General features: G+C 43.2%; 1 protein-coding gene and 1 long non-coding RNA gene across 2 annotated transcripts in view; both read left to right on the forward strand.

The window, feature by feature from the left end:
* LOC114234387 (uncharacterized) overlaps positions 1-6,450 on the forward strand; it is a 15,206-nt gene extending 8,756 nt beyond the window's left edge. The window contains exons 2-3 of the long non-coding RNA XR_008554865.1: positions 5,902-6,101; positions 6,260-6,450. This is a non-coding gene — a long non-coding RNA (uncharacterized LOC114234387). The remainder of the gene's footprint in view (positions 1-5,901; positions 6,102-6,259) is intronic.
* Positions 6,451-21,911: 15,461 nt separating this feature from the next.
* On the forward strand, positions 21,912-51,356 carry GNA13 (G protein subunit alpha 13). Its single transcript, XM_054709941.1, has 4 exons — positions 21,912-22,347; positions 24,313-24,539; positions 41,413-41,463; positions 45,938-51,356. The coding sequence occupies exons 1-4, from the start codon at positions 22,065-22,067 to the stop codon at positions 46,508-46,510; spliced, it is 1,134 nt and encodes a 377-aa protein (XP_054565916.1). The 5' UTR covers positions 21,912-22,064; the 3' UTR covers positions 46,511-51,356.
* Positions 51,357-55,585: the final 4,229 nt, after the last annotated feature.

Raw genomic sequence — 55,585 nt, forward strand, 5'->3', positions numbered from 1 at the left:
TCAGGTGAGACCCGCGAGTGGGAGGGTCTGTTGCAGAGAGCGAGCCTTGGCCCAGACCACTGAAGCCTGGAGAAGTGAAAATAGTTCACACGGGCTTTGGATGCCTGGCTGACCTGCCACCAAGTCACTGGGTGGCCGTTAGCAAGTTACTTAAACATCTCAAGCAGGTCAGTTTCCTCATCTAACCAGAGAAAAGCAAGTGAGTGGGTGGGAAATGACTCCTGTCTGTCCGGTGGTGAGGACGGAATGAATAACCGAGTCCATTGGCAGTGGAGCGTTGGCTGTGATGACTGCTGCTCACCTGCCAGATGGGCTGGCTCTGAACGCTGGATTTGCCACTTAGCTGTTGGATCTCAGTGGAGATAAGGAAACTCTGTGGCCTTCATTTTCCCATTTGATCAGTGAGGATACTGCACCCTCTTCCTGTGTATTTTGTTTTGGGTTGTTGTTGGGGTTTTTTTGGTGGTTTTTTTTTTTTTGGGGGGGGGGTGTTGGTTTTGAGATTACTGAGCTAATGCTTGTAAAAGCACTTATAACCATGGCAGACATGTGCTGAATGTTGGAGAAACCATAATTTCTCGTATGTTTTTTGAGACTCTAAAGATCACCATGCCTAGTTGCTCTGTTATAGACATAATCTGAGTTATCTGTCATGTCATGTCTGAATAATAAGAGAACTGTTGATGTAGTAAATGGAGGTGAGAATATAGGCTCTGCATGCAAGCAGATTACTTGGAGTCAAATCTCAACTCCTACTTACTAACTAGCTATGTGTGTTAGGGCAAGTTACTTAACCTCTCTGTGCTTCTGTTTCTGTAAAGTGGGGATGATGCAATGATTGCCTACCTCATAGAGTTGTTAAGGCGAGATGGAGTAAACAAATCAGTAGATAGCAGTTGCTATTAATATTAGTATTATTAAAGATAGTGTAATAGAGCGCACAACTTGGATTGAAAATGGTCTCAACTTGACAGTTACCTCCCACTCCTTATTCTCAATTTCTTCATCTATAAAAGGAGGGATGAGCCCTGGCCAGTGTGGCTCAGTTGTTAGTGTCATCCTGTGCACCAAAAGATTGCTGGTTTGATTCCTGGTCAGGGTACATACCGAGGTTGTGGGCTCGATCCCTGGTGCAGGAGGCAGCTGATCAATGTTTCTCTCTCCCTTCGTCTCTCTCTAAAATAAATTAAAACTTTTTTAAAAAGGGGGGTGGGGAGAATGAGATGACAAGATGGGACCTCTGAGGTCTAACACTCAGGATTCTCAGGATCGGAGACATGCTTGTTTTTCATTTCTAGAGCTGGGCTACTGGCGGGTGGCAGATAAAGCAGATGTCAGAAAAGGGTGGCATTCAGCATTCAGTGAACAACTCCTCAGAGAATCTGGTGCCCACCCGGGCGGAAGAGCCCAGTTCCTGCCAAGCTACCCAGACATCTTAGCTCGGAATTAAAGCCCTGGATGGAATAGCCGTTTCAGAAACCAAACTCTGAAGTCGGGTTGACTCACAGGGAAATGACTTGGTGGAAAGCCATGACATGCAGCCTGCAGCTCCAGCTGGGCCTCTGCAGTGGCGTGTGGAAGGGGGAAGCCACGCACTGCATCCAGGTGTTCACACGCTTTGGAAACAAGTTAAGCAGAGTAATTTCAGAATTGCTTTAAATGTGTGTGTATCTGTGACCTTTCCCCATTCTCATGTTTTGTTGGTTTGGGCTTTCTCCCTTTTTTTCTTAATCAGGTTAGATCGTGATTTATCTACTAAAATGAGACAGGGTGACTGTGAGTGTGGTTACTTGAGAGCCAGATTTTATTGAATAGTTAGCACTTTCAGATCATCTAGTCCATTGGCCACTCACGCTGTTTAAATTAGTTGGCAGACGTGAGAGGGCTCTGTAAAACAGAAAAACTCCAGGTATACAGAGTGGCCACCTGGGGCTCTTTGCATCTTGTCCTCAGTAGTGCACGGTAGCCTCTTGCACTCTCCAGAGCAACTATGGATGATAAAGCCTGATCACATGTCCTGACAATGATCTCATCAAGCCTCCTCATTTCTGCCAGCGGGGTCTTCTAACGGGGGTACCGAGGCAGCGCACCTAAGAGAATGAGAGACAGACAAGGGACGCAAAGAATGGAGGCAAGACAAAGGGGTTTCTGATCAAGCCTCGAAATTTTATTTTTACAGCGTTCCTTATATGTGATTTCTAGAGGGGTGGGGGCTGACCCTTAGATAATTGGCTAAAGTCGTAAAGGGTGCTGACTATAGATAAAGGGTGTGGCTGACTATAGATAAAGGGTGTGGCGGTTGAAGGGCGGCTACAGAAGGAATGCTTTGTCCTCAGGCAAGAGGAAGGGGGCCTAGTTTCAGTAACTTACTGAAGTAAGGTCAGAGTGAATCCTTTGACCAACTCTTGGCTCCTGACACATTTCCTAGATGGGAAACATCATGGGGTGGTGGGAAGAGAATGTGACTAGGACTCAGGACACTCGGATTCTAGTTCCAGATCTATTACTGACCCATTGGGTAATGCAGGCAGGTCACATCCCCTCTCGAAGGCCCAATCCCTGACCAGTTGTTCAGCACTTCCCAAGGTTTGCAATACAGGTCGTGCTTCTCAAACTGAGGCACACACAGGAGAACTTGTGAAAACGAGGTTCTGATCCAGTAGATCCAAGTGAGGCTAATGTTCTGCATTCCCAACAGGCTCCCAGGCGATGCCCTTGCTGACCTCAATCTGAGTAGCAAAGGTCTAAAAGGAATTGTTCCACAGATTATAAATCATTAGCTATACTAATAAAAGGGTAATATGCTAATTAGACCAGGAGACCTTCTGGGAAACCTTCCGGACATCCTTCTGGACAAAGCCATGGTGGCAGGGCCAAAGCAGAGGCAGTTAGGGGCGATCAGGTTGGCAGGGTAGGGCAGTTGGGGGCGATCAGGCCAGCAGGGGGAGGCAGTTGGGGGCAAACAGACCAGCAGGGGGGGGGGGCGGAGTTGAGGGATCAGGCAGGCAGGCAGGTGAGCGGTTAGAAGCCCATGGGTCGGGCCTAAACTGGCAGTCAGACATCTCCCAAGGGGTCCCATATTGGAGAGGGTACAGGCCGGGCTGAGGGGACCCTCCCCCCATGCACGAATTTCATGCACCGGGCCACTAGTGACATTATAAATCAATATAACCCAAAAAGTGGGAGAAGGGTGATAGTGCAATACATTCAGAAATCCATATGCCTAATACATGTAAAGGGATTGCTATGCAGGGCTTCACAAAACCTCTGACACACTTCCAAGGAGAATGACTTGAGCAACTCAGAAGAAAGTATTTCCAGAAAGACAAAGGTCTTTATTTTGCAAACCAATGGCAGCAGAGGCAAAAAGGCTGCTGGTTTGCTACACCCAAGCTCAACCAGGACAAAGACACGAGGTCCTTGATTGCTTGCTAGACTTAAACCTCTTTGCAAGGAAAATATTTTCACCCACCGCTCCTTACACACACACACACACACACACACACTCATATTTTGGACCATTGGACTTAACACCTGGTAAACTGGACCAGGGACACTGGAGGACCTGCCCCAGGCCACCACTCCATAAACAGGCCAATTGTGACATGGCCTGATATAAAATGATGCCCTGGAGCAACCAGACTGCCACTCTTGGAAATAGCCACTTGAGCTGGCTAGTAGAGGTGGCCAAATCGGGGGAGGGGGGGGGCGCAGGGGGAGGGGAAAGCCCCAAGGTGGAATCAGGCCCACGATGAAGCAGAACCAGGGGTGAGCTCAAGTTATGAATGAGGGAGACAGACTCAGCAGGCAGTGGAAGCCTGGGGTAGACACAGGATGGAAGAGCAGCACAGAGCTAAGATACCCCAGGAGCTCTTGCAAACGGAACTGAAGGCCACTGGAGGCTCTTGTTAGGTCACAAAGAGCAAAAGGTATCATCTTTAGCTAGCTTCTCTGGGAGGGAATGGGCTACAGATGAGGGAATGATGGAAAGAAACACGGCCTAGTGGTATTCCATCAAGACGCCTATGGACCAGAGGGGAAAAGTGACTTTGCCCCTCCCGTCCAGGAAGCCCAAAGCAACTCAGCAGCCCATTTGTAGCAACAGCGGAACTGCATTGTCATCATATCTCCAATCTGTCCAACCTTACCCTGTTCTCACCCTGGTCTTGATGCCACATTGAATTTGTTTTTTTCCCTTTCTTCCCCATCTTGTCCAAATTCATCAAGCCATCTCCCACTCATCATTCACATATCATTTATTTAGCATATTTATATCCTGAGTCATTCCAAAAATGAGTTGTTGTGGCTTCAAAGAAAAAAGCCCAGACTATAAAACCCATGGTATATGAATTCAAATAGGAAAATGGGTTGGAGAAGAAAATTAAAAACTCTACTAGAAAATTAAAAACTCCACCTCTACTAGTCCTTGTCCTGATTTTTCATTTGTACTTTACTATTTTATATTATGCATATCCTGTATGCCTCATTGACTCAATTCTAAGTAGAGACATGGTATAAGTAAATAAATAGATCAGATGAGAACTAATTTAAGTGGAATCGAGTCTGAATGACCATATCCCCAAAAATCTTTCTTAACCATCAGTGTGGGTTAGACCATAGAGGTAGGTCTGTAGTTGCACATCACAGGATTCACCCTAAATTGCATCCTGTTAAAAATTATAATGAGCCCTGGCTGGTTTGGCTCAGTAGATAGAGCGTCAGCCTGTGGACTGAAGGGTCCCAGGTTCGATTACGGTCAAGGGCACATGCCTGGGTTGCAGGCTCAATCCCCAATAGGGGGCGTGCAGGAGGCGGCCAATTGGTGATGCTCTCTCATCATTGATGTTTCTGTCTCTCTCTCCCTCTCCCTCTCTGAAATCAATAAAATATATTTTTAAAATCATAATGATTTGGCCCTAGCTGGTTTGGCTCAGTGGATAGAGCGTCGGCCTGCGGACTAAAGGGTCCTGGATTTGATTACGGTCAAGGGCACATGCCAGGGTTTCGAGCTTGATCCCCAGTGTGGGGTGATCCATGATTCTTTCTCATCACTGATGTTTCTCTCTCTCTCAATCTCCCTTCCTCTCAGAAATCAATAAAATACATATATATTTTTAAAAATCGTAATGATTTGGATGACAACATGGATGACATGTGTTTATATTTTCAAACAAAGACACAAAATAAACGAAGAGCCAATACATTAGGAACAGCACTCGGTTCCAAAAGTTCTTGCCAGCGAGAGTCAGTGTGCTTTGATCAAGAGCTGATCAAATGCCCACAATGACTCAGCATCTCTGGGCTAAAGTGCAGTGCTAGGATTTCTAACTGTTATCAGAAGTCATTGTGGGAATGAGTCATGCGAATTCTTTGTGAACAAACTCTGATCTGAGCCAAAGCTGCTGTCAGGATTTCCAGCCTATCTCTCCACCATCTACCGTAGGAGACATTTCTTTCGAAGTTTAGTACCAAGGAAAACTCAATGTTCCCTAAAACCACCCACAAGGTGTCCCTTTCCCTGATCAAGAGAGAGTTGTTTCCTTTTCCATCTCAACCTGCAGAACACTCCGAATATATATGGCAGTAGGCTCCCTTGGAACAACTGAAATGAGTATTTGGTTTTTAATTTTCTTCTCCAACCCATTTTCCTATTTGAATTCATATAACATGGGTTTTATAGTCTGGGCTTTTTTCTTTGAAGCCACAACAACTAATTTTTGGAATGACTCAGGATATAAATATGCTAAATAAATGATATGTGAATGATGAGTGGGGAGATGGCTTGATGAATTTGGACAAGATGGGAAAGAAAGGGAAAAAAATGAGCCATCTCAACAGCCTTCAAGATAAACAGCTCTATTTACCCAAATGATTTTTTGGAACTGCGTTGTTTTATTGTAGTCCAAGAAGCCTGCTGGAGAAAGAACAGTGTGGTGAAAATATATTCAAGTTTGATAAACATCTTGCTCTTCTGACAAGACAACTGATTAGAACTCGTCTGTTCATCGAAATTGGTCAGCTCAGCTCAGAAGTAAAAGGATGTGTCTCATTCCTGCAGGCCTAGACCGCCTCTCTTTCCCCTGCACCTCCATAATTTCCAGGTGAGGTGGGTAAGTGAGGGAGGGAGGAAGGGGGGAGGAATGCGGATGGGTGCCAGGCCTTCAAGGATGTCACATAGAATGATCTGACCTAAGAAAGACCTCATAGTCACCTCCCAGTCGGTCCCCCTGTAATAAGAAATATTTTCCCTCCATTCTAGGGAGCGGAGTTCTTACAATGAGTCCAGAGCAGAAATTTCCCAGAAACACCTGATGTTTCCCAGAAACATCAAAGGCAAACATGACAATACTGTTCCATTTTCTCTACCCCCGCGCCCCCGAGATGCCACAATATGCCTCCTTTACACGGCACTCAGGTGGGTCTGCTTAATAATATTGATGTCTTTGCTTTGATAGGTCTCTTTTTTTTCTACTATAAATATACATGCTCACTACTGCAAATTTAGAAATAGAGAAAAAGCATTTGTAAAAATGTAATAATATCTAATCTGGGGACAGAAGTTGAAATAACCTGAGATGGAATGTCCGAGGGGAAGGACTGTACTGGAATTGAGGAGATTTGGACTCTGGTCCAGCCCTGCTGTAACGAGCTGGGGTGGCCTCAGGCGAGTGATTTATTCTGGATGATTTTTTTTTCACTTGTAAAAGGAAAGGTTGGGCCCGGCACACCCACGCTTACAGCATTCCAGGTCACAGGACAGCTCTGCAGGCAGATGCGTTAGCCTCGCCGCCTGGGGTTCCGTTCCCAGCTCTGCCGTTCGGGAGTTGTTGGAGCCTGTTGCATAGCCTGTCCGTGTCCCAGGGTTCCCCTCCATGGGTGCCGACAGTGGTCCTCTCTCTCACATGCTGATGAGTTGGTGAACGCTGGCCGCCATCCTTACCTTAAACGTGGCCCCGCCCTATCGCACGCCGCACAGACCTCTTTTCTGAGAGCCACACGTCCAGTGTTGTCTACCATCACTGTGACCTCACGTGGCATTTGGGACCTCAACTTTGTGGTCACAGTCCAAACCTGAGTGCATACTGCCCGGGCTGCAGCTCTGCCTCCATCACTGGTCCCTCGCTCACCCGCCCCCCAGCCCCCCCTGCTCCTGCCACTCACCTGGGAGCCCACCAGGTACCTGCCCCGTTCTAGCTCCCGCAGGCCGCAATGCTGAAGGAGACGGCCCACCTTTCCTGGCTGGCTACAGGTTGCTGGGTCCTTGCACCTCTCAGCTCATTCAGCCCTCACAACATCTCCAGGGAGAAACCGATCCCCGTTTATGATCCCCATTTTACAGATGGGGAAACTAAGTCCAAGCGGCTTTAAATAACCACCCCCAGTCATGTAGCCTTGAGTGGTAAGTGACAGAGCTGGGGTTTCACCCGGGCAAGCTGGTTCTATCGAGTCCACACTCTGCCCTGCTCTGGCCCAGGTGGACACCAGCTGATGACCCTCAGGGACACGGGCCACCACGCTCTCCCCCAGGGTCTTGGCTTCCCTGGTGTTCCTGCGGCAGGCCCAGCCATTCCTTCAGCTTCCAGCAGGCACCTCTTCCCAAGAGAACAGATGGGGAGCAGGAGCAAGTGTGTCCGCCCAACCGCGACCTCCCAAAGCGAGGGGCTTTCCCAGGCTCCCACCCTGCTTTCTGGCTCTGATTTTCCTGGGAATGCCGCCGGCGTCTTCACGGGTGCAGGAAGATGACGGATCTGGGATCCGCAGAGGAAATGAAAGCACCGGCACCTGCGAGGATTCTAACATCCACGCCGTCCACTTTCTTTATTTAGACACTTTCAGATTCCATCCCCGTCACTCTTACGTCTCTGCTCCCGCGTGGGTCTGATGCTGCCTCCCTTCCCCCTACCCCCCCTCCACCCCCCACCACCTGCTTCCTTAGTCATTTCAGGAGACTCGCTTTTTCCTGGGCACGTGAACCTGCTTCGGTTCAGGCCTCTGCCTCCGCCTGATTCCCCGCCTCCACGTGGGTGACCGTTGTTGCAGGCCCGAGCTCCTTCCGGACCCCAGGCCCCATCAGAGCTCAGCTTCCTTCCTCTTCGTTAGCCCTGGTTCTGTGCCTGCTTGTGACACCCACAGCTCCCAGGGGCTCCCTGTCCCCTCTGGACTGCAGGCACTCCCCAGGGGCTCACCAACCTCCTCACACACCCCCACCCTGCACTGCACGCTTCTCCACCCACCCCCTCCCCATCTCACCTGGGGTCCCCTGGAGCCGCCTTCCTAGACAAACTGCCTGGAGTCCTCCCAGGACCCCACCTGAAACTCAGCAGCCCTAGCTCCCCCTCCCCCACACCAAAGTGGCTGTAACTGACTTCTCTGCTTCCTCCCACACTCCCCACTCAGACACTAAAAGCCAGCCTCCTCTGGGGTGTAGAGTACCCCGCTGTGCCTCCTTTCACCCACCGGGTGTGACTCCAGGTTTCTTCCCTGTGTCCTCATCTGGAGTGACTTCAGGGTTCCCCTGGGTGACCATCGGACTTCCCGTTCTCATAGATCCCCCGGACCTCTGTTGTCCCTTCACTTCACCCGCCCACCCCATGTCCAAAGCCACCCTGCACCTTGCCCACCCAGAACTCTGCCACCTTTACGACTTGGATTTCAGCTCCCGGTCCTGGGAGCAGCTTCCAGTCCCCCCAGCCTTTTCTCCCTCACTCCCACTCAGTGCTGTCGCTGCCAGGGCCCACCCCTCAGCCCTCCCTGGTCGCAGGTCCCATCCCACTCAGCCTGGGCTCCAGGTCAGTCATGTGAGCTAACTTTTCAGTGGCCTCTATGGGCCCTCCCACCCCACAGACTCCCTCAAATCCCCAGGCATTGGGGCAATTCCATATGCAAGTGAGTTAGAGAACTGGAGAGAAACCCAACTGTGAAACCCCAGCAAGGCAATCCCAAGGCTACTGGCTCCCTCTGCAGCTCTTCCACACATTGGCCCTCCTCTCAAGTCCCCATCAAACCTCCACCCTTTCCTTCTCCCCAGGCAAGACGGCATCCATCCATCCATCCTTCCGCTCAGCTACGCAGCTGGTGGCCTTGACTCCCCCCCCCCCCCACACACACACACACACTCGTCTTCATTCACTCCTGTCAGAAGTAGGTGTCCTTTCTCCTGGTCAAGGCCACCACCTCCGGCTGTGCGTGCTCTTGAGTCTGTTTCCTACTATCTCCTCCTTGGCGTTGCTCCATCCCCCCTCCTTTCCCACTGTGATATGGGCTTTGCCAAGAATAGGCTGGTGAGACTGGTGGTGTGGGTTGAATTGTGTCCCCCAAAGCTATGTCCTGACACTCAGTACTTCGGAGTGTAACCTTATTTGGAAATAGGGTCTCTACAGAAAAAAAAAAAAAAGTTAAAAATGAGGTTGGGGACCCTGGCCGGGTAGCTCAGTTGGTTACGCATCGTCCCAACATGCCAGGGCCCCACTCAGGGCCACTCACCCAATGAATGCATAACTACTAACGTGGAACAACAAATCTCTCTCTCGCTCGCTCTCTCAAAAAATAAAATGAGGTTAGGTGGGCCCTAACCCAATATGATAGTATCCGTATAAATCGGGGAAATGTGGACAGAGGGACGATGGCATGAAGACACACAGAGCTGGGCCTGCGCGGTCCACGCCCAGGCTGAGCAGTGCTGGCAAACACCAGGAGCTGGACGAGTTGGCCTAGAGTCCCAGAGGACCTCCCCACAGCTGTCAGAGAGCGTGCCCTGCCTCTCCCGGATTCAGGGCTTGCAGCGTCCAGAACTGAGACAGTGCCTTTCTGTTGCCTTAAGTTGGGGGATTTTGTCACCGCAGCCCCAGGAAACTCCTGCAGCTGGGGACACGGCCCCTGTGAGGGGCTCAGACACCTCTTCCTGGGAATACTGAGTCCTTGCTGGCAGTCACCGACTTAGAATTGTAGCTCAGAAGTGACTCCAGGGGTCTGTGATGCGTGCTAATTTGTAAAGCTGAAGTACCCCGAGGATGTTTCCTAAGTATATTCGCGTCCCAGCTCAGGCTCTGAGCTGGCCCCCCTCAGGCTCCCAGAGCTGTGGACTGAGCCGGGGAGGCTGGTCACCTAGGGTCGCGGAAGTCCAGGGAGAGCCCGGGGTTTCCAGGAGTGTCCCCGAGCCTGGCATGGCTTCTGTGCCCATCCGCACAGGCCAGCCCCTGGGACACACTGGCTCTCACGCGTGGTCAGGACAACCGGGGGGAGTTTCGAGATGCTCGGTGGAGTCTGCCCACAGTTTCCCAAGGGTGACTCACAGCTCCGCACAGAGAAGCAGGCTGGGAACAGGAGCCTGTGCCTTCCTGTCCTTCCTCCTGTCTTTCCAGGAAGCCCTGGGAACGGAGTCCAAAGCGCCCCCTCCAGCCAGCCCGGATCCCGCTTCCCGCTGCTCGAGGACCAGCACCATCAGATAACACTTACGTGGCTTGAGCACCATGTTCCCATTCGGAGACGGGAGCCTGCAGGGCCCTCTCCTCCGCTGCCCAGGCCTTTCAAGTGGTCTGAATAGTGCATTCCACTTTCATCCGTCTCCTCTGTCCTGGGAATAATCTTTACGGTCTGCGGTTCCGCTCCTAGCAGGAGCTCAACAAATGTTTAATACGATGAATTTTTAAAGCAATTTGAGTCGTCATGTCAATGCTGAAGCAAAATGACACAAAGGAACCTCACTCAGCGGAGGTTTGTCAGCCACCCGTTCCTATCAGGCTCCTTCCAGCACCTCTGCCAGTGACCCTCTCACACCAGGACCCCAGGTTTGCCGAATCCACCCCCTCTCTGCCCGCCTCGCTTGCAGCCCAGGCTCCCAGTCCAGGAGGCAGGAGCTGAAGGAGCCGGTGTTTAGGTGGAATTAGAATGATTGTGCTTTCAAGTGAAATGGAAGCCAGAGGTTCCTCGGAGTGTCTGACTGATACATGGAAGGCACTTTTAACGTCCCCAGAGTCCTCAGGGGCAGCTAACTACCCTGAGTGGGCAGGCTAGGAGCCTGGAGGGCCGAGGAACACGATGCCCACAGGTCCAAGCCCCAGGCACAGTCCTGGCCTCACAGTTCCAGCAGCTGTTTGAACACACCAGCTGAGTGAGACTCTTCATGGGCCTAGCAAAAAAATCCGTTTCTTCCCCAGCCGGCGTGGCTCAGTGGTGAACCAGGAGGTCACAGTGGTTGAACCAGGAGGTCACGGTTCAATTCCTGGTCAAGGCACATGCCCGGGTTGCGGGCTTGGTCCCCGTGGGAGGCGTCCAGGAGGCAGTTGGTCAATGATTCTCTCTCATCATTGATGTTTCTCTCTCTCTCTCTCCCCCTTCATGTCTGAAATCATTAAAAATATATTTTTTTAAAAATACCTTTCTTTAGGCAGCACTGTTGTCCGTTGTTTCAGCGGCTCTGTAGGGCATGCTCGCGCCTGGAAAAGCTTTACTGCATTTGCATGGGTGTTTGCATGGGTTTGGTATGCCATCAATTGGCTGAATGAGTAGGTGCTGAGCTAACAAATGCCACAGGCCCGCACGCATTTACGGAGCCCTTTGCTATGTGCACGAGGCAGGGAATCTAAGGCCAAGGACCCAGTCACTGGGGAAGGAGCGTCGGCCTGTGTTGAGGAGCCACGAGTCCCACAGAACAGCATGGCCAGCATAGGAAAGAGGGGCCAGGCACAGGCCTCGGGCCAGGCTGGGCTCCGGTCCCGCTCGGCCACATCCCTGCTGCGGGCCCTGGGCTGAAGACGTTACTCAACTTCTTCCTGCCTCAACTTCCTTACATGTACCAGTCACAGCCGCTGCTGAGGGTTGGATGGAGTGTGTGTGAAGCACTTAGAACAGTTCCTGGCATGATGTCAGTGTTCATAGGATTGACTCTACTATTAAGTGAGATATTATGTGTAAAGTGCTAAGCAGTGCCTGGCACTTACCAAGCACTCAGTAATGTTAATTATTATTATCATTATCATTCTCATGTTTATTTTTAAGTTATAAGCAATAGGGTGGCTCAGTTGGTTGAGTGTTGTCCCGCACACCAAAGGGTTGCCAGTTCGATTCCCGGTCGGGGCACATACCTGTATTTCAGGTTCGATCCCCAGTTGGGGCACATATGGAAGACAACCAGTCGACGTTTCTCTCTTATATCTCTCTCTCCCTTCCTCTCTCTAAGCACATCCTAGGGTAAGGATTTAAAGAAAGTTTAGCAGCTTAATACAACAGTCAACATTATTGTCTCATATAGTTTCTGTGGGTCAGGGGTTTGGCAGCAACGTATAGCTACATGGTTCTAGCTCAGGATTTCTCCAACCGTCAGGATGCTGGCGCGGGCCGCTAGACCGTCTTCACATGCTGTGCGGGCTTCTCCGAGGAGTAACCCAGGAGGGCGAGGCGGAAGCCACGTGGCTTTCATGGTGAAACTCTGTGCCACAGGAACCTGTCGATTCCATGGGCCGGCCCTGCTCGCTTTGGGATGAGTTATGCGGTGGTGTGGATCCCGGTAGGGACTCACCCAGGGCCATCCTGGAGGCTGGCTGCCACAATCCTAAACTGTGTGGCTGAGACTCTGACCTCATAGGAGTTCAGTGAGGAAAACTGAAGGCTAGAGGACTCAGGGAATATCTGGTATTGTTTTGACTTTTTAGCTAAATAAATCTTAAAGGATACCTTTTACCATTTCTTTTTCTCGTATCCCTTGCTTCCGTAGTACTTGGAAAGAGAGGAGGGTAGGACTTTTCTAATCATAAGGGCGATAGGGAAGCCGGGGGAGTATGAGGAAGAGTTTAAAAGCGGTGAGCAGGACTTATTTGAGGGATAGCAAAGGGGGAACTGACATGGGGAAGAAAAAAAAAAAGTCTAGGCGTAGAGGCAGCTTGAGCCTGTTCAAGGACGGCCCCCAGAGCCAAGGAAAGGCACTTGAACCAGAAGGTAACCGTTACATGAACAAGGCTTTGGCCGCACATGTTCTCGAATGCCTGCTGGCTGCCTTGATGTGGGGAGTTGAGGCTGCATAATGGGTTTCTGAAGGTTGAAAAGTATTCCCTTCTAAGGGACACTCACTTCAGTGCAAGCCTGCCCCCGAGGGGTCAAGGCAATACCAGGAAACGGACTTGAATAGCTTCCTTTTATCAGGATAGGAAGCTCCAGTTGATAAGAGAGTTGGAATCAAGTGTCCCAGTTGGAGGACGAGCCTCCCGGAGGAAACGTTGGCCTGGGAGATAGTCTGTGTTTACTCAGTGTGCCCACGACGTCTGCCGTTTATACAAACTACATCCTCGCGCAGCTGAAGAGAGGCCCGCCTGACCCAGAAAGGCCAATGTCTGACGTCCCGCCAGGCCCGGGAGGAAGCGCCTGCCCAGACCCGCCCAGCCAGGGGGCTCGCAGCTGCGTGGACACGTTGGGGGCAGGGGCCACCCTGCACGCTGCTGTGCCGGGCAGGGCCATTACAGCCGCTAAGTATCCCTTCACGTCCTGCACGGAACCATGCTCGACTCTTCCGGTTACCAGGTCAGTAACAGGACTACCTCATGACCCCCCCCTCTAAGACCTGACTTGGGTCCACTCATCAAGACATTACCAAAGCCCAACATTTGTAGAGCCGTGTGGGGTCCCCACGTGCTCCCAATATGATGCTGAATGATTTGCAGCCCTGACATGCACTGTGCTGCCGAGAGTGGTGGCATGAGTCAGGCATTCCTGGATTTGCATCGGCACCTTCCCTTGAGTATGACCTTGGCGAACGCACTTGACCGCTCAGAGCTTCAGTTTTCCCATCTGGGAAATGGGAAGAAGGCTCACCGATGAGAGGCCCTCGGACAGTGCCCAGCATTTAGGAAGAGCTCATAGACAATGACCACCACCAGGGTCTCATTATTATTCCATTATTACTCCATGCCTCCTAGTCTTCATCTGGAGGTTGTTTCCAGCCCAGAATGCTTCCTCCCCACCCCCCTCTTCCCCTTCTCTTCTTTCAAAGCTCAACTCCAATACCGCCCACCTGCTTTCAATGAGGCCCCCACTGAGCCGGGCTGGTGGACCTCTCTGACTCCCAAGGCCCTGGGCAGCTGCCCTGCGGCCCTCCTGGCACAGTGATGACTGGCTGACCAGTTGGCCTCGCCCACTGTAAACTCCTCGTAAATCCATTCTTCTTTGTGCTCCTCAACATGGAGCGTAGTGCCCGGCACAAGCAGGCACTGCCCACATGCCCAGACAGTGCAGAGCTGGGCTTCAGAGTCCACTCCACACTTCCGTCCCCAGCCGTGCGGCAGCAGCCCCAGCAGGCTCCCTTTTGAACTGGATCGTCTGCTCGTGAAGACTGCAGATTACAGAGGTTCAGGAGGCAGGGGCGGGCGGGGTGGGGGTGGGGATGAGCCGCTTCCTTTTCCAAAGAGCCTCTCCCTTAAAATACAGCCAAACCCTGAATTCACATCAGAAGTAATGCTTTTCCCCAAGGAAGACATGGGGGGCATGATAGCCAGGGAACAGAGGGGTTGCAGCCCAGACCTCTCTTCTGACTGCTGAACTGTCCTGCATTCGGCCCCAGCCTAGAACCAGCACCTCCAGGAGTTCCCTCCAGCTAAGGAGGGACTTACACAACCTCAGAGACTCTGGACAAAGTCCAGGATCACCGTGTGAGTCATGGGGTGGAGTGGATGATATAAATTATACATTTGCTTTTTTAAATCCATAAAAAAACACACAGTCTCTTGGGCCTGGCTTCAGCCATCTGTCCTAGGCAAGTCACTTCCTGACCCGCAGCAGCACCCTGGTTCCTCAACGCGTTTGGTGTGAACCCAGTCTCCCAAGCGTCTAGGCGCCAGGCCTCCCGCCATCTCTGCCCCTTCCTCGCCCTCCCTCTATAGAGCCTCTTGGTCTCCTTAGCACGATGGAGTCTGGCTCGTAAAGCCTCAGGCTGGCTCCTTCGGCCCTCACACTAGCCAGGAGCTGCCACTGCCCACCTGAACCACCACAGCCACCGCCAAGCTGCTCTTCTCAGCTGCCGTCTCTCTTCTCCCCACCCCCTCCTGGGCCCCAGTGCCAGGTGGATGGTCCTGAAACAGTGCACCTGTCACCCGTCACCTGCTTAAAAATATGCCAGTGGTACCCTGGCTGGTGTGGCTCAGTTGGTTGAGCGTCGTCCCATGCACCGAAAGGTTACCTGTTCAATTCCCCATCGGGTGATCCCTGTTTAGGGACAGAATAAAGTTTCAGCATCATCACCGGGGATCCAAACCCTTCCCAACCTGACTCCACCATGCCTCTTCAACCTCACTGGTTGGTTCTAATCAAGCCGGCTCCCACGCTGTCCCCAGCACAGGCCAGAAGCATGCCCTCGCGGGCCGTTCCACCTGCCTGGATGCACTTCCTCATTCCTGTCCTTGTGACCCAATCATTCAAGGCTTCTGTCCACTCCCGGGGGTTGGCCCAGGAAAGAGCCGCTAGCTCCAAGCACTTGACATGTGGCTAGTGACCCTGAGGAACTTTGTAATTTTGTATTTTATTTCATTTTAATTAAGTTAAATTTAATGACTCAGTACATTTGGAACAATTCAATTTTGTGATTCTACCTTTTCAACTGTATGTTTTATGAAATCTAAATGCAGACCAGATATCTTCAGTGAAAATTCAGCATCCAAATTGAGATTCCTGCAAATGTAAAATGCACACCGAATTTTAACACTCGGTATAAAAGCAAGAATGTGCTATAGCTCTCAATTAATCTTTATGCTGATTACATGTTGAAATGACATTGGGTTTAGTAAACTATATTATTAAAATCAATTTCACTTTTTTCTTTTTACTCTTCTAATGTGGCGACTAGAAAATTTAAAAGTACATATGTGACTTGCATTATATATTTTTTCTTTTAAGTGTCTTTATTGATTTTTAGAGATAGAGAAAGGGAGAGGAAGAGAGAAAAACATCGATGTGAGAAAGGAACATCGATCGGTTGTCTCCCATACTTGCCCTGACTGGGGACTGAGCATGCAAACCTGGGCATGTGCCCTGCCCAGGAATCGAACCAGCGACCTTTTGGTGTAGAGAACGATGCTCCACCAACTGAGCCACACAGCCATGCTCCAGACTCTAGATTCCTGAAGCAATTATGAGTATAGTTCATTTAAAACTCCGATTATGCAACTTTGCTTTTGTTAATCTTTATTTTTATATAACAAAATCATTAACTGCTTTTAATCGCCAGTGGTTAGCAGCAAATGCTATAATTATCTGACACCTATTTTGGGCCAGGCACTTTGCTAGGCACTTTACATGTTATCACACCTGATCTTCTCAGCAACCCAGAAGCTCACATGGGAGTTTGGAGACAGATATGTTTGTGACATTACTTGACCTGGAAGCCAGCCTGCCAGTCTGACAAAATCTACATGGGCCATGTCCCAGTGCCACCTGATAAACCTTTACCGCTTAACGGTGAACTCGACCAGCTGACGCACCCTGGCATATGGACTGAGGCAAAGGCTAGGTCTACACACTGTGACATGTGACACTACCTGACTAGCTGGCCAGGAGTGTGGTTCCTGGAAGCGGCAGGTCCAAGCTTGCTAATCAATCCAATGTTCCAAGAGAATGAAAACTGCCACTGGGTTGGAAGCAGAAGATTTTAAGATACGGGAATACATTTCTGAGATTCTGCAGACTTCAACTTCCCTGGATAAACAGAATCTAAGTTTCCGGCAAGAGGCAGCCCATTTATGGGCAGTACAACATAAAAAGTATCCCTCATCTTTAATAGCTGTAAGGGAACATAAAAGAGAGGGACTGAGCAGGATGTTTTGAATTTCTCGGAAAGAATCTCAGATTTACAGGCAAAGCCTTGCACTCAGTGTTATATAAATAGACTGCCTGTATGCGGGCGATGCAGTAAGCGAGGTGCAAGCGTTCCTGTGCCTGCGAGTGTGTGGCTTTAAGACAGCACAGGCTTCTGACTGTGGATTAATCAAGTGAGGTCACAGCTGGTCAGCAGCAGCTCATGGATCTTTCTCAGAGGCTGAGAAAAATAACCAGTAATTAAAGTCATGTTTTCCATTAATAACAACAACAAAAAACCCTACCAACAATGCGATTCCACATGTCTAGTTTCATGCAAAACTTTCCACATGAGAGGCTTATTCTGGTAAGGGCACCATCAGTATTCATTACAAAAAAAACACACAAAAGTGGCCTTTTCATATCTAGCTCACCTGAAGGGGAAGTCGGGGGCTTATGCACCATGCAAATATTGCCAGAGCTTGTCTCCTCTTTTCTTATTTCTACATCAACCACCTGGAACACTTTACAAACCAGAAGCTGAGCTCAAAGTACGGAACATTTTACCAGAATCAGCCTGAGGGCTGGTAAAGGTCCAGATGGCAGTCCGCCTAAAGGGGCTGGAAAAACAGACCAACCAACCAAACCACCAGGCTCTATAGTACCTCATGGTTAAGTACAGGTCGCTCCCGGCCTCCTCAGTTTGAACTTCACACCCCTGGGCATTTGGGGCGCCAGGACAATTTGGACAATCTCAGAAAGAGCACTGGATTCAGAGTCAAAAGAGGGAGCTTCTAGTCCTGGCCCTGCAACCGGCCAGGCAGAGGGAGGCTTTGAGGGTGTCACTCAAACATCTGTTCCCCTCAGCCTCCTCCTGTGCAGATGGGAGGGAGGTTAACGCTGGGTTTTCCTAATCAGGCTATTGTGGGCAGAGAATGAGATAAAGTAGGTCAAAGAGCTTTGGGGCATTTAAAACATGACACAAATGCCAAGGATTTGTATTATGGGAGGGCTAGGGAATTCTCTTCCTTTGCTGAAGGTGGGAAAAGCCCGTGCTTGTTTTATCTGCAAGAAAGGAGTAGAATCCACCGATTTTACCTAGATGACGAGACAGAACACAGTTGTGTACCAAGAACCTGCATGTGTCATCATCCTATATTATAAAAGGCTAATATGCAAATTGACCGAACAGCGAAACGACCGGTCACTATGATGCGCACTGACCACCACGGGGCAGACACTCAACACAGGAGCTGAACCCTGGTGGTCAGTGCGCTCCCACAGGGGGAACGCTCTTAGCCAGAAGCCGGGCTCACGGCTGGCGAGTGCAGCGGCAGTGGCAGGAGACTCTCCCACCTCCTCAGCAGTGCTAAGGATGTCAGTTGGACATCCCCCAAGGGTTCTTAGACTGCAAGAGTGTGCAGGCCAGGCTAAGGGACACCTCCAAGTGCACGATTTTCGTGCACCAGGACTCTAGTTCCTATAATAAAACTGGAGGTCTGATGCACAGAATTCCTGCAAGAGGAGGTGTTCCTTGCCCTGGCTGCCAGCACTGGCTTCCCTCTGGCACCCGGGACCAGGACCGGGGCTTCCCTCGAAGTCCCAGCTTCATCCAGAAGGACGCATATCCAGTCTAATTAGCATATTATGCCTTTATTATTATAGATTAACACAAGGTTTAACCACTAAGTAATGTCACTGATTTTTAAATAAACATATGTAAGTGGGTGTGGTCCGATTCTGAGTAGTCAGTAGTCACCTTGGCAAGAGGAACACTTATTTAATCTTTCCCATCATTCAGAGAAACATTTAACTCCTCTTTTGGAATTGTTCCGAGAGCCTCTGGCACATTTGTTGAATATGTCTTAGGGTGACAAAGATTTGTCCTTTGTGGATAATAATGACTATGTAAATAGCACAAAGCATAAATGTTGGTAAATGAGCTAAGTAATGCCATTTTTTATTTACACTGAAAAAAGTCTGTGACTGTAAGATAGGAAGGCTGTCTTTCTTTTCGTTCCACAGAGCAGTCACAAACAGATTCCAAGAATGGGCAGAATTGTTGCAAAGGGCTTGTTGTATCCTAAGGCGATCACATTAGAGGAGAAAAGCCATTTGGATGTATTTCTACATTTTTAGTCACACCTTCATTATTCATCTGGCAAAACTGGCATTACACTTTGTGATCCTAGAAAGGGCATTGCAACTAACCAACTGTTCAATCATTATATCACAGCTTCTTGGGGCTTCTGAATTCCTCATTTGCATTTGAATTAACTGCCTAGCAATACAGATATTTCCAATGAATTAACATCTGGGGCTAGTGGAAATACACACCCAGCAGATTCAATTCTAATCAATAGATTCTCTACTCCCTTAAAAAGTTTAGATTTTTTTTCAGTTATGAAAAATTTGTCTGAAAATTAAAATATCACTAATATCATTAATCTGCTAGAGTAGTTATGCTTCTGATGCATATAATTTAAATTGCTATTATTATTTTAAAACAAACACAATCACCCTTTTATTCATGAATATTGCACACTGTGGACACTTCAGTGTTAAATGATGCCAATGACTTTTCTTTCATGGAAATTATTATTTTACCTACCTCATTTTTTTTGTGATAAAATTCACACATCTAATTCATTATTTGATCATTTTAAAATGAACAGTTCGTGATACATTCACAGTGTTCTGCAACCAGCACCCCATCTAGTTCCTAAACATTTTCATCACCCCAAAAGGAAACCCTGGACCCTTTAAGCCGCCATTCCCCATTCTTCCCTCCTCCTAGTCCTAGGCAACTACTTATCTGCTGTTTCTATGGGTTCGCCTATTCTGGCCATTTCATATAAATGGAACATCACAATATGTGGCCTTTGTATATAGCATAATGTTTCCAGGGTTCATTCATGTTGTAGCATGTCAGTACTTCATTCCTTTTTATGGCTGAATAACCCCACAGCATGGATGTACTACATGTGTCTATCCATTCATCCGTTGATGGATATATGGGTTGTTCTCACCTTATGGCTATTCTAAATAATGCTGCCATGAACATAGGCATACGATTTTTTTCTTTGAATGCCTGTTTTCCATTCTTTTGGCTACCTACCCAGGAGTGGAATTGCTGGGTCTTACGGCAGTACTATGTTTAATTTTCTGAGAAAGCACCAAACCTCTAACTCATTTTTACACTTACAATCTCAAGGTGGCTTAATTACCAGACAGAGGCAGTTGGACTCCTGCAGCCAAACCCAGGCTCGGCTCAAAGAGGTCTCTCTTTCAGAAACACTGAGCCAAGCTTGTTCCAACACAGGTTACAGGCAGGGCTTGGAACAGCTTTCTCTGCTGCTCTACAAGTCACAGCACGAACTGGCTGGGCAGGAATACCTTCCTGCCTGCTAGGCATCCTTGCTTCCTCCATTATGTTGCACATGCTTTTGGAAAAGAAAAAAAAAAAAAATAGGTAACTACCTAACTCCCAGGCTTTCCTCCTCCCATTTTTGTAGAATTCAGATGAGAATCTGGAGTGCACATAGACATGCTGCTTGGCAGCCAATGATGGGCCCCTGTCCTGGGCAGCATTAGTCCTTCTATGGTTGGAGGACAGAGCCTCCCAAATGCCAGGGAGACAATAGAAGGGAAGACTTTTTTTTTTTTTTTTTTTTAAATATATTTTATTGATTTTTTACAGAGAGGAAGAGAGAGGGATAGAGAGCCAGAAACATCGATGAGAGAGAAACATCGATCAGCTGCCTCCTGCACACCTCCCACTGGGGATGTGCCCGCAACCAAGGTACATGCCCTTGACCGGAATCGAACCTGGGACCCTGGAGTCCGCAGGCCGACGCTCTATCCACTGAGCCAAACCGGTTTCGGAGGGAAGACTTTTTACCACAGCCCAGAGATTCTGACCCTATCAACCCATAGACACCGCGCTGAACCTACCCCTCTGTGTATATTGTAGATGTCTACCCTATGGGGTCGGCCAGGACAATGGGAGATAGTTCTACTACAGGCATTGTTTCCTGCAGCCAATGCACTGAGCCATGAGGTCCGTCGGCCATTAAACCAACCCTGACAGTAACTGATTAGCACTGATTTATTTATTTTTTTAACGTAAACCTGTTTCATGAGCTATCTCAGATTGCTGACCTCTTACCTCAACAGCCTAACACATAGGTCGTTTCTGAGCTACAGGAGCCCGAATCAAGGAGCATTATGGTAGCACTGCCCAAAGCAGAGACAGACCAAAACGGCTTTTTCCACTTGAAAGTAAACACTGAGAAGGAAGAAGTGAGTATCTGGGGTCCTTGCTAGCAGTCTGCCAGCTCAGCTGTCACTTGCTGCTGGTCTCCTGGCAGCCCCTTCAGGTGTCCTGGCCTGAATCTACTGTTAGGACAGAAAAAAAGTCCCTTGGCTGATCATATCCTCTGTAATCTGGCAGGAAACCTCAAGTTTGCCGGCTCCCGTCCCGGGTCTGTTTGCTTATCTGCTTCCTTGTAGGGAAGAGCCTGCATCACAGTGTCCGGTTTAGGGGGATTTTCACTATGACCTCACCCTGCTGCAGCTAACATCCACTGATCTCTGCGCCGCAGCTCGCAGCTCGCAGCTCGGGAGGGAATCCACATTCACGAGACATTAACCAAGGCCTCCTAGCACATCTCAGATGAACTCCAACTCCAGTTCTTTCTCAATGGGGGAAGCGTGGGAGGGAGGGTCTTTCAGGGGTCTGAGAATGCCAAAAAGAGCAGGGTGGGCGCACTGACGAGGTTTGCTTATTGCTCCGGGCCTGGGAGAGCAGGATGTCCAGGAACCACCGTAAGAAAGTGCCCCAAAAACCTTTCAGGCTCGCGCCCGCGGTTTGAATAACGTTCTAGCCAGCCAATGGCTTCGAAATAAGGCGCGGCCCCGGCGCCCTCGGAGATCACCTGACCACAGCGGGGCGCGCACGCGAGCCCGAGCGTGACTGGCCGGCCCGGGGCGGGAGGCCCGAAGGAGCGGCGCTGCGCGCGTGCGCGTCCCCGGGAGACGGCGTGCGCGTGCGCGCCGCGGGGCCACCGCCCCTCCCGGGCCCGCCCTTCTTCCCTCCCTCCCCTGCTCGCCCGGCCCGCCCTGCCCGGCCCGCCCTGCTAGTCAGTTCGCTCCTTCCCTCCCTCCCCCGGCGCGCTCCGGCCGCCGCAGCGCTCCCCGCCCTCGAGCCGCGGTGCCGGAGTCGCCCGGCGCCCGAAGAAGAGGTGGAGGGAGCCGGAGAGGCCCGCCGAGGCGGCGGCGGCGGCGGCAAGATGGCGGACTTCCTGCCGTCGCGGTCCGTGCTGTCCGTGTGCTTCCCCGGCTGCGTGCTGACGAGCGGCGAGGCCGAGCAGCAGCGCAAGTCCAAGGAGATCGACAAATGCCTGTCCCGGGAGAAGACCTACGTGAAGCGGCTGGTGAAGATCCTGCTGCTGGGCGCGGGCGAGAGCGGCAAGTCCACCTTCCTGAAGCAGATGCGGATCATCCACGGGCAGGACTTCGACCAGCGCGCGCGCGAGGAGTTCCGCCCCACCATCTACAGCAACGTGATCAAAGGTGCGGGGCGGGGGTCGGCGCGGGGGGCCGGGGGCCGGGCCCCGGGGAGGCGCGGGGCGGGCACCGCCCTCGTTCTCGGGCTCGGTCCCGGGCGGAGGACCGGGCCCAGCGGGCGGGCGGGCGGGCGGGAAGGGGGCGCGCCCGCGGCACCGTTCCTGCTGCGCGGGGTGCCCCGTCCTCCGTGGAGAGGAATGCCCTAGGGCTCCCCGCTTTCCTTCTTGCTGCCCGGGTTGGGGGGCACGGCTGGTCTCCCGCCCCGCCCTCCGACAGGGAAGTGGAGAGAGCCGGGCGCCCAGATGAGGCAGGAAGACCTGAAAGCCAAACCCCAGACCCTCCACCCCCGCCCCGGGCCCGGGCGCTGTCTGCCCAACCTCCCCGCCCCTGGTGGGTGACCCGAGTCACATGGGGTCGGTCTGCTCCCGACTCTCCGCTTCCTTGGGCGCCTCCTGAGCAAGGGAGTTCTGGAACCGTCGCGATCGGGAAACTTTTTTTTTGCCGAGACTTGTCAAGGGCAAAGGGTGACAGTCTCTGGGTCCTCTTGGACAAGGATATGGACCTTGAGGGTGTCATGTTTGCCGTGCAGGTACCAGGGGAGAGTAGACCCGTTATAGTTTAAAAAAATTAGCATCAGTGGTTTTTCGGCCCAGTGTCAGGGCTGGGCAGGATGTTTGCCTGTAATCACTATGCACACGTTTCTCTCTCTCTCTCTCTCTCTCTCAATGATTTGAGGGGGGACGCACCACAACTTGCTTCAGTTATTTAAATGAAATCGTGCATTGCTGTAAAGAACCTTTGACCTAAAAATGATGTGGAGCCTGTGCAGGTAGTCCATGCATCAGTGTCAGCTTGGATCGTAGACTCTGCCATTTGACATTATTTCAAAAATTAAAGTTATACTTTGTTCTTAAGTGAAAAATACACTAGAATTTTATTTCTGGGATTTCAAAGAATTAGAGAAGATGGTTTTCATTTTGCCATTTGAGCGATAAGTAGCGCGTATTTTTCTTACCACCAGATATTTTCTATCTTCTAAAAGACATTTTGGCAAACTTGAGCTACGGAGTCTGGTCCTTCAGGTGCATCCAGATTCTCTCTATTTCATCTGGGTAGGAGTTTGCAACAGATTTCAGTATTTTTTAAATGGAGGGGTTTTTTGTTTGGGAAGTACTTAAGCAGCTCCTTTGGGTCACTTTTTTCTCCCACGACTGAGTAGAGGAAGACTGTCTGGGTGTGTGTTTATGGGGGGGCGGGGGGGGGGGGTGGTTAATGACTGAGAAGAGCACTCGGCGGGAGCTCCCAGACCACAGTGAGCTCGCAGCCCTAGCACCACTGCAGTTAAGCTGTACAAAACAGCTGTGTTTATCCTGTCTTAATGTTTAGCACAAAAGTAATTAAGGTCTTTTTCAAGGCCGCAGACTCCACCTTGCCAATTCTTAATTCAAGGTACCTTTGTATCCTGATGTAGCTGAATTCAGGAATTATGTCAATGAATAGAGTCGACATGTTAACTGATTATGAGCCAGGTAAACGCCTGGTTCTTAACTGTGCCTATTTTGAGCATTGAGTATGAGATGCTAGACATCTACTTTTTTTAAGTTGGCATGATCAGAAAATTGACAGCACAGCAGTTTTTCAGTTTCCAAACAAATGAGTTCTTGATAGTTATGTGACTGTTTGATGGACCAAAGATAACAATGTAGTGATAAATGAGAACATGTTAAAATCCTTCAGAAAGAGAAATTGTTTAATAGTACATGCTTTTCAAGGCTCTAATTTTATGACTGTAAATAACTTCGTTTTTTAAAACTCTGAGAAGTTACAGATAGTCTGTTTTGATGTTGATCTCCATCTTTGGAGGAGGTAGGTCTGGAGTAGTAAAGAAGTTTAAGAAAATAATACTGGAATAGAATCTTTGAGAATCTAATGATTCCTATCACAATTCTTTCTCTTTTTTTTTTAACAAAGGTATGAGGGTGCTGGTAGATGCTCGAGAGAAGCTTCATATTCCTTGGGGAGATAACTCAAACCAACTCAATGGAGACAAGATGATGTCATTTGACACCCGTTCCCCCTTGGTGGCCCAGGGACTGGTGGAAACTCGAATTTTTTTACAATATCTTCCTGCTATAAGAGCATTATGGGCAGACAGCGGCATACAGAACGCCTATGACCGACGTCGAGAATTTCAACTGGTAAGAGATTTGTTCAAATGCTGTGATTTTATTTTAATGACATTTATTATCTGAGAGTTACACACCCTTTTCACTGACTTCCACAATATAATATATCTGTGTAGAATTTTAGCCTCAGAAATTGGGGTTGCTATATAGATGAGCTGTTTACTAGCAAGGTAAAAATAAGGCAAACCCCATAGATTTGGTAAAGCTGTGATAGTTAATTGATTATTTTTTCTTTTTGAAAGTAAGATAATGATTTTTGTAAGTACTGCTACATTTTTTCAGCTTTTGAAAATACCTCAATTACAGCAATAATATTCATCCTTCTTTTTAAAAAATCAACCTTTTACTCTTGGACTAAGAGTTCAATAGGTTCAACTGTGCTATTTGGTCTTTAGAAGTACTAATTTTTTATGATACAGATTAATACAGTGAGAGATTAAAGTCCTGAATAATGTTTAACAGTCATTGTGCTTTTCATATACTTGCATTCTGTTTTTGCATGTGTATTTTTTTTAAAGCTTCTAAGCACATTTTACAAAATGAATTTTTTATTTTTTCAAAGAAAATTTTGTGGACCAACTAAGTGGGTGTCCTATTCCATTTGGGCTGTAATAACAAACTACGATAGACTTAAAAACAACAGAAATGCATTTCTCACATTAGAGGTTGGGAAGGTCAAGATCAAGGTGCTGGCAGATTCAGTGTCTAGTGAGGGCCCACTTCCTGGTTCATAAATGGCCGGCCACCTTCCTGCTATGTCCTCACTTGGCTGAAATGTATCTTTTTAACAAACAAACAAGTCTTAGTTATTCCATCTAAGTTATTCGGTATCTCTTTTACATGGGAAGCACCTAGATTTTATTTTATATTTATTTTTTCTACTTTGTCTTAAACAAGACCATAAAACTTTGTAGCTGTTACTGAGGGTGGAAGAGAAAGGATCCGATCTAGGTTAAAGATACAAAAGTAATAACTAAGATTTTTGTTTAAATCAAGTGTTTTGTAATTTAATTGTGAATGCTTTGATTGTATTCTGGGTTTTATTTGCCGAAGACTGGAAAAATCCCAGGAATGATAGCAATCTAGACTGTATACAATTTGGAGCTAAGATCTGAAGTGTTATTGTATTATGATCAAAATAAAGGGACCATTACGAGTAAAACTGCTTAGAATGTTGTTTGGTGGTGTCACTGGCATTAAAGCCATCAATATTTATGGGTGTGGCTACAAAATGATGTACAGCCAGCAGTCTTTGCCATTACAGTTTGTACTCAGAAGCAGTTTTAGCTCTTAGAAGTTCTAAAAAAGTGTTTATGATGACTTCGTATAAAACTGATGCTTAGATTTGTCTCTGAATTAGGGCTCTCATGTGTGTCATACAGTCTAGCACTTGGCTATGTGCTATTTGTATAGTTGTCTTCTTTGGTGTGTGTGTCTTGTCAAATAATTTGTCCATTAATGAAAGGCAGAGATTACCTCACAATATTGTGAAAATTGAGTAGCTGGCAGCATTATATGTTGAAAATTATTAATTTAACAACAAGGGACCTCCATCCAGTTCTCAGACTTGTGGTTAACTTTTGTCCTTTGGTCAATATCTATATATATAAAAGGCTAATATGCAAAGTGTCCCCACTGGAGTTCAACCGGGGGTTCTATCGCTCACTATGACGTGTGCTGACCACCAGGGGGTGGTGCGGAACGAAGTAAGGCCCCGGCCGGCAGCTGGGGAAGGAGGGCCCTAATCACCGGCCAGGCCTAGGGGCCCTACCCATGCACCAATTTTGTGCACCAGGCCTCTAGTTTGTTATATGAGTTTTGGTAGTCTTTCATAAGTTCCTCCCCACAACCCCTTCTCATCTCCCTTCACCTTCTCTCCTGTTTTTAAGTGCTGCTTATTCTCCTTTCTTCTGAATTCATTTTGCCAACAAACCACACTTTCCACTCTTAAGTTTTTCCAGGATGTTATTCATCTTTCCAGGTCAGGGAAGAAACACCATATGTAACAGCATGCAATTCATATTGACTGAATGAATAAATGACTGTACTCTAAAGTTCTATAAGTCCATTTAACTGAAGATGGGTTCAGTGGCACTTCTTGAATTTGGACCTTCACCTCTTACTGCCTCATATCAAGACTGTCTTATCATTGTTGAGAAAGCATTCCTAAGTATTTGCCATTAAGAACAAATAGCTAAAACCACTTAGGATGAGGATCTGCATGTTCTTGACTTGAGACAGCTGATGCTTCAGGAGCAAAGAAGACATTGGGTAGGAGAGACAAGTTCTAGAAATCCAACTTTCCTGATAAAAAGTAGGCACACAAGAAAAGAGGGACAGGACAGAAATATAATTTTAAACTCCTGGAGCACATGGATTTCCACCACCACCACCACGCGCCCCCTCCCCCCCCCCCCATAATATATTCTTGGCATTGTTAATGGTATCTGGCACCTGGTGCTCAACTATTAATGATTTTCATACTTTTTGGATGTCTGTGGTGCTTGGCATAGTGTCAGGCACTGGGAAGGCACTTGGCTCATTAAAAATTTTCCTCCAAAGTCATATTCAGTTCCTCCTCTTGCCTACAGACAGCCAATCCCCAAGTCCTGTCTTTTCTACCCCTGCAACATCCCTTGCATCCACTCCCTCCTTTCCTCCTTTACATTATTGTCCTAGTACCTCTTGCTTGGACTCCCAGGTAATCTTGGTCATGTACAGCATGGGTTTGCTGAGAAAGTTTTGCTCGTTCTCTATTGCCTAAAGAACAGAGTTCAGCCTCTTTATTTGAGTCAAAACCAGCTAGCTTGCCTATGATTCCAACAATATATTCAATATAGCTTATTTGGCCACTGCACATGTCTTATAACCCCTCAATTCCCACATCCCCTGATCATCTGCTTCCACGGCTCTCTTCACAAAGTCCCTCTGTTAGGGTTTCTAATTACTGTGTCTGTTCATTAGGTCCTACCCTTCACTTAGGACAGTGGTAATCAAATTTTAATGTGACTAAATGCACTCCATGGCCCCTTAAATCAGATTCACTGGAATGCTTGCTTAATACAAAGCTAAACAGATTCCGAGACATCATCACAAGGGGATCTGATTCAGGAATCTGGGAGGGGACCCAGAGATCTGTATTTTTAGCAGACAGCCATTGGCAATTTGGATAAACTTGTTCGTGGCCACACTGAAGAGCAGTGCTTAGGATCAAAGCTTTCCCCATGGTCCCGGCTGGAATGCCCCTGCCCTCCTCTGTGGTATGCTTGTGTTCTAACCCTCACATGTGTTCGAGTTATTTGCATTCTTGTTTGGTTCTCCCACTGAAGTAGAGGCTCCTTTGGTATGACTTGTTTGTCTTTTTTCTCTCACTAGCATAAGACCTGACATTTATTTTATTTCCTCATTTTTTAGACATACTGAATTAATAAGGTTATTAAAAAAAAAACGTCCCACATTAAGTTCCAGGAAATATGAATTATTTTAGTATGCTAATTTGTTAATTTTCCAGGAGATGGGAAGTCCTTGTGTTACAGAATAATTTTTCTTTTTTGCAATGTTCAATGTATATTCTTGAATCTTGTATAGAAAGAGTAAACAGGGGAAATGAGAGGTAAAATGGCTATTTTAGTTTTAACTAACAATTGATTATTAAACTTACTAATGCAAATTGAAAGGAAAAGAAAACGTGTCGGTTTGTTAAGCCTCTCTGTGGCTTTTTTTGCTTCAGATGAATGACTGCCCTGTTACTAGTTTTTGGGACAAGGGATAGGATAGTGATATCACAGCTTAGGTTTTCAGCAGTCCAGTCGTTTGTTAGTAATAACTTTGGGTGCAAACATGAATGGTTTTTTTCCCCCCGAGTTCTCAAAGGCAAACATTTCCTTTTCTGGTTAGTTTCATTATGGGTAAGCTAAATAGCTTACTGTGGAAAAAGAATTTAATCTATTGTTATAGCTTAAGGGACCGTTCTTATACACTAGCACACTGAAGATAATACATATATCCTAAGAAGTAGTCTCTGTTGGTACTGGGTTAAATGTTTGTAATGCTCAGTTTTGGCTATGCATTCACTGCAGCCTGCCACTGCACTAAGGAGACACCCTCTCTTATGTGACAATAGTTAGGGAATTTGGTAAGTTAGATGACTAAAGAGATGGGAGTCCAGAGTTGGCTAGGAAATGAAACAACTAGAGGTATGTAGTAAAACTAAGAAAATAACTAGGGATTACTGCCAATTAAACTTTGTTGGACTTTTAATATTTAGTTGCTTATTCAGAAATATAAGCAAACTTTGTAGACTTGGGTATATGGACAGGAAAGTGTGTGACACTGGAATACTCTAGAGCTTCCTAATTTCTATATACAATTTCACTTGTCAGCATTAATACAACTTCCTGTAATAACCAGTCTTTCTTTTTTAAAAAATATATTTTTATTGATTTCAGAGAGGAAGGGAGAGAAATAGATAGAAACATCAATGATGCAACAGAATCATTGATCGGCTGCCTCCTGATTGCCCCCTACTGGGAATCAAGCCCGCAACCCGGGCATGTGCCCTTGACTGGAATCGAACCCACTATCCTTCCGCCTGTAGGCTGATGCTCTATCCACTGAGCCAAGCCAGCTAGGGCAACCAGTCTTTTTTTGCAATCCCTAAAACCAAACTGTTTTCTTTGTTATCATGGTACCTTCAGTTAGACGTAATTTTTCTTACTCAAGTAGTGCAGTTTGTGCTTGACATAGTTACACTTCTCCAAGCTGATGGGGTAGTTTATTCTGTGTAGCAAAGTAACTATTTAATCTCCTGTATTAGCTGCTGAGTGCTAAGTAAGAACTTCAGGCTGGAGTAAAATATTTATTTTTACTGTAGCATGAATTTGAAATACTATAGAGTTAGAGGCATTGGTTTATTCTTTGACACTAATTTGGATTTGCTTTAGAAAATGAATCAATTTCTGCTTTCAGTTGTAAAGTATGACTTTTGTTTCTGTTGGAGAAGGATTTGGTTCATTTTCTTTATGAATAAAAGCAAAACAGGACTTTAACTTCAAGTTGCTAGATACTTATTGTCTACTGATTCTAGGGTTAGAGTTAAATGTAAGATAAGGATTACATAAAACAGAGGTTGTAGAGACTTTAAAATTCAGGTCTCTATGGGTAGGATTTCCTGTTGGTGAATTTGATCAAATGTCAGAGTGGTTACATTTTTTCCCAACCTTGGAAGCACAGAGCTATAGTACTGTTTACATTAAAAAACAAAAATTTTTTTAGCATGTACTTATACAAAACAACTTTCTGAGATTGTGTGTGAACATGTATGTATGCATACATAAGTCTATGTCTTGATGTGTTTTGTTATATTGACATGTTCATGTTTATATCTTATATTTTGGGGTGGGGGAGTAGAAACTTGACTAGCTGTGAGATATGTGGGCTCCAGTGCTGAAAGGGGGATTGTAAAATACTTTGCTGGTTTCTGTATTACACTTTTATTGCTAAACAAAGCTAGTGATAACAGTAATTTATGCTGCTCTGAAAATGTTTATTAAACAACTAAGGGATGAAGCAAGGAAATCATTTTGTTAGGTAAACTAGATGTTAGTTTCAGAATTATTTACTAGAGTGTGGACCTAACTCAGGAGAAAGCTTTATTAGCTCACTTTTAAGGAAAGCATAGCATGATGACCGAAGGACTCCCTGGCTTGAATATTCTCTGTTGACCTTCCTCAAATAGGCAGCAGCCCAAACAAGTTGAGGTATCTAGTCATATTAGCCCAAAACAGGTGCTAATTTCTTTCTCCAGAAAATGAATTTAAGTGCTGATAATTATATCACATTTTAATACTTTATGTTTTATCAGAATGCCTTTGTACTTTTCAGAGTTCTGTCACATACATTATCATGCAATCCTTAAAAACAAAACACAGAAATAGAAGATGCACACTTCACAGATGAAAAAATTTAGATGCAGAGAGAGGTTCCTTAGATCTTTGAATCACAGAACCAGTAAATAATAGAGTGGACACTGGAACCCAGACTGACTCCTGGCCCACAGCACTAGCCACAACTGTTTTGCACGCACTCCAATGTTATATTCATGGAGCATTATCTTCTTTTATTCTCAGACTCTCTGACCAACACCCATTCGCACAAATATTACCACTCCTCTCATAAGTTCTTGCACATTATTAAATATATATAAGGTTTTCTTAAGAATACATAGCATTGCACTGATATTCACCCAGTTGTTTTTATATTCTGAACTTTCATAATACTCTTGTGCCATTCCTTTTTTATTGTATTAACTTAGGTTGTGCTTAAGATATAAATAAACTTAAATGACATTTAATAGTAAATTTATTAACTTAAGAGTGGTACAGTTCTTCTAACCACTATTCATCATGGGAAAGGCCATTTGAATCCTCACTTCCTTGAAAACTAAATGTACTACTAGTCATCCTCAACTGATGTTCCATTAGTGAGCATGGTTTTTATTTTTTGTGAACATGTTTTTCTTTTTAACTTTTATTGATTTTCAGAGAGAGAGGAAAGGAGAGAGAGAAACATTGATCTTGTTGTTCCACTTATTTATGCATTGATTGATTACTTCTTATGTGTGCCCTGACCAGAGATCAAACCCACAACCTTGGTATATTGGGAAGACGCTCTAACCAACTTAGCTACCTGGCCAGGACAATGAACATGGTTTTTAATGTATCCTGAAAAAGAAAAGTTTAACGGCAACCAGTTATCTGAAAGGCAGCCATATATTTTTCTAGGAGTGTCATTTGGACATTAGCACATATCCAGTATATTATTGCTCTTGGTTTGGAGAAGGGGATATCAGAACACTATTATTATTTTTATGAGCTCCTTTGCAGTGTTACTCAGATAATTGTCACAGTTCTCATACTATTGAGCATTCCAGATTGCAGTTTGTTGCAAACTTTTGTTATAGTTAGAAGCTATATTTTTATGTGCATATTTCTGAAAATTAAATGATTTTTATTTCCTTGCTTGAAAGTACTTCATTTTTTTCTAGCTACATGATACAATTCACTTTTGTCTGTATGGTAAATATATATATATTGCAAGATGCCTTTTTTTTGAGAGAATTTGTTCCATCCACATTAGCAGAGCATTATTAGAATGGGTTGATACAGATCAAGGAAATCGTTTTGTTTTGAGACTGGACTTAAGTTGCCATCTTCTGCACTGATAGTAGCTGTTTATCTTAATCTTTCAAATTTAATCTCTCTTCCTTGGGCAAAACGAATTTTAAAATTTAAATCACTTTATTGAGTGTACTTTTTCATCCCCAACTACTCTACAACAGATTCAGAATACTTGAGTAGAATTACTCTTCCTTGATTTATTTTGGTTTCGGTCTCAATCATAAGACATTTGTACTTGGTTTTGCTACATGAAACTTTACTTTGTATCTTCGAAACAAATTAGAAAATAACCATGTTGAAATGTATTGATTTATTTTGCATATTGTAAAACATTTAGAAATGATTTTAATGTGATAGCCTTTAGATTTGATATGGTTTTCTACAATGCCATGAGATAAAGTGGAACTAAATGGCCAGCCAGAAATCATGTCCTGTCTGTGCCACTCACTGTGTGAGCTTGAGCAAGTCCCTCAGCATCTCTGAATTTCTGCAACTGAAAATTGGGGACTATCTATCCAAGGACCTACCGTTATTAATTGTTGTAGGGATTACATGAGATAATCCATGTAAAGGACTGTAGTGCAATGCCTGACACATATTAACCATATTATTAATATTAGCCATATGTACATAAACTATATGTATCTTTTTAAAAAATAAAGCACTGTAAGCTTTTATTTGATTCATTCTTTGAATTTGCTTACCAATATAAAAAATTCTGAATTCTAAATAATGCAGAATATGGCTTACATTCGCATTAGGCCATGTTGTCTAATAAAGGCAGTACTTCCAAGAGAGATTTGAGGTTTTCATTGCTACATTGGTTCTTGCTGCCTTCTCGTGTCACTTTGCTTGATTTTCAATCTAATGTGTAGTCGATTTAGCCAAATCCTTAGGCTGCCTGCCCCTTAGTGTGGTGAGATACCTTTGGCATAGGTGCAGGTGCTCTGCTGTCTCCTTCCCTCTCCCTCCTCTGTCTCTGTGGCAATCCTACACCCTCACCCCCTGTGCTCCTTCCCTTCTGCCGTTTCCTGTGCCTGTGGAGGGCAGAGGCTTTGTGAGCACTCCTCAGGTTAAAGAGGGCATTGGGGTTTCTTTTTCCAAGGTAAAAACAAACAAAAAAACACACCCATATATTTATAAAATACAAAATTATTTTCTTTTTAAGATTTCATGTGCTTTTATGAGATTTTAGGACTTGTGACCATTTTATAGAAAAACCAACTAAAACAGTCTAATAGAGAATTCCTACTTTTTCTCATGGAGCAAAATAAATTTGTTCCCCTAAAGAAAAAATTTTTGTTGACTTTGGCATTTAAAAATGATGTTAGCCAATGAGCAAAACTTTCTTATAACCCCCACCCCAAATAGTTTTCACAGTGTCTTTGGGTTTTTTGCGCTGGAGCAGCTTCATGTATCCTGTTAATAGGACATTTCTCTTTTAACCCTTCTAGGAAGGTTAAAGAAAAAGAGCTGGAATAATGAATAATTGGGGTGAGAGACTTTCACTTTTCTTTTCAGTAACCTGGTACTGGTTTCCTACTTCCTGAGTAATGTTTTTTAAAATCACTTTTCTGTTAAACAGGATGGACAGCCTCAGTAGAAGTTGTATAATTTGTCATCTTAAACTATTAGGTGGTTTTCATTTAGGCTTCATGATGTAAAGAGGTTGTATCCATTTATTGATACTAAGTAAAAGAAAAACTCATGGAAGATACTAACAGTGAGCAAAGGTACTAGGTTTTTGCTAGAGATTCACCCACAAGTTATTATTGCCTGGCCAACTGTGTGCTACACAAGGCCTAATAAATAAGAAGATAGACATGATTATACTTTAGACAAGTTGCTATTCAAATGTAAGATGGTCTCTAAACTAATTTTTATTGATTTTTTTAAAAAACCTAATGAATAATTGAATGCTATATGCTGCAAATACTTTTCATTTTAGTTGAAATCATTAAAAAGAGTAATATGATTTAGTTTATTGATACGGCAATGCAATGCAAATGATTTGCTATTTTTAACTTACTACTTTGCCATATTTGCAGTAAAACTGTCTAGTAGCTACAGCTTCAAAATTGATAGGGTCTTAAAATTATTACCATATAGATGATACACATTTCAATTCTGGACTAGAGCAGAGAGAATTATATTTGCTTAATTTTTTCGTTGACCTTTTAAGTTATGTTATGATCAAATGTTGCAACCAATTAGAAAGTTTTCACCTGTTGTATAACATTTTGCACATTTGGCCTTAATGTAAGATATCTTTCTTTTGTAAAAGAAGGCTCTTTATTAAAAGAAAAACTTTCATTCTGTAAAAATGCATTATTTGATAGAATATTTATGTCCATCTGATGGTTTCCTACTTATTTATATTTTATACTATATGCAAGTATTAAGGTTTAGAGCATGACTTTGAGTATGTATTTTCATTATGATCATTTGAATTCTTTTCATGTGAAAATTGAAGAGCAAATGTAAAAGTCAGTGAGAGTAAGAGGGCCTTGGGGAGCAAATTTCAAGGGTTCAGTTATTTATTTAACAAGTCTGATAAATCAACTTGTCAACTGGCAGCTTTCAGCAGCCTTTTAGTAGCATGTCCTTGAACACCTACTACTGAGCAGGCATTTGTTTTAGGCTGGGTATTTGCTAGTGAATCAAATGAAAATAATCTCTGATCTCATTCAGCTTAGTGTTAGTTGGAGGAACTTACATTACAAGCAATCCCACATGTGATAAATGCTCTGAAGGAAAAGAAAAGGAACCTATGACAAAACAAGAGGATGGTTTGAAGAGATGGACTTTTCAGTTAAGACCCCATGGGTGAGAAAGGGTCAGCCAGGCGAGGAGAGGGAAGAGTTTGACGGGCAGAAAGAGTACCATGTGTGCAGGACCTAAGGTGGGGAAAGCTTGCTAGAGTGTGAAGATTGGAGGGAAGTGAGGAGAGCAGTCAGGCAGTAAAAACTTATCAAAAACCTTTCTACTGTTCTGGATGCTGAGCAGTTCCAGAGCTAGGTGGTAGCCATTGAGGTGTAGGGACGACAGTAGATTCAAGGTAAAACAAAATCATTGGGGTTCTGACAGATTGGATATGAAGTGAGGGAGAGAGGCATACGCTAAGAGTGACTCTGGCCCTAGCTGGTTTGGCTCAGTGAATAGAGCGTCGGCCTGTGGACTGAACGGTTCCAGGTTCGATTCCGGTCAAGGGCACATGCCTGGGTTGCGGGCTCGGTCCCCAGTAGGGGGCGTGCAGGAGGCAGCCAATCAATGATTCTCATCATTGATGTTTCTATCTCCCTCTCCATCTTCTTTCCTCTCTGAAATCAATAAAAATATATATTTTTTAAAAAGAGTGACTCTGGTTTCTGGTTTTCACAACCAAGTGGATGGTGCTTTTTGCTGAAATGAAAAGATTGTAAGAAAAGAATTTGAGAGGGAAGATTAAGACTTTAATTTGGGCATATCAGGTTGAGATCTGTGAGACATGCAGGTGGAATCAAGTAGACAGTTGGCTACATGAGTCTGGAATCCAGAATAGAGCTTTGGTCTAAAAGATGGAAATGTAGGAGTTGTTTGTTTTGGGGTGATATTTAAAATCTTTTGGATGCACACAGTTATTCAGGGAAAGGGTATAAAAAGAAATTAGGGCTCGAGATAGAGTCTTGAGGAACCTTCAACCTTTTGAGAATGTTTATAAGAGGAGATGCTACCAGAAATGGCCAGAAAGATAGGAGAAATCCAGGAACATGTAATGCCATGGAGGCCAGGAAAGGGTTTCAGTGAAGAAAAACATGGTCATTGTTGCCACATGCCACTGAGAGGTCTTGTAAAGTAAAGACTGGCATGTCCATTGATTTTGGCAATGGAGAGGTTTTGCTGACTGTGGCAAGTAACAGACTTGATAAGGATGAAGTCAGGCGGAAGGACCTGAAGAGGGAAGAGAGGTGAGGAAGTAGAGAAGATTCACTTGAAATGACTGTTCTCATTTCTATTTGCAGTACTTTCAACCACCTGGCTTAGTAGGTGGGTTTTTTTCAAGCCTTTTTAAAATTCAGGAGGACATTGTGTTTATTTTAACCAGTTTCTTTGAATCTCACTCTAAGAAGAGTTATCAGTTGGTAATAATTAATCTGTTAGGCCAGGCAAACACAAGACCTTTTCATTTTGTACTTGATTGTTTTATGACCATTTTTATATAGTGGGGCAATAATTTGATCAGTTATACACAGCGCACTCATTCATTTCTTTACTCTTTCAGCAAACATGTATTGAATACATTCCCATAGTATGTTCTGGGCTGAATGGGCAGGCCCTGGCGACTGAAGAACTGCCTGTCTGGCTGTCTTACAAGAGGCTCTCAGTCTAATGGGGAGCAGATAGAAAAAGTCAACCAACAGTGTGTGTAAATGAGAATGATAAATGCTGTAGTATTTGTTACTTTTCTGCCAAGAGTATGCAGAATCACTAAGTGTTTACTAACCTAGAAAAGACCTAAGAGAGCATATAGTCCTGTTCACTTCATTTTATACATAAAACATGGGTCCATAGAGGTTAAGGCCACCAGTAGTTTTGGTGATAGAGCCATGATTCAAACTCTGGGCTGTAGGACTCCGTAGCCCATGTCTTATGTTCACAACCAACCATGCTATCCTGTGTCCCTTCGTAGCACAATTAACCAAATAGTGATTTGGAAAAGGAACTGATTACCGATATAGATTTTGAGCTATTTCCCACTTTCATCAGTATTTAAAAACACTCATAGGTTACATTGCTTTGCTGTTTGACATGATTGCTGGACGGACGGAGAAGGGAAGGTGGTTAATACTGGCCAGAGTTGGGATAATTGGTTCAATACCTAACTGGGAATAAAGTGATCTGGATTTTCCTCTCATCTGCTGTGTAATAAAGGCATAGAATTTATTAATTGATGTTTATTGTTAATGTTACTTAATGTTGATTATTGTGTAATTTTGAGTTGTGGGGATTTCAAGATTCGTTGTAGCACATCATAGAGCAGAACTTTCCATCCAGTGTGCATTCACAAGGACTTCTGGGTATTGTGAATTGCTCTTATAGGCCCTCTATTGGTTATCAGGGGAATTGAAACTATATTTGGGAAGTATGACCTGTGTTGGAAAATTGTATTTTTTGTTTCTTTTTAACAATTGAGATTGTTTCTTTTTTGAAAATAAAAAAAAAAATTTACTACTGAAAGGTTCTAGTTCTGGCACAGCTAAATATTTCTTTGTTCGGATTGTATAAGATTGACCTTTCCAAAAAAGTATTTTAGTTTTGAGGAATTCTCAGAACTCTAAGCTTTTCATTGTTATGTGAAAACTGAAAAGTAGGAAAATTGTTTTGTTTTGTTTTTTGAGGGAATTACCTGCTCCAGAATCCAAATTAGCTTTTTTTTTTTTAAATTTAAAATTTAAAACTTATATGTCCATTGTAGAAAAGCATCCAGTCAGCCACTTATACACCACCCAAGACATCTTTGTTGATATTTTGTGTATTTCCTTCTGGTATTTCAGTACAACCTTGGTTAACTTTTGAGATAAACTTTTCAGGACTTTCTGTACAGTTTTATATCCTGTTCACTTAGTAGTGCAACATTAGTATTTCCTGCAGGCACTGATTTTCTCAGAACTGGCAAGGCATTCTTAGAAAATGTATGTGATCTTTTTTTTGTTTGTTTACATGGAAAATTCTCTCTTGTGTGTGTGTGTGTGTGTGTGTGTGTGTGTGTGTACATACATATATATGTATATGTATACACACAGACACACATACATATGTAAGGAACAGAAACTGGTCATACTAAATGGTAGCATGGAATAAATATGGAGTAAATTATCATGTTGTTGCCTAATTAAGCAGTGTTATATATCATGTTAAAGCTAGCCCCTATCTGTAATATTAAACTTCTTTCATACATTTAAAATTTGTATTTCTTTTTTTGTTGATTTTTAGAGGTAAGGAAAGAGAGGGAGGGAGAGAGAGAGAGAGAGAGAGAGAGAGAGAGAGAGAGAGAGAGAGACAAGTATTGATTTGTTTCACTTAATGATTCATTCATTCATTCATTGCTTCTTTTGTATATGCCCTGATCAGACATCAAACCTGCAACCTTGCCATGTCGGGATGTCACTCTAACCAACTGAGCTACTTTGCCAGGGCCTGCATTTCATTTTTACTTGATACTTTCTTAAGATAACAAAATTGAATAGCATATAAGTATTAGGTACACATGCATAAATATAAGATATCCATGTATCCAAAAATGCATTAGACATATAGCTAAGATTTTGTCTCATATCTCTAAGGATGAAGCATTTTAATAAAATAAGAGAATTACTAAACTGCATTGTACATTTTGTGTTATGTGTAAATTAGAATTTGGTAGGACTACAGGAATACTCTTAAAAACTAAATTCTAGCTTTAAATTATTTGGTTGGTAAGTCTAATTGAAAAATTGTATAAAAAGGAATTTATTTGTGAGCAATGGCAAAGAAAGGGCAGTTTATAAAATAAAGTGATAATTTAGTTCTTTTCAAAAATCTCATTTCTAATTTTGTGCACTAGTTTATTTTTATAGCTTATATGCAAGAAAGAATTAAAATTAATTGTCTAAATTAGGTATTCTTTTGGACATTTGATTTAGGCTATTGTAAATTATCTTAGATTAATCTGGATAGGTATTTAATTTGACGAAAAATATTTTCAAATATTGGGGTGGTTTATGTTGTTGTACCTAACTAATTTTAAACTTCCTTTTGGAAGTTTTAAGCGATGCACATAGAAAATGCTAGCAAGAAATTAGAAATTCTGCATTTTGTTGTAGTCTACATAATTTTGACCTATCTACAAAGCGAAGGGCAATAGCTTATATTCCTTTGACTATAAGTAAATCCTCTCACTCCATGTGAACCAAACAAATGACATGAGTAGTACTTTAAGTATGCTTTAATGATAAAGATGACAATATCACCCTTATTAAAAACATGCACTGTGCGTCACATCAATACTTTACAATGCTTTTTCCAAATAAAAATGAATAGAGAATGTCATTAAACAAAAAGTAGGCCATCTCAAAGATAAGGAACAATAAAATAGGTCCTTTGTGAAGACCAGGCAAAATGAGAACATCGGGAGGGCAATTAATGAAAGGAGAAGTGAAACTGCCCATGGCAGGCTCAGGACCAGAGAGCTTGATGCCTGCCCTGTGTGCAGAGCTAGCCTCTTTATTATGGTTTATTTTGAAGTTAAAATTAAGGGGAGAAAAAAAGACATGGCACTCATTATAGAGGTGGTATATTTCACATGTTTGAAATAGGATGCTTTCAATATCTTTTAATTTTAGAGTCATTTTCAAAGCTATGAACAAACTCTTTAAATATAATCAGGCCTGGTTTTATGTTTATTATCTTTAAGGAATTAAGTATAATGGTCTAGTCTTAGATTTCAAATAGTGTGGGCAGAGCAATATCATGTTATATTTCATCTTTTCGTGTGAATATGTGAAGAAACAATAGAGAAAGGACAAGTCAAATGGGAAATTGAGCCTTTAATTATCTTTGTTACTAGCCACTTCCTTAGACTGAATGAAGAATCTTGGTTCATTAACCAACTTTTAACCCCACCCTTTTTTCATTTTGTACATTCTATTTGGCATTTGGTTCTTGCTATAAACCTTATGTAAGTAAATGTAGATGGAACGTTTATATTACACATAGTCTGTGCACAGAATATTGTCCAAAAGGATCCTTATTTAGATGTGGCTTCACAAAGATATTTGCAGGGCTTTAATTACTACTCTATGTAAATGTGAATTATTGATTTTTTTAAAAAACACCTATAGGTCACTTTTAAAGGCAGGTTAATAAATTTCCTATTGAGCCCTGACTGGTTTGGCTCAATGGATAGAGCGTCAGCCTGCGGACTGAATGGTCCCAGGTTCAATTCTGGCCAAGGGCACGTGCCTGGGTTTCGTGCCTGGGTTTCGGGCTTGATCCCCAGTGGGGGACATGCAGAGGCAGCCAATCAATGATTATCTCTCATCATTGATGTTTCTATCTCTCTCTCCCTCTCCCTTCCTCTCTAAAATCAATAAAATATATTTTAAAAATAAATAAAATAAATTTCCTATTGAATAGATTTCTTTAAACATGCTTATTGAAGCCTGCTTAATGAATATTCAGAAAACATTCTGACCTGGCTTCCTTTGGGGATTATAAAACTAATGAAAATTAAAGGCATATTATACCTTATTATGGTAATAGATGCAATATAATATGGCAACACAAGTCACAGTTGCAATTAACTTAAGGAGTAAACAGATTTGTAGTTTTCTCTCTTATCTCTTGATTTTTTTTTCTCTTTAAAATATTTCAAACTTGCAAATAGAAGGACTTACTATGCATGGAACGGATGTAAGCCACTTTAAACCATTAGACTTTGCGATTTTAGAGCACAAACATCTATCAGTTTACTAGTACTTCAGGAAGTGTTTTCCTATTGAATTATTAAAACACTTCTCTCTTTTCCGACTACATTTTTGTGTAAGGCCAGATTTTCATCATATACTTCAACCAACCTAAAGTAGCGGTTCAAATTCAGAAGCAGATGCGTGTCTCACTGTCTTTTATTAAGATATGTTACAATAGATGAACAGGCGATGGGTTTACTATTGACATGTCAAAATGAATTATTAAGTAAAATATTTGTTAATCTCTTGGTTTTACTTTCTAATATGGTAAATAAATACCAGTAGTTATAAGCCACAGGAACAAAGTCTCTTGGAGCTCCTCAAGAATCTTAAGATGTGAAAAGGGATCCTGAGATCAGGAATTATGAGAACTGCTACTTTAATTCCTTGTGACTGAAAGTGTGGTCCCAGAAATCACCTGAACTATGGAAACTACTCCCTCCCCCACCCCATCTCTACTCCAATCAGAACTACAGCATAGCAAGGTCTTCCTGTGATTCTCCCATACATTAAGGAATCCCGGCCTTCAGCATCTTGCGGAAGGGGCTTCCGGCAGGGGAAGTGCCTCAGTAGAAGTCCAACAGGAAAGTGAAAACACAGGGAGATTCCAAGACCCAGAGCCTTCTTTCCTGAAATGGTTTCCTCTGTTCAAGTATTGCCTTTTAGGAACGTCTTCTCACACAGTTTAGATGTTTGGAATTGCCTGGAGGGCCAATTGAAGTCTGGGCTCTGAGTGTAGGCTGGTCACTGAGGGAAAGCAGACCTATTAGAGACAGAGCCTGCAGCATTACTCAAAATCTTCCTTAGCAAGTCGTGTCTCCAGGCACATGCCTGTAACTGGAAGATATTTTATAGGGTGTTCTCACCTCATTTCTGGTTTGCTCTTGTTTCTGAAGATAACCACCATTGCTATAAACTTAAGGTAGAAAAATATAGACAAAAAAATCCCACTTCAAGTTTAGTTGATATCAAAAGCATACATGCAATCCAAGCGGATGATCACTTGCGGGTATCATTTATGTAAAGCATTTGTGAAATTAACCAGGCTGTGGCACTTTGTGGCAGAGGCAGACATTTTATATGTTTTAGTGGGGTTAGTGTTCAGTCTGAAACAAACTATGTTTGGATTAAGTGTACAACCAGACAGTTTAATATAAACTGTTGTAACAAAATCTTCCATTTCTAAGCCCTAATAACTGTTTGTTTTCTTCTTGCTTTTAGGGTGAATCTGTAAAATATTTCCTGGATAACTTGGATAAACTTGGAGAACCAGTAAGTTTTTTAACTGAGTGTTCAGTGCCATTTGAAAGCAATAGTCAGGATATTGATGTCAGGAAATTTAGAAAGAGTATGTATCAAGCTATTTGCTTTTTTCTGTTTCCTAGTGGCAGTATTGTGACTGTTCCCACTTCACTTTTTTCTCCCTCTATTCAGATCTCTGCCATTTCCTTGAAGAATTGCCCTATCCACTGCTTTATGAAAGTAAAACTGTTTAGAGAAAGAAGTTTATGTTTGAAAATGAGATTGCATATTATATGTTCTACTTCACTGTCTTTTTGGGGTTTTTGTAAACAGAAACAGAAAGAGCACAGTGAGTTCATTGATTTTAAAACCTTTCAGAAAACGGTATTTTCCAGCTCGGGACCCCTTTGTGTGGAGTTACAGTGTAGGAGGGCTAGGTACTGAAGGCCCAGTGAAGGGACTCCACGTTGTAAGAGAATGAGTTTGTGATTTTCCTGCCGTGTATCCCTCAGAGCCAGCAGCTCTCAGCTGGCTGTGGCTGGCCCTGGCCTGGGCCGCCGCGGGCAGAGCTACACTGTTTGTTCTCTATGTTGGATTCATGCAGAAGACACCACTGGGAGAAAGGTTCTGCTGCCTGGAAAATGTTTGGAAGCCATTGCCTTGGAGTCATTTATTACCTGCTAAGTTTAGTGCAGTTCCGTTTTCCTCGTAAAGCTAATTTCTGTTATAAATTTTAATATGATCTCATGGGTTCTTTGAGATATTTAACTTTAAAATATAACTAAAGGAAAGCACAACATGAAACCCACTACAAGTAGGAAAGTAACATACCGATGGATGTAGGACACGTGAAAAAGTGCCCTCTTTTTACTCTAGCAGGATAATTTTTGTATTTTCCTTTCTTTTGTATTTTGCTAAATTGTATTTGTCTGCCCTTAAAACCAGTGTTTTTCTCCTACCTGTTTCTTACACACAGATGCTCCAGAAGTTGGGATCCCCATATTTATCTGTTTTTACTCAGTCCACATCAGTGAAACTTTTTATTAAGTCTTATCTCATTATCACTTTTCCATTTGGTCAGATTATAAGCCTTAAAAAAAGTTAAGAGAAGCCTTAGTAGGTAAACTAATTTTTAAGAGTTTTTTTCATGTTTTCCAATCCAGACACTGACCTGCTCTTCTTTTTTTTTTTTTACTTTTAAAAAATATATATATTTTTTTAAATTAATTTCAGAGAGGGAGAGATAGAAACATCATTGATAAGAGAGAATCATTAATCGGCTGCCTCCTGCATTATAAGGGAACGATCCTGCAACTCGGGCTTATGCCCTGACCAGGAATCGAACCGTGACCTTCTGGTTCATAGGTGACGCTCAACCACTGAGCCACAGCGGCTGGGCTGACCTGCTCTTCCTAACTTGCCTTTTCACATAGGCCTTCTTTGAGCATACCGTTTAAAGTAGGTCTCCTCTTGTTTTCAGGGTCAGCCCTTGCTTGTTTCAAACCTCCTTGCTCTTATTACTGCAGTTGGTTTACTTAGTTCTGTGCTTATTGGTCTTTTGCTATAGGCCAACTCCAGTAAATTTTGTGCTAACTGCTTGGTGTCTTATATTGAGGACAGTTCTAAGGCTACATCTGGAATAAAAAGGAAAAGGTACTGTAATCAGTTGGTAGTTGTAAAGGAGGGAAGAATTGTAAGCCTGGGTGCACTGCACATCGGCCACCCATTCTGTACATGTTAGACAAGTCCCAGGATTGCATTTGCTTCTCCATCTCTGGCTATGGCACCAGGGTCATTGAAGCCCTTCTGTGTGCCCAGCCCCATGACCCTCTGGTAGGTGGAACAGCACCTGGGTCAAGGACATGGGTTCTGCAGCCGGACCACCTGGGTTCCAATCCCAGTGCTATCACAGACTGGCTCTGTATGACCTTGGGCGTTTCTAAACCATAGTTTTTTTTCATCCATGTCATAGGCATAGTAAGAGAACCGACCACATAGGGTGTGGGACAATTACATGAAATAAACCCCCTGTCTCAGGCTGCCATAACTAAATACCACAGACTGGGAGGGCTTACAAAGACATTTATTTCTCACCGTCTGGAGGCTGGAAGTCCAAGATCAAGGTGCTAGCTAAGGCGTGTCATGAAAGCCAGTCAGCAAAATTCAGATCTGATGGAGTATGGGTGGTTCCGAACTCACGATGCAGGAGGGGTCAGTCTGGGGTGGCTTAGAGATGGAACCAAGAGGTGCAAGGCATTCAAGGCAGAGAAACTAGTGAAGAGATGGTGATCCACGCCTGAGATGGAAAAAGTGGGGACAATAAGGAGGAAAGGAAAAATGTAGGAAAGATTCGGAGAAGGAACCAGAGGATTTAATGTGAGATAGGAGATGATAGAGAGGCTTAAAGAATGCAGACATTGTTGGAGGGACAGGAAGTAGAAAGGAAAATTTACTGGTTGGACTTGGAGGAGTTGATAAGAAAGAAAATGAGTTTTCTTATTAAAGACATTGTTTTTGTGAATAGATTGTCAAGTACAAATGAATGGTGAGCATTTAAAAATGAGACTGCAGAGACTTGAGTGGAAGTTTACCTGCCTGTCACAGCCTTCTTGATTTCCCTCTACAGCAAGTGGCCGTGGTGGTGGCAGCGGTGGTGGTGGCTGGCATAGTAGGAACTGCGAGATAGTAACGTAAAGTGTGCCAAACACGACTCTTAAGCACTTCATTCCTTTAACTCATATAGTGCTCACAGCACCCCTAGGAATGTTACTATATTTTACAAATGAGGAAATTGAGACGGAGAGGTTAAGTGACTTGTCCAAGGTCACACAGCTAGTATTAAAGCTGACTTTAGAATTCACATTCCTAATCACTATTACTGCTACACCCTTTAGCATTAAATGACATTGTCCTGTGTTTTATGTTTTGTATGAATTAGCCTTTAGCTTCCTAACTAGAGTGTTAGCTCCTAATTAAGGCAATAATAAATATGTTTTTATATTTTTGGAATTAGAACATTTTTAAGAAAGAACAATTCAGGGCTGGCATGTTTCTGAGGCATCTGGCACACAAGTGCACTGTGAATTGGTACCACCTTCCTAGAAAGCAGTTGGGCATTTAGTGTCCAGGGTTATCAAAATGTTTATAACCTTTGACCTCATAATCTTATTCCCAATTATTTAGATGTTTGCATGAGAATTTTAATTGCTGCACCTCTATTACTTAAAGCAAAAAATTGGAAACAACCTAAGTGACCACTAGTAGGAGAATGTCTATGTAAATCCTATCACATTAATCCATCGATGTAAAACAGGTATGTGAACAGCAGCTGGAAGGAAACCTGGAAATGCCAACACGTTAGAGTCCCAGAGTTACTTAATCAAATGGCTGTTGATTACAGATAACTGTGAACTGCCTCCTGTTTTTTCTTTACTTCAACACGCTATTTTCAGGAGATAAGTTTACATTCGTATTATAAGGACACTTTCAAAATCATATGACATATTTGGAAAGACACAAAATGCAGCATTGCAAATAACAATCAGCACTGTTTAAAAACTTGCCTTGATTCTAAAAAATATGTTGACCTTGATGATGAGAATTTAAGGCTCTTCTGTTCAGTATTGCCAAAAAGCTGTGTCAAAGTTCTGAAAAAATACTAGCCTGAGAAGAGAGAGTTATACTGCATAACGAAGGGCACTGGTACGGTGGCCGGGGACTTGAGACCAGCAGCTTCCGTCTGCCAGGGTCTGGTGTGGACTGAGCCTGCTCACCGAGAAGGGCTCGTTTGATCTTTGCATAAACCGTCCCTCAGACGCAGGTAGGCAAGCCATCGTCACCTTCATTTCTCAGGCAGAAGTGCTGACAGAGTAATGACGACTTGTGTCAGTGGATGAGACAGCTGGAACACAGCTACACCGAACCCTGGAAACAGACCCAGAAAGTGGCCAAGGAAAGTGCGCTAACTAGTTACAGTAGAGGAAGTGTTTTCCGTGTTTGTAGTCTAGCAGCGATGATAACATGGAGTGACAGCAGAGAGGGTCTTAGTCATTGAGGCAGTAAAGGAATGTTTAGTGTGGATTAGAGAGAGGAGAACCTAGAAGTGACCCTCCTGAATTGACATTCAGACTTTAGGAGCAGGTGTGTGTATGAGCAGTGAGGTCACCTTGGCTGAAACTACAAGTGGGTTATGGTGGGGAGTTATACTGAAGGCAGATTCACAGCAGTTGGTAGGTAAGACCTTACTCAAATTTGAGCAGGAATGAAAAAAAATAGGTGCTGTTCATTTGTAATGAATTTTGAACCAGTCATGGTACACTAACATTTTAATATATTTGGCATTGTATAATTGGAATAATAATAGTATTCATGCTTTAGTATTATTAAGAGGTGTCGACATGTTAAAAAGATAATTTTGTTTGCATATCCATTCGCTAGACACTTAGTAGAACATTAAAAATTCTAATTCTGGATTCCTGAGTATAAAAGCTTTTTTTTTTTCCAGGATTATGTTCCATCACAACAAGATATTCTGCTTGCCAGAAGGCCCACCAAAGGCATTCATGAGTACGACTTTGAAATTAAAAATGTTCCTTTTAAAATGGTTGATGTAGGTGGTCAAAGATCAGAAAGAAAACGTTGGTTTGAATGCTTCGACAGTGTGACATCAATACTTTTCCTTGTTTCCTCAAGTGAATTTGACCAGGTGCTTATGGAAGACCGACTGACCAATCGCCTTACAGAATCTCTGAACATTTTTGAAACAATCGTCAATAACCGGGTTTTCAGCAATGTCTCCATAATTCTCTTCTTAAACAAGACAGATTTGCTTGAGGAGAAAGTGCAAATTGTGAGCATCAAAGACTATTTCTTAGAATTTGAAGGGGATCCCCACTGCTTAAGAGACGTCCAAAAATTCCTGGTGGAGTGTTTCCGTAACAAACGCCGGGACCAGCAGCAGAAGCCCTTGTACCACCACTTCACCACTGCCATCAACACGGAAAACATCCGCCTGGTTTTCCGTGACGTGAAGGATACCATTCTTCATGACAACCTCAAGCAGCTTATGCTACAGTGATGTACAAAAGACTTGCTGTTTTAATACCTTTTTGTCTTTTTTATTGTTTTCTGTTTGTTTTGTTTTTTAAAATAGTTTACAGCAGGAATTAGAAAAATCTTGATGCTGTGTTGAAGTTCTTGGAAATCTTAGTCCTTCTTCTGTGGACTTTGGTTTGTGGCTGAAAGCTGCTGAATAACAACACATTGCCAATATCTGCTGGAGTTTAGGCTTTGATCGGTTTTGCTATGGCTTCCATTAGAGTGGAGTTGTAATTTCCTGCCAAACCTCAGTCGAGGTATAGTTCAGGCTTTAACTCCTTCCACTTTTCAAACTGAATTCTCCTGTAGTGCCAAGTATAGCAGGTGTCCTTGAGTATTTGTAGTATGAGGTTAAGAATATTCAGTTCTAAAACAAATAAGATACCTTTTGTCTGCCTGACACATAACTCAACACTCGTGCCTAGCTTTATGGTGACCTATTTTGAAATGGCTGTTGGAAAAAATTTTGATCTTAGGAATGACATTCTATAGACTCACCAGATTTAGCCTTCATGTATTTTTCATTACTTATATGCACAACAGTTGTTTTGTTTTAAAATTTCTGTGGTTCCTAAAGGTAATGTTTTTAGTGTTTTAAAGTTTACATAAGGATTTCTGGTTTGATGCTAATGGAAGTTCACAAATGGTACGGGAGAGCAAAAGGCATCAAGTGCCATATGTAATGTTTTGGTCAAAGTTATGAGTGAAATGCAGTTTACCCTTTTTATATTTAAATACCATGTAATAAAAGTGCCGGATGTGAAACGTTCTGGCCATGGCAGAAACTAAAAATTGCAAGCAACTTGATAACAGAACTTTCTAAATAAACATAACCTTTCCAGATGTTATGTGTTTTACTCTCAGATTTTAAATCCTGTTTCACATGATTTGGGGCCTTACTGTAGGAAACCATTTTGTACCATCACAAACATCTTTCTTTTGCTCTCCTGTCTATTCCCATCAACTCAGAGAGTGGCATTTTTGGGATTTTTTGTTGTAGTTGTTCATTTGGAGCTTGCAGTATTTTTGTATCAAACTATTCAAGAAGGTATTATTTCAAATTCCTACTCATTCTTGGTATGTCACTAAAAAAGCACAGTATGTGCATGTTTGTTTATGAAATTCCAGCTTTATTGAAGTGCATTTGGAATGTTTTAAGGATATTCCTGAGAACAAGAGATAATTTTTTTAGTTCACACCAAAATCTGATTGCATTTGACCTCCCTCCATTTCTTACCAAATGAAAACATACCCACGCGGTAGCTTTTTGATTCCAGATACACTCACAGCAGACTCTTCAGAATGGCTGGTTTGCAGTACTGAAAATCCTGGCTTGCAGGGTAAGTGCAGTGTTGGAATTGGATTAGAGAAAAGATGGACAAGGCTGGGGACAGTTTGGAAGTGGCAGCTTTTCTCCTTTTCCTGAAAATTGTGATTAAGATGTGATATCCGTCACTTTACTGTATAGCTGACTGGGTTCTCAGGTATTTTCTTGGCTAGGAAGTTCTTGAAAGATGGGTGAACATTATGAGTCACCCACCGTTAAGACAATGGCTCTTGGTCTGTCTTGCTGTCTAGTATGAGACTAGGGCTTTTCTCTGAGCTAACCAGGGATTGTTCTTGCATACCTGACTTTTCTTGCATTTGCAGTTCGATCCATAGTCACTTCCAGTATTTTCATGCCTTGGTGATACATGACCTCCAGACCTGTCGCCCACATGATAATGCAGGTGTCCATGCATGTTTAAACATCTAGTGCTTCTTGCCAAAAAGAATACGTTGTTTAAAGTCATCGTTAGACTGGACTATGTGGTGGAGAGTCTGTGTAAATTTAGCTAATGGTTTTATGGAATGGCCAAACCATTCCAGCGAGGGGCTAAAGTGAATTCCCTATGTGAAGGAGACACGTGGCCTGTTTATGTTATATTTAAGATTTGTGACGTGAACCAGAAGTATTGCCTGACAAAGCAGAAATCACCAGTTTCCCCATATTGGCTACTACCAAGAAATGTTGAAACACCAAACAGATATGGTTTTATTTTGGGCAATTGTGATTTTCTTTCCTGATGTGTGTGATGTCTCAGAGTCAACCTTCTTTTATGGTAAAATCTAGAATACACTTTGAGGCAGTAAATTACTTATATTTAATGGCAGGCTTGTTTAGACATTCAGTAGAACTATGAAGTTCAGTCTGAATGCCTTAGTCCACTCCTTTTTATATACTGTATTTTTAAACTGGATGAAGGAGTCGTTATACCTATATCATGCAAACCAAATCCTTTTGAAATACCACTATGTGAAGATGGAGGTGACATTTAGTGAACAAAATTAAAAGGGTGCTCATAGTTATGCCAATTCACCCCTAATCTCTAAAAAAGTGATTTAAAGTTTTTTCATGTGTTAGATTTTCTTAGACTTCATGATTATTTGGAATAGGATGTGCCTAATTTTCTTACATTCTGTTCTTAAATCTGAATGTTTTCTCGTTTAATTTTAAGAAATGCTACAAAATATCCTCATTGACCTTGAAGAACTTTGTAGTATACAAAGTTGCCTTATATTATAAATCAAAGAACACCACAAATTTGGGCCTTGATTTTCATATAGGAAAAAGGTTTTGTCAAATGTTTTCTGAAGATCCAAATAATTCAAGGCGTGCCTCTGCTGCCTAAGTATTATTTTTAATAACCTGAATCATTGCTTTCTGCCAAATACTGTGTTAAGTTTAAATCTTCATTTCAATCTTGTCTGGAAAGGGCACTGGATGGCTGGAGCGCAGCCGCAATCCGAGAAGGCAACGTGAGTGAAAAAGGGTCATTCGTTTTTGCTTTGTTTTCTTTGACGTTTCATTGGCATGTATTTTATGAAGTGAGGAGCCTCTGGTGAATCGCTCTAGTGAGGTTGTTTAGGGAAATCCTTGTTCAGTTGGTGGCAGTGGTTGGCTTACAGTAGAAGGAAGTAAGATGACCTTAGTACCAGAAGTGACTAGAAATATTAATTTAGATTTGACAGAAATCATATGTCCTATAATTTTTTGTAAGAAGGAATAAATAAATCTTAACTTCCAATGTATACCCAAATACTTGTATTTATGCTTTTGATGAAATGTATTTTCAGCATTAATACACATATCCAGTTATGCCTTATTTAGATAAAGAATAAAGTTACCAAGTTAATGTTCTGAAACTCAAATCACTGTTTGAGAAGCCCTCAAATTGGTGCTTTCATTATATAATGATACATTTAGACAAAACCCCAAACCAAGCCATTTGCAACAAGATTCTCTCCATTGCAATTTGTAGCAATGTTATTTCTGTATATGTAATGAGAAGGCAAAATTATCAGTGTTAACTCTTGTTTGGATTCATGGAATCATGCCTGTAAAGTTCAGTTCACTATCTGTAACAAACTCCCTAATAAATCTAGAGAAAGTTACTCTGTTACCTTTTCATTTCTTCTAGTTTTATTTGAGGAATCAGGACAGAAATTTTGCACATGTCTTTTTCAGTTGGAGATCTACTTAGTGCTGAGCCACTTTATCTCCTGTCGTATCAACAGGTTAAGTTCCATTAGTCACCGACAATCTGGTCATGTACTGCTTTACTAACAGAACTGATTTATTGTGGGGTTTATTTTTTAAATGATAGGATACAGATTGGCTTTTTGTCCAGTAAACATGAGGAAGGAAGGGATTGTATGAGAGTGGGTGTATATGTGTCTCCATGTCCCAAATAATACATACCCGTTATTTTATGGTACGAGGCTAGGGCTGAAGAAGTTTATGCTAGAAATGGAAGTATAAGACTAAACCTGAGCATTTTAAACAAGTTGGCTTTCATGGCTCTTTCATGGCTTTTCCAAGTACCACCACGTTGATATTAGCCTTAGGATGGCAAGTGATTCTTAACATCGTATGGAGTACAGTGTTTGTACCGCTAGCATTCTTATGTCTGTACTTGAATGTATAGTTAGCATTGAAATAAATACGTTCATTCTTATTTCATCCAGGTCTAACCATCTGATTTCAAATGCCAGAGCTTATATGGACCAAAAAAAGCATTAATGATAGGGCATTGTTTTCTGGGTTAAGAGGTTTTGAGACATACTCAAATCTGTTGATAATGATCATTTCCAGATGGATCAATGTATGCTGACCCACTATGCATAAATTTTCAATCAGTGAATATCATGATAGAAATAGACTACTTTCCTTGGGTTTGTATTTTTAAAAGCTTATATGTTGCTTGCCATAGTAAGTGATGCATTTGTCCTCATTCACGCCTATTTGATGGTACGGGGGCGGGGGGAATGTTAATTCATGGAAAGTATATGTAAAAATGCAACAAACTAACATTCCCCCTTTTTGTTTTACCTCTTAAAGCAGAAGTAGAAAATGTTTTCACTGGCTTTTCTGTACAGTACTACTATACGTGGGGAGAGCTCATTTACCACAAGGAGCCTTATCAAAAAGTGTATTTTGTAACAACCTCATAATACTGTACCTAACCAAACATGCTCTGTATTAGCTCTGTATAAAAGTACTTGTGGCTTAGGATTTTTTATACATATATCTTTTTATAACTTTCCAGGAACTAAGCACATTATCTGATATTGTAAATTATTTTCTGTCAGTGCTTTAGTTCAGGATTGGCAATAAATTATTTCTAAAAGAGGTCTGAAAGTGGCAAGAACAGTTGGATTTTATAAAATGAGTTGCTAGTTATTAAGGCTTTTTACTTTTGTACATATTTTGCAGAATTTTTGCCTCTTGCTTTTAATATTTGCTTTGTAAAGATTACTGACATTTAATAAACATTTATAAACTATTCAATACTATGATGTTATTTAAGCTACTTGCTAAATGTAAAATGTGAAGCAGGCATTTATTTAAAATTGGAAGCAAAAGTTTCATCTGGTGACTTTAAAGCACAGAAATCTCTAGTTCGGTGGATCTCCCAATGATACTCTGTGCCTTAGCATTCCTCCGCAAACGTTTCCTTACTAAAGATGGAGGTGTGGACTTCATCCAAGGAAGTTCCCAGACTCTTACTACATTTTTGTTGTTGTTGTTTTTAACATATTTTATTGATGTTTTTTTTTTTACAGAGAGGAAGGGAGAGGGATAGAGTTAGAAACATCGATGAGAGAGAAACATCGATCAGCTGCCTCCTGCACACCCCCTACTGGGGATGTGCCTGCAACCAAGGTACATGCCCTTGACCGGAATCGAACCCGGGACCTTTCAGTCCGCAGGCCGACGCTCTATCCACTGAGCCACACCGGTTAGGGCTCTTACTACGTTTTGATGTGGGAATTTTTCTCTGTGATCCTGTTACAATTGCTGAAATCGGCAGGATGGTGTTTCTGGGCTCCTAGTTTGTCCACCTGCAGAAGTAATGCTGTTGTGTCTATTGTCCTGAAATGGTGTTTTAAAAACAAACATGTTTCCACTCAGTTTTATATTTCAATACATTTTATTTTACAGAAAAAATGCAAAGATACTAGAACTCCCCTATTCTCCATTCCCTTTATAAGTTTCTCCAAGTAACTCCTGGCATTCTTATAGTACATTGGTCATAATGAATGAACCGACATGGATACTTAATATTAACGAAAGCCCGTTCTTTGTTCAGATTTCCTTAGTTTTTCCCTAATGTCCCTTTCTGTTCCAGATTCCATCAGGATAACATGCTTCATTTAGTTGGCATGTCTCCAGGCTCCTCCTGACTATTGCTGTTTTCTCAGAATTTCCTTGTTTTGATGGCCTGGGCAGTTCTGAGGAAGAGGAATACTGATCAGGTACAGGCATATCTTTATTGCACCTCACAGATGTTGAGGTTTTTTTTTTTTACAAGTCAAAGGCAAGACCCTCCACCAGCAAGAGATCACTCGTTTTACTGTGGTGGTCTGGAACTGGCCCACAGTATCCCAGAGGTATGCCTGTTTTTTTTTCTAGATTATCCTTTTAATGAGCTCTTTCTGATTTATGCATTTTTTTCTCATGATTAGACTGGGTTAAGTGTTTAGGGACCACAGAGGTAAAGTACCATTCTCATCAAATCCTATCAGGCACATCCCTCACCTTTTCCCTTTACAACGTCAGCTAAATTAGAAAGTGTTAAGTAAATGTTGGCATATTTATACCTTTTCTTAACTGGCATAGGTTGGAAGCTGAGCATGTACTTTTCTTCCCCAAAGCAGATTGAAGGGCCTTTCCCCACAGTTGGGATTGCAAAGCAGGTGGCGATGGCTGGGCTCCAGGCTGGTTGGCTCCAGGCCTTTCTGGCAAATTAAAAATTCTGTTCCAAGGCCTCGCCATTAACACTTTTCACTATTGGTCCCAAGAGAAACTGAGAGAAAAGTTTGGACTTAAAAATATCTACAAATCTAAAAATGTCTAGAACTCTGTAGATTGAAACAGGTCACTCATTAAAGGCTTTCTTCTAGAGATTGAAGATCTTATAAATTGACTCTAAACGGAGCATTTGAATCCCCAAAACAAACCAAGAAGTCTTCTTTTCTAATGTTATTGCTGGAACAAAGCAATATTCATCGTTGTCAAAGGAAATTGCTAAAACTCAAACTATTATCTAGGAAAGTTTTGGCCCAATCGTGGTTAATTGGCACCATCACACCATTAACACAGGATGTTCTCTTGAAATTACCTGTTCCACTACCCCAGTGTGCCTTGTTGGGAGGGAAAAGAGACTTTGGTCTCAAGAATGCAGGAAACTCAAGAGTTTGTAGGTTAAACCAGAGTTTTGTGTGGTGATGGGAAATTTGGCAAATCCTCAAAAAACCACTGACCTAGGGCAGTGTTTTAAAATTCACATTGTACATTTCCCTCACATTAGTGGGGTACCTGAAATACAGTCGTGTAATGGGAATGAGGAGGGCCTGTGAAAACACTGCGACTCTCACACAAGCATCCCATTCCAGTACATCAAGAGACAAGGCCCGAACAAGCATGGCATACCAACTAACAACTCGGGCATCTGTGTGAAGCTGCCTTTGTTGGCCCTGAGAATACTGAGGGGAATTGTGGCCACGATGAATATTTATACTGGGTGGAGGAGCGTGTAGGTTTTTCTTTTCCCCATGAAGGTGCATGATAGGGAACACGAGGAATGAGGCGTTTTTAAAAGGTGACCATTCTCTTGTAATTAACTACACTGCAGCTTTAGACTTAGGCTTGATGTCAAGTGTTGAAGAGAGAGCAAGTTTGTAAGATGAAACTGAAGGCCAAACACACTGGCCTTGGGAGAGAAGTGTAGTTGTGTGTGTGTGTGTGTGTGTGTGTGTGTGTGTGTGTGTTTAATTTTTCGTTTATTCTACACAGAAAATGCCAGTTCTTGTCAACTTTGTGGGATTTAACGAGCTGGTTTCATCGGAACTTTATTTTGGAGAAGAAAAAAGAGCACCCAAGGCTCAGCAATGTTGATGAGATCATGTATTAAAGCAAATTTTGTACATTCAATCCTGGCATATATGTGGCAGGTTACAGTTTGGGGGAAGATGCTATAAATCATAAAAGAGAAATAGATTAAGAGTAAGGACTGGCCGTCCAACCACACAGAACTAATGAGCATCAATTTAAGACGGGTATAATCCTTTCCAAAGTGTATATGACTGTCCGTGGCACAGGTAACTTTCAAACTCTGCACATTTAAGGCACGGAGGCTTTCCCCTTTCCAGCCAACACCCCGACTAAACCAGACAACTGTTTTCCCATCCCTCTTCTCCTGGCCCTGCCTCGGGGCACATTTGACTCATCCTTCAAGGCTCCCTTCCCATCCCCCACTCCCAGATTTCCTGATCTCTACCAATCCTGAGGCTAAAAGCCGTTTTCTTCCCTTGAACTCTTATCCCATCTTATTCTCTCAGGCACTTGAAAGGCTCTCCCTTGCTGTGAGCCACCTGGGTTCATGTTTGAGCCCCTTTCCTCGGTTGTGATGTGAACTTTTTAATGGTACACAGGTGCTCTTCCTAAGTTTCCTAAGTACCTGACACCCCAGACTGGTTGTGAGAATAGCCAGCACAGCCTCTACTTTTTATTTTTCATCTTCACCTAAGGATATGTTTATTGATAGAAGAAGGGAGAGAGAGAGAAGGCGGGGGATCGAATCTGCAAACTTTTGGTGCACAGGACAATGCTCCAACCAACTGAGCCACCCAGCCAGGGCCAGCCTCTGCTTAGGAGACTCACAGCCAGGCTGTGCCTGGAGCCCGAGTGAAAGCAGACTGTGGAGGGTGGTGAGAACGCCGCCCTCCCAGTGTGGGCTGGGCTTTCCAGCTGACTGTCGACTAGCTGGAGGAGTGGCCTGATTAGACTCATCAGCAATGGGGAGATGGAGCTAGATGACATCCATGTTCTTTACCGCGTTCAGGTTCTTCAAAGCCTTCTAGAATACCCCAGCTTGGAGCAGAAATGGTTTCTAGCATAATGTAGAATTACAGTCAATAATACAAAGTTTCTATGATAAGGTCTTCAGTTTTTCCTGAGGAGAAAAGTAAGTAAAGGGAGGGACTTCATGGGAGAAATGGTAAGTATCTTTGAGAACACTCAGGGTACCTCACCTGGTGTGTGTGGTTTTTTTAAATTCACTCCAGTGGGGTTTTTTCTGCACTCTTTTCCTCATGGAGAATTTCTGTAACCCAATCCAACTGTAGATATTCAAGATCACATTTGTCTTGCTGAGTTTTATTTTTTTTATTTTATTTTAAATATTTTATTGATTTTTTACAGAGAGGAAGGGGGAGGGATAGAGAGTTAGAAACATCGATGAGAGAGAAACATCTATCAGCTGCCTCCTGCACACCCCCCACTGGGGATGTGCCCGCAACCAAGGTAATGCCCTTGACCAGAATTGAACCCGGGACCTTTCAGTCCGCAGGCCGACGCTCTATCCACTGAGCCAAACCGGTTTCGGCTGTCTTGCTGAGTTTTAAAAGTCAGAGTCTGATTGCCTGAAACTCACTGGAGATTTCCGGTCCATTTGTTTTATGGTCACTGTCCAGTTGGGCCTGCTATAAGGTACCACAGCCGGTGGCCTAC

The sequence above is a fragment of the Eptesicus fuscus genome, chromosome 20, assembly GCF_027574615.1.
Source record: "Eptesicus fuscus isolate TK198812 chromosome 20, DD_ASM_mEF_20220401, whole genome shotgun sequence".
Taxonomy (NCBI): domain Eukaryota; kingdom Metazoa; phylum Chordata; class Mammalia; order Chiroptera; family Vespertilionidae; genus Eptesicus; species Eptesicus fuscus.

Bases quoted from the DNA above. Each gene is read 5' to 3' on its own strand.
- GNA13 (XM_054709941.1), top strand. From the start codon at position 22,065: ATGGCGGACTTCCTGCCGTCGCGGTCCGTGCTGTCCGTGTGCTTCCCC. The intron at 22,348-24,312 runs GTGCGGGGCGGG...TTTTTAACAAAG, and splicing joins CTACAGCAACGTGATCAAAG to GTATGAGGGTGCTGGTAGAT. The intron at 41,464-45,937 runs GTAAGTTTTTTA...TTTTTTTTCCAG, and splicing joins TGGATAAACTTGGAGAACCA to GATTATGTTCCATCACAACA.